Source organism: Pomacea canaliculata, linkage group LG12 (genome assembly GCF_003073045.1).
Source record: "Pomacea canaliculata isolate SZHN2017 linkage group LG12, ASM307304v1, whole genome shotgun sequence".
Lineage (NCBI taxonomy): Eukaryota > Metazoa > Mollusca > Gastropoda > Architaenioglossa > Ampullariidae > Pomacea > Pomacea canaliculata.
Genome location: NC_037601.1, coordinates 1,404,378 through 1,461,482, shown reverse-complemented (window position 1 = coordinate 1,461,482; position 57,105 = coordinate 1,404,378). Strand labels below are relative to the sequence as shown.

The 57,105-nt window shown below is 38.2% G+C and overlaps 3 protein-coding genes across 7 annotated transcripts; 1 reads left to right on the top strand and 2 right to left on the bottom strand.

Moving 5' to 3' along the window:
- Positions 1 to 4,263: 4,263 nt before the first annotated feature.
- On the bottom strand, positions 4,264 to 14,879 carry LOC112576498 (N-acetylglucosamine-1-phosphodiester alpha-N-acetylglucosaminidase-like). Its single transcript, XM_025258974.1, has 11 exons — positions 14,664 to 14,879; positions 13,588 to 13,997; positions 12,415 to 12,508; positions 11,870 to 12,003; positions 11,565 to 11,673; positions 11,126 to 11,254; positions 10,552 to 10,751; positions 10,113 to 10,289; positions 9,724 to 9,846; positions 9,359 to 9,428; positions 4,264 to 7,350 (listed from the first exon to the last, which is right to left on the bottom strand). The coding sequence occupies exons 1-11, from the start codon at positions 14,759 to 14,761 to the stop codon at positions 7,047 to 7,049; spliced, it is 1,848 nt and encodes a 615-aa protein (XP_025114759.1). The 5' UTR covers positions 14,762 to 14,879; the 3' UTR covers positions 4,264 to 7,046.
- Positions 14,880 to 22,390: 7,511 nt separating this feature from the next.
- Positions 22,391 to 47,640, bottom strand: LOC112576497 (copine-3-like). Of its 5 annotated transcripts, XM_025258972.1 has the most exons (8): positions 47,219 to 47,640; positions 44,104 to 44,175; positions 43,776 to 43,859; positions 43,061 to 43,150; positions 41,945 to 42,040; positions 30,793 to 30,843; positions 27,848 to 27,897; positions 22,580 to 22,630 (listed from the first exon to the last, which is right to left on the bottom strand). In XM_025258972.1, coding segments are annotated over exons 1-8 (507 nt in total). In that variant the 5' UTR covers positions 47,282 to 47,640; the 3' UTR covers positions 22,580 to 22,629. The 5 variants fall into 5 exon arrangements, with proteins under 5 accessions (XP_025114755.1, XP_025114757.1, XP_025114754.1 ...); XM_025258970.1 differs by lacking the exon at positions 27,848 to 27,897 and having other exon boundaries at positions 22,391 to 22,630; positions 47,219 to 47,358; XM_025258969.1 differs by lacking the exon at positions 22,580 to 22,630 and having other exon boundaries at positions 27,481 to 27,897; positions 47,219 to 47,358.
- A 38-nt stretch (positions 47,641 to 47,678) lies between these two features.
- Positions 47,679 to 53,187, top strand: LOC112576496 (39S ribosomal protein L3, mitochondrial-like). The gene is made up of 9 exons (XM_025258967.1): positions 47,679 to 47,929; positions 48,870 to 49,085; positions 49,247 to 49,337; positions 50,006 to 50,131; positions 50,653 to 50,752; positions 51,140 to 51,200; positions 51,361 to 51,472; positions 52,144 to 52,221; positions 52,459 to 53,187. The coding sequence occupies exons 1-9, from the start codon at positions 47,835 to 47,837 to the stop codon at positions 52,693 to 52,695; spliced, it is 1,116 nt and encodes a 371-aa protein (XP_025114752.1). The 5' UTR covers positions 47,679 to 47,834; the 3' UTR covers positions 52,696 to 53,187.
- Positions 53,188 to 57,105: the final 3,918 nt, after the last annotated feature.

The window sequence follows — 57,105 nt, the reverse complement described above, 5'->3', positions numbered from 1 at the left end:
TAGACCCACGTGACTTCACCTCTCTAGGTGTCCTTCCTCTACAAAACAGACTTAAATTTAACAAATGCATTTTCATGTATAAAATGCTGACGGGCAAACTATCGCCACGACTCCCTCTACTATTTTCCTCCAATAACTCTAGAACCTTTCCAAAACTGAATATCCCCTTTCCTAGACTAGACCTCTTCAAATCAAGTCTGAAATTCTCAGGAAGCGCGCTATGGAACAACCTCCCTCTCCATCTCAAGCTATTGCACTCCCTGAACTGCTTTCGACGCCATCTATCTAAACATTTTCAAGACATATAGATGAGGCCTCTAGAGATTCCTCCCAACTCCAGGTGACCTTGTAAATATATATTCTCAACCATCACCTTGTAAATATCCACCCTTCTTTATGTTTACTACAATTTTTTTCTATAATGCTTAATTCATTTATGTAGTTAAATTTTCTTCCCTGTAAAGGGCTAGGGCTAAATGGACAAAAAACCCACTCAGTTGCTTATTTTACCCCTCGTAAATAAAAAATTGTAATTGTAATAGTTTCTACGCACCTTTATGATGATTCTCCTTTTTTCAATTTGTACCTAAAATGAGAAGAAACCAGTAAGTAATATTAAAATTCAAATGTATATTCTAATAAAATATATGCCTGTTTTGTATGTGTATATATTTTATAAATATTTTTTTGTGATTGTCAAACTTTTGACCTGCATCTCGATTTGTGAATTCTCCGTCCTCTACAATTACAGGCTTTCAGTTGACTTTACTACAAGACAACTTAAAACTTACACCACGTAAATGTATTTTAAATTATCTTTAAATCGGAGTATCACAGATAGTTGTTTTTATTATAGGTTAGTAAATATAAATTAAAAAAAAAAAAAAAAATACCGGTCGAAGTCTCATTCGTGAGTACGAGTGAGTCAAACCACGAACTAATATCCCATGGTCAAACTGCCTCTAGCCTAAATGTCCTCAAAGAGCATAATTTGTGAATTTCTATGGACAAGAACAATGTGTGTACATTTCTTCTTGGTTTTTAAACATCAAACTCTGATTCCTAAAAGTCTAACCTCTTGTTAGATGACATAACCTGTGTAAACATGTGCCTGAAAAAACTTTTTAAAATCCTCACTTCATATACCCGATTCTGTATAGATTACAATAAAAGTGAGTTCTCAAGCAAGTTTCAAGTAAGACTGTTCCTTTTCTACATTTTGATCTATCATTATCAGTTTGAATTAGTCTTCTAACGCTTTTAGTTTTTTATAATTCTAGCCTAGACGGCTTCAATGAGTTCAACTTTTAAAAAAATAGATGCTGCTATAGGGATAGAATCAAATATCAAACAATTGAAGAAAATATGTTTTAAATTAAGAACAAAATCATACTAGTACAAATTTAAAAAAAATGTTACTCACTTCTCAACCACTTCAGTTGAACTGCACATCCAGAGACGCTATGCTCGGGGCTTACAGCTTGTCTCCCAGGGGCTGTAACCAATAGCCAGCGCCCACGATACCCAAGCCACGCCCAATCGCCTGAATGCTTTGAATGCTTTGAACGCCTAAACCGTTGACATGGAAGGGCCCAGAATTCTGTGCCAGGTCTAGATCCAGCAAGCAGCAAAACGCACTCAAGCACACCTCACGTGACGACGTGACGTAGCAAGAGCATGACGTCAGGCGCTGCTACCGTCAGCGGTAAAAGGCCTTGACTTTTCCGCGAACCGAGAAAAAAACAACAAAAACAAAACAAAGCAAAAACACAAACCTGAAACCGTCGTTTGGTGCGAGTTACTATTCTCATATAGGAGCATCCCCAAGCGCTGAGAGACAGGCAGGCCTAGAACAACAGTATGAAAACGTTTTGCCCTTTTTACACCTTAATAATGATAGCAATCGAGATGAAGCTTGTTCTTTTGTCTGCCTGTTTAATAGAGAAAATGGCTCCAAGACATGTGTCAACGACATATATGTATATATATGGCTGGTTTTAACAAAACATCACATGCGTAATCTCTCTTAATACTTTTCAATATATTTATTTCTAATCAACACCTCTATATACTTCTCCACATAAGACTGGGCAGCTGATGGCAAGAGGAAATGTGGTTGGCCAAAACAAACATGATGAAGATCAGTAGCAAGAGAACTAAATGACCAGAAAGTGACCTAACATTAATAATAAGAAATACAAAATTTGTAAGGCACATACTCACACTCCTAAGGACCTAAGAACACTCCTTAGCACCTAAGAACAAGAATGAGATGTGGACACCATACAAGAGACAGAAAAACAAACGAATAACACAGGAACTAAGAAAGAATAAACAACAGTATTAATGATGAAGAAAAACAAGTACAGAAAATGCAAAGAGGAACCAAATAATAAGAACTGAAAGTATCATGATAAAGATGAGCAGGGAAGGGTGTGAAAAATGACTAGCATAGTGGGAAAGTTTGTTAGGAGTACTGCTTACAGAAGAGGTGCGTTTTCAGTGCACGTTTAAAGGATTCAATAGTAGGTAGGTGGCGGATGTGGAAAGGAAAAAAGTTCCATTGTTTCACAGCAGAATAAATAGCATCCTGTGTCCATATGTTGTTGTTCTGTGACAGGAAGAGTAAGAAGACGATCATCGGACGAAGAGCGGGGTTGTCTAGCTGGGACGTAAGGAAAGAGAAGTTCAGAGAAATAATCTGAGCAGGAGCTAGCAAAGAAATTAAAACATAGCATGGATAGTTTGTACTGGATGCCAGAACAGATGAGTAGCCAGTGCAGAAAACGAAGGAGAAGGGTGGCATGGTCCCATTTCTGAGCTCTAAGCACCAGACATGCTGCAGAGTTCTGTACTTTCTGGAGTTTATGAAAAAAGTATGCAGGACAGCTAGCAAGCTAGGAGTTACAGTAGAAGTTAACTTGCTGCTGATAGACAAAAACTGAGGTCTCTAGTGGATGCCTTATATACCCCCTAGGTATGAAGAAGACTAAGTAAGAAGGAACCTTTATTTCTTACCAAACCTGCTTGAGCAGCCCAACATATCTACCACAAATGAAACTGGAAAGAAACAGAAATGACGTCTTCGTGTTTGAGTAATTACTTATAATTTACAATGCTTCAGTTCTAAGAGGAGAATGGATAGCAACAACTGCAGCTGTTTACTAAAGTAGAACAACTTGACATTCTGAAGCACTGGTGTAATGGACTGCAATGTGGGTCCTGCGCGCAATGGTTAACTTTTACTAGCATGCACTCATCCAGCATGCGCCCACATTCTTCATTACAACAAATTCACTGCAGCTCGTGATAATAATTAAAGGATATAATTTTAGCAAGACATGAAGAAATATATACATATCATACATCCAGTTACTAAATGAATTATGACATGGAATATAACTGTTCATATCCAAGTCTTACCCAAGTAACCGACTACAGTTGTTAGCATACAAAGCTAACTCAAATAACTGAATATAACAGTTCATATAAAGACTTCCTCAAATAACCGAGTACAGCTGATAGTATCCAAGGCTTACTGAAATAACTTTATGTATGCAAAGCTTACTCAGTATCACTGTTTATATCCAAAGCTTACTCAGTATCACTGTTTACATGCAAATCTTCCTTAAATTTTAAAATAATTTCATGTAACTGTATAAATTCCTAAAAATCTCAGGAAATATTGTGTTAGTCCTGCGCTGAAGGCTTTATTGGGAAGAAAACAATAAAGTAGACAGCGGGGTATGTTATGACACATGACACTGGCCTATGTGGTACAGTTATAGAGCTTTGAATTATGACAACGTTGTTGTTACCATGCCTTTGAGTGTAGAATGGCTATGATCGACATACCACAGAACTTTGTACATTGTACTGACCTAACTGCAAGATTACAGGAGGTCCATTAAACACATTGTCTCTTTGGGAGGGACTTCTAGTACTCTTTCTTTCCTTTCTCAATGGCTCAAGAAAATAAGTGTAATTGATGGCTCACGGAAGCAGTGGTGTCAGTGAGAGGCTTAGTTGACTAAACCATTAGAACAAAGCATGCTATTCAATTTAGATTGACTGTCCTGGATTCAGATCTCCTCCCAAGCATACTGTTTTCTCCTTGTGGCACATGTTTCCAGGACCAGCTGCTTTGCCTTGATATAGCCATACCTGCTAGGTTGGTATGAGCCACCGATTATCTACTCTACTACCCCTACTGCTTAATACTCTTCAACAAACGGCAAAAGATATAAACTCATAACTCAGGTAAACATGCATATACCTTTTAATAACAACCTGTTTAGGAACACATAACTTTATTGGATAAATCATTATTTCCATGAACAATGTAGGAGAAATAATTTGAAAAGCATACACACAGGAATGTAGAAAAATGGATTAAATAACACATGATGTGCATGAGCGAACTTAAAAGTGAGCTTAAGAGCTTAAGTCTTCTAACTTTAAGTACTTTAGGCAGAGAAAATCGGTGTGCACAAGTTAACTTAAATCCACTAAGTACAAAATTTCTTATTCAACTTTAAGACTGTTCCCCCCAGGCATAAATCCTTAAGTTTAAATATTTCTGATTTCTTCATTTTGAAAATGAAAGGAGATGGCAGCGAGACAATTGTGTTTTACAATGATGTTTAGACAATGTTTGAGGAAAGAACATACATATTTCGTAATTGATGAAATAATTTTGCTCTATACAACAACGTAGAGTTGTCTGATTTCGATTCTGGTGAGTCAATAGCTTGTCTCTGTTTGGCTTGATACAAGAGAACATTGACTACCCACTGCAGCGAAAGGGTTTAACTTGCCCCCTATCATGCAGTTGATGGTAGCACTGAGATTTCATGCTACAGAGTCCTTCCAGATCATGATAGTTGACATTTTTAGAATTAACCAACTATGGTATTACGTATGGTATGACATCATGTGTTACATGCATTTTCTGCATGCATAAATGAATTTGTTAAATTCCCTGATTCAAAAGGAAGTGGCACCCCTAGTAATGGCTTTTACAATCAAGTCAGTCTTCCAAATGTTATGGGATGCACCCATGTACAAATTAAAGCACCAGTGGAGAACGAAATAGAATTTGTCAATAGAGTCACCACTCGTTCAACAGTCAGCTGATTTGTAATGCTAACATGATAATCCCAAACTGTGTGGTAAACTGGCCAAGGTCAGGCTTTTAAAATATTTTTTTAAAGATAGGACCCAGAATTTGTATGCAAGATCACCATCTCCTGCATTGTTCTGTATAATGTTGTGACTACACTTGGGATGCCACATTCAGATTCTGACAAATCAGATTCTTGGATTCTAAGTTGGATGACAGAGATAATGAACAGGTCACTCAGCACAGGACAGAATGGTTGCAAGATATTTCCAGCGGTGAGTTTTTTTCCTTCATAAATCAAAACATTCAGCGGAAGATGATTTAGAACACATGCTTTCCATTTGTCCCTCTGCTTATCAAATGCATGCGTGTAGCAGTCTTGATTCTGTAGCCTAGATAGAGTGTATAGGTGGAAGTGTTTGTGTTAAAAATCAGCAGACATACAGAGTGCTGTTTTGTACTTGATGTAAGTGTATCATAGCTTGAATTATTTTGAAGACTATGTTGTAAACTTTTTCTAGTAGATTCACAACAAATTCCACTGTTACTTCTTCACAAAAAATGAACTAAGAATTTTCAAGTATAGAATGAGTTAGGAATATGTTATGTCCTTTTCAATGCAAAAAGTGACTGTTTGAATAATAAGGTCTACCGCATAAATTGGAGATAAAAACAAAATGAATCAACAGTTTGCTTATGCACATCAACAATATTTTAGGGTTGTCAGCAGTTAATAAAAAGAATGAAGATATTTCAAATAGTGCAATAATAAAAACCCGAAACCATTGCGAAGATACAGGGGAGATCCATACAGGGGAGATGCCAAAGCCTCTAAAGGCTGTTCTTGACAGGGAAAAGTCCAAAAGTGTCAAAAACAACAAAATAAATAAAAAGAGCAAGCTCCAAAATCACTGGCAAATATATTGGCCAAAAAGTTTGGACTTGCTGAGCATGTTATGTCCCACACATTCACCCCCAAACCATTAGTTTCCTTTGACCTTCACACACAACTTTGCTAAACTTGGTTAAATGACAACTTTGCCTGGTTAAGAAGATCCTCAAAGAACTGCTCCAACAGTGAAAACAGTTAACAAATAGAAAACATTGTGTTCATGATCAAAGATAAATTATGAGCTTTTTTCTACAGGCAAATATTATTCAGTATAGTCCGCTCACTGTGATGAATGGCAGTAATGAGTAGCGATTTGTCTGTTAACAAGTAAGTGAAAATTATAACATGCTAGACATTTTTTATACATTTGCACAATGTATTAATTTGCTGATTAATGTAGTCTGATATGTCTTCAAAAATTATGTTTTAATCTCACCTGGTGATAAGATAATTTTTATCCCTGCATATCGTGCAGGAAAAATTACCAGGCAGAATGACAAGCTTGAATTTATGGGAATGTTTGCATCTTGCAGCTTACTTGTGTTCTTGTTTGCAATAAACTGTTCAGAAACAGCCCATCCTCATCCACCATCTAATGCTGGAGCAATATTCTCAGATTAAATAACATTTCAGAAAGTTCCAGAATTCATTCCAAGAGCTAACTGGTCACTAAATGTAGTTCTAGAAACTACTGTTACTGTGATCGTGTAGGTCAGTACAGAATGGGGTATACCAGGAATTGGCAGACTGTGTGCATAATAATATAGCTTTATTTTTCCTTTCTCTCACCACACATATATCAATACACTGTAAATACATGCACCATATTCATCCCACTCGCCGATCTCACTCTCTCTCATAATATCTATATATATTGTGCATGTGTATGTGTGTGCACTTTTACATAAAAAAATTATCAGCAGGTATTCCAGATGATCATGGTCCACCATGTTCTGAAAATGCTGAAACTTGACAGGAAGTGGGCTTGTAACAGTGAGATAAAGATAGCCCTGTTGGTGCATCAAACAGCTGTTATCTGACACTCAAAGTGCCATGTTGTGACAGTCTCGCTGTGAAGAGCACAGTTTCTTCATCTGCCTCATCTGAGGTGTCTGAGGAACTTTCTCTTATTTCCTTTTTCAGTGCAATGAGCTCAGCAGAATTGTAAGAGAATTTATTGCTTCGTCGATTGGCCGCTATTCGTCTCCGATAAAGGTTATCTCTTGTTGGTGAGGATCCTTTTCGTGTTTTGAGAGCCAGAAACAAGGTCCAGATGTTAAAGATGACGCTGAGTATGGCAATGATGCCTAGTACCCCAGTTATCCAGGTCCACAGCCTAAGACCAGAAAACAGAGATTGCTTGAAGAGGAGATCTTCACAAAATAAACTGTCTCATGCATCCTTCTTATTTCAACCCAAATTAGCAGGTGACATATACAGGGAAATGCTTTTCAGATGCAAAGTTTGACACATCGACAGATGCCCTGAACCAGAATCAAAATCACTCGTTCAGCAGGCCATCGGCCAGTTTCAAGGGGAACATAACAAAACCATTAAAGGTATAAACACATCTACATATACACATACCGATATGTATGAACCAATAGTCATAAAATTGTGTAAGCACAACACGCCCAGATACAAGCAAAAAAATCCATTAAGTCATTCAACACCATATAGTCATGTAAATATGCAGGTACAAATAATATTTATCAAAATATTAATCATACAACATTATATAACCTAATTATGTTAATAATTTCTATGTAACACCCCTAAGTGTAATGGGCTTTAATCTACACAACTTTCCTTATTTCCAATGCATTGTAAACAAAAGAGGTAAGGTGTAGTGTAGTTAGCATTCTGTTATTTGACATCAAGAGTGAGAAATGGAAAAGGGAAGGGTGCTTAAAGTATTTTTTAGAGATGAAAAGTTTGTGAAGGTCCACATAGTTTGGGCATACAAGGAGAAAGTGCTGTTCACTTTCAGCTGTATCAGGGCAAAAGGGTCAGTTCAAACATTCTGAGTTAAGCAATAAGGCTGCTGATGGCTTTTAAGTACAGTTATACCCATTCTAAATTTTATGAAAGTATCTCTTATGCCTCTGTTTCTACCAGACAAGGTAGCTGCTTAAAATAATAAGTCTTGAATGTATTTTATGAGAAATATCTGAAACTGTTTTGAATAGCATCATGCCACTGCTGGTGGTGACAGTCTGCAAGTTTATGTTTTAGGATTTGTAAAAAAAATGCCTATCATCTGCAGATCCCAGACTTTCTCACACCATGCAGAAAACATATTTATACAAAAATAAAATAATAAAGTGTAGCTTTGTTTTCTTGTTTTGTTCATGCAGTAGTGATAACATTAAACAGGTTTTCTTCTGGAATCCAGTTTGTGGGATTCTTAGCAGATGGAGCCAACATCAGACACCAATGCATTAACAGACAAAGGGAATCTACTACATTCTCTAAATGTCAGCGAGTTACGTGTCCTTGTTGTGACTCCTTGCAATCTTTTCAATGTGAAGGTGTGAACCTTCTCAATGCTATCATTACTGGCACACAGACCCCCATATTTCGGAGCCATATAAAAGATGTATCTGGGCATCAAAAAGTTTGAAAAACAAGCGGAATGAAGTATCACCAATGTAGGATAACAGTTTAAGAATACTTATAACTCCTCCTCTTTGTCTTTTCAGCTATATCTTCTGATGCATGTGTAAAGAAACACCTTGTGGAGAAAACTATACCCAAATATTTGTATACATTCATAATTTTAAAGAAAAATTACCAAAGAACCATTTATTCCTACAAGATACAAAACCACCATTTTGAAATAGGAAGACATTTGATTTATCAAGGTTAAAAGCAAGATTTAAAGACACACTGGTAAAGAATATTCAACTGGTTCTGCAGTCCAGTTCTGATACATGAACAATATAATCAGCAAAATTTAAAATAAATACTTAAGTTCTAGGTTTAGCTGGATACCATGTTTCCCATATTTGTTTAAGTCCTTCATTAGTTCATTTACAAACAAGGTGACTAGTACAGGGCTACAAATCTCACTTTGTTTAAGCAGGTAAAACAAACAGGGAATGGCTTTTTAAATGCAAATGCAAAGTTTGACACATCGACAGATGACCTGAACCAGATCCTGAGAAATGTTTTTAAAATAAAAGCAAAGCCTGACAGGCCGCCATACACCCTACACCTAGTCTGACATGCTGTCCTAAGATAAGGTTTATCCTAGGTTGACCAATGCTCTGTCTCACATCAACAATAACTGGCTCAAGAAGAAGAAAGGAAAAGGGTGAGAAGGAACAAAACTGTCATCTCACCGAAGTTGATCGCTTTGATCTGGCACAAGTCTCTCTCTTCTGACCTGAGCCTGTGCCAAGCATTCACCAGCTGAAATTGAAATTCATCCTTGAATGCAATTGGTTTTTTTTTCAAAACTTTTTACATTATTTACACATTTTCACATTTCTATTTCTAATATGAGGTCATACTGCTAAGTCTTTGGTACTGTGGTTATTAGATTATTGTGATTATTATAGACTATAATAAAGCAGTGACATGCTCTGCAAATTTAAATATCTTTATATTTTAAAAACATAAATTTTTAAAATGTTGCTTCAATATATAAATATATATTTCTATGATGCAAAACTTTGAAATATTTATCAAGAAACCAGTTCTTCACCTTTTAAGTAGTCCTCTTGGTAGTTGGACACACTGCACTGACCAGTCTCATGGTCACAAGCACAAGTGTCTGGACATTGGCAATTCTGGCTACACTCATTTCCAAAGTATCCAAATGAACACACTGTGAAACATTTCAACAATGAGAGAATGTTTCTAAAATATCTGGATGCTGAGATGTACAAAGTGAGAACAATTAAGGCACAGGAATATTATGCTATGGATGGCAAATTACCACGACTGAAATGCCATGTGTACACTCAGGTAAGGTGAGCACAGACTGAAGAGCACAGACTGAAGTTAAAGTATGCACTCACAAGTGCACATGTAGATAAAGCATACACATGCCTCCTCTCACACACACACATAAAAATAGAAATGTGCACAAACCTGATTCACAAAGCCTGCCCTTGAAGCCAGGCAAACATTTACAGTAGCCTGTCTCTGGGTCACATGACCCACTGTTGAGACACTGACAGAGGTTAGAGCAGTTGATGCCATACATCCCCTCTGGACATGGGTCACTACAGGTCTTGCCTATCCATCCACCGTGACAGTGACAGCCATCTGCACCCAACATTAATCAGTACTGCAAGAACAACTACCTTTAATACTGATAGATGACGCTATTTTCTCTTCAGAGAGATGAAATGCTTATAGTCAGCATGGATGCATATGTGATTTCATTACATTATCATGAGAAAAACATTTTATTCTGACAATTCATATTAAAAAAGACACAAACCAATGAGTATATAACTTAGCACTACATTTATGGAAATGACTGATACAAAATATTTTAAGTCAGGTGACACCAAAAGTTTCTTACCCTCTTCACAAGTCCCATGACCACTGCAGTTTGACTGACAGGCCAGTATGTTACATGATGCTCCCACCCATGGTGGATGACACTCACAAGTCCCCAAAACACATTGTCCATGGGCTGAACAGTCATGGGGTTTACACTCAATGTCATGAACACATAAAATAGTTGAAACCTGCCTGGCACAGTTCCACTGTCTATTGCCACTGCAAACAAGCAGTCATTGAAATATGACAAACTGCGAAATGAAAGCAGCACTGGCCAACTGGCCCCAGCTGCAAACTTTATGAGGACAAATGTACAATTTATTTTTCATTTCCTCAGACACCAAGAACACTCTTTATCATACATGCTGTGGGATGGAACATACAGGTTTAAAAGTATGTTCCATCCCATCTAGCCCATGGAAGAATAATGAAAATCCATGAACTTTGACTTAAATTTTGGAATGTCTACCACTGTGAAGGTCCAGATATCTTCATCAGTATACATCAGTCTATACCTTAGCTACTCTAACCAGCAAGAGAACAGTTGTTATAGATTATCAAAGATTCTCCCATCGTGATTCGCTGTTTCTTACCATACATCAGAAGGATAGTTGACGACTGCTCCATTAATGACACACGTGGCTGACCCTCCTCCATCCAAATTGATCGCATTGAAGAAGCCCAAGTCTTTCAACAGTGAAGCAAACTCATAGAGATTCACCCTGTAAATAATATTTAGTACTCTCCATTTTTCCATGTTAAAGAACTGCAACAGTGACTTTGACAACATGCCCCAATACCCTGGAATCTTTTACTTTGAAACTCTAGTACAATTAAACTGTTGAACAGAAGGCTGGGAGTGGAGACACTGAAGGAAACTGAAATTGGTGAAGCAAAAATGACAACATTCTTATTTAGTCTGAGTTGTCCAAGAAATGTTCTAAAATTTTCCTAATGTCTATATTACAGGCTTTATTATTCAAAATTCTTTGCAAAGTCACAAAAATAGAATCTTTCCTAATGTGTGGTTACCCTCTATTATCTGTTTTTCCATCTACTTGAACCATGAGCAAGCGGCCCTCGCTGTCATGTCCCACGGCAGTGCGTGCTGATATCACACTGACAAACCTCTCCATTGTTCCTGAAAGAAAATATTACAGTTTTTATAATCTGATCTTTTAAGCAGATAATCATATTTATTTGATGTTTTTGTAAACATGCACATTGTGAACTGCCTCTTTCTCTCTGCACCTGAACTATTTCAAGTCCTTTCCTAAAGGTCATGCAGTTTCTCTGTTATAAAAATACACTCACTTTTATTCTACTGGGGTATTTACCTGTTTCTTCTGAGTCTGGACACTCAATTTTCTGGCTTTCTTGGACATACACTTGCCCATCACGTACCAGCCATACAACCCCTCCAACCAGCTGTTGGAAGTTGAAGCGGAGCAAGTCAATCTCAGACAGGTATCTGACAACACACAGAAATAGGTTCAAGAAATTTTATTGATATAATAAATTGGGGTAATTTATGAAGTTAATGTTTTGTGCTTTAAGAAGATGTAAAAATAGCCAAAACAAAACATTCATAAAGAAAACAAAGTTCAGGGAATGAACCTTATCATCCTGGGGAAAAAAAAATCAATCAGAAGGCAACAGGGTATCATCACTGAGACAATATCTTCGGCTCTTAAATAGTAAGTATGTCCTGAGCATTTAAAAGTTTTAATCCAATAAAACTTCAACATCTTTCTGCCTGAAAATAGGATGAAGGGATTGAGCAGTGGAGACAGACGGTCAAGGGAAACAATATAGAAAGAGAGAAAAAAAGATGGAGGTTCAAAGATTATTACATAGGTTGTCTGCAAAACACTCTACTCACCCTGTAAAGAGGAAGCCTTCCTTCGTTATCCCAAAATGAGCATTCTGAATACCCTCAGAGTCTCTTACCAGCCTGCCATCACTGACAATGTTCCCTGCAAAAAGAAATACAAAGAGATAACACTGACCATAACAATACATACAGCCTTACATTGATTGCAATAATACATTGCCCAACAGCCTTTGATCAACCAGCAGTATGATCACTAACCAACAGCATTATCACTAGCGTACACCACCACCACCACTCGCAAAACCATTACCAAAACTATTCACTGGCCATATGTCAGCAATAGTATTACCACTAACACTACCATCAACAGCATGACCACCTGCAATACTGCTACATTGTTTCATGTAACATACAACTAGAAAAAAAATAAAAATCTAAACAGCTGAATGTGACATATCTCAGTGATGAAACTGTGGACAAATGATTTACTGCAAGTGTTAAAGTTTCCAGATGCCTAAATAATGAGAACAAACTGAAACATGATGAAGCTGGTATATTTTATGTATGTCATGGACCTAGCAATTACCTATATTTGTCTTTCGTGCTCAGGGTGAACGATGATGGTTGGAAAATGGAAGGAGATCATTTTCCGCGAGTGTAAGAAAGTTAAGATGAAAAAAACTTTGAATTAAAAGTACGCCTTTACCTAGTGAAAACATATAGCGTATGTGTTTGATTTGGAATGCCACTGTCTCCAGCAACAACGTGCAAAGTATACTTTTGTTAAAGTGTCCCCAGCAAAAGTTATATTTTTGTTGAGTGGAAGTTTGCCTGTTTCAAATGATGACATACAGTGTTACAATTTCATTAAGTAAAAGTTCACCCATCCCATCAATGATGAACAATGTGAGGGAATCAACCACTGAAAAAATATATTTGTTGGAATGTTATTAGTTTGTTAATGTTTTGGCTGTTTAAAAGAACATGTGTACATGTCTGGCCATAAGGTGTGAGTGAGAAAGCATGTGATATGCACTCTATGGTATAATGAAAGAGTATTTCTAATTGATCAGGTTATTATTAATCACAACAGATTTTTATATACTTTATAGACTAATTTTTCTTTTGATTTTACAATGGACACAAAACCCAGCTATGATTTAGCAGAATCTAGAGTCAAAATAGCAAAGGTAGTGCTATGGTTGTGGCATTTGTTCTCACCTAAGCATTCCCCTGTATGGGTGTTGAAGAAGCCACCATTTGCTGCCACAATACAGTTGCGTGACATGGCTGATTCTTGCACTGTTGCTTTCTGTTGAGATCCATTTCTGCATGTTCCAGGGTGCTTGGGCTCCAAGATAGAAAAAGTTTGGAGTGGATTGAACACCCTCTGGTACCGGAAAACAATATCGCGCTGTTGATAGACATACTGGCCAATTTTAGCAAGTTTGTGTTGGATCTCCACCACGGGCACTGCTGCAGAAATGTTTTTGTGTACTGGGTGCATAGAATAGGTAGTGTTACCATAACGAACATGCTGACACTTCACAGTGTCTCTCTGGCGCCGGTGAAGTGGGCCATGGTGCGTGAGGTAAGGCTGCAGCAGATCAAGTTCCAATGTGGAAGCACCACTGTGACACAGAGAAAAACAAATGGTCAAAGGTTCTAATGGAGATATGTTCACTTAGAGATATGATGAGTGGTATGTTCAGAAAACTGTCTAGAGCTTGAGTGAGCAAATTTTGACCGGCCTTCTTACTGGGAATGATCCTTGTACAGATATTTATTTGGATGGTATGTGCTGCAGAGTATATCTGCTGTCAGTGTGACAAATGGCTCTAATGAAGGGTAGCATTCTGTGTCAAAAAAATGTGTTCAGTCCCATGTCTAAAATTCTTTTGTGGGATAATAATAGCTTTTTTTTTTTTTTTTTTTTTTAAAAAAAAAAATTACAACACAATCCAAATGTCTTAATCATGAAGATAACTGAATGCGAAACAAAACAAACCCAATATAAATAATCATGCCTTTAGTAGATTACACTGCAACATTGTCTACACCCACAGCAATATGTGATTCGTTGGTCCACTTTTAAAAATATTAATAATAAGTAAAGAAATAATGTTTGTTTCAAACGACAATGGATTTCCATTCCCAAACTCTTATAAACATTAATAAAATAATAATTGCTGAGATACTGGAATCAGGTAAATGATCCAAAGAAATACTGCTGCTAATTGATGTAAAAATGAACCCGCATATGGATGGGTGACTCCTAATGCAAATGAGTGCTTTACCTTTGGCTTTCTTCTGACGGGTCGGAGTTTGAAAAGGCTGATCTGAGCAGCTGCAATGACCATAGCCACATCAAAAAAATGTACACCCAAAAGGACATTGAAAATACAACATTACGATGTGCGTCTGCTCAGAATAAGAAATAGAAGGTCACGTATCCAAGAAAAGTTTGACACTGAAACAGGAACTCGTATTTCTCATAACGCTGCTTGCAGACGATACTTCGCAGTTTTTTGATATCGTCCCTTGTGAGTTTTCATTAGAAGTTCAGATACTAATTACACTCATCTATATAAAGAAATTGATTTTCATAAAATGTCCTGATCTGGTGGACAATAGGTATCCAGACCGTTCACACGAAAACCAGGATGAGCAACAGCTGCAGGCACTGTCTTTGGCGTTTGGCTCTCCTGTCGAGAGAAATCATGAAAGATGGTATACTGTCAGTTGCTTCCAACGTTAAGAAAAAAAAAATATATACTTTCTTTGTAAATTTACTCTTTCAATTTCAATAATCTAATTTAACCTGCTTTATGTAATAAATTTTTAGTCAAAATATTTTGTAACAAAAGGGTTATGTTCCTATTGCTTGCGTTGTATGGAATTCAGACCACATCATGGCGACAACACCTGCAATGACTTTCAAATCAAATCAGACTTTATTGTCTGTCGAGGATACCCAAGACAGAAATTTTTCTTTAGCTCACAAGGGCAAGCATACATACTCACACAGACATTTAATGCACACAGTTAGGATAAACTTAGGAAACTGAGGAAACACCGTCCCTTCATATATCTCCTGTTGTGTAGATTGCACCATTCCATCAAAGCAGTTTGTGTCTTTATCCTAACAACAAACCTTGGGTGACCAAGGGCCTAAAAGCAGAAACATGTGTTCTTCACGGGTTCTGCCCACGACAGAAGATTGGTACATAGGTCTGTGATGCTATCCGTTGGGCCAATGAGAAACAAAAGTCAAAAATCGAGTCTCAGTTTGCTACAGGTAACATCCGAGTAGCTTGGCAGGGACTCAACAACATGGCCAATATTGACGATCGGAGTATGGGGTCGAAAGCCAAATCCCGATCTCAGGCGTTGACAGTACGGCCCTACCTAATGCCCTAATGCAGACCTGGGCAAAGCCAAAGGCCGGCCCGCGGGCCGGATCCCCTGTCTCTGACCGGCCCGCCCGCCAGTATATATACTATATATACAGTATTGGGTAAAACTGAGTTAACTATATTAGTCCGGCCCTCTAAAACCATCCCAATTTCTCATGCGGCCCCTTGGGAAAAATAATTGCCCGCCCCTGCCCTAATGCCTTCTTTGCTCGTTTCGAGTCTCATGACTTCTCAGTGCAAATTAAAGCTGTGCTTGGCTCTCTTCACCCTGTACAGAAGGTTGAGATTTGTCATGGACGTTGTGGAGCTGTTTCAGCGAGTCAATATTCGCAAGGCCTCCGGTCCGGATGGTATTTGTGACAGAACATTACGTTCCTGCGCGCACCAACTTGCAGGCATTTTTCAACATCTTTTTTCAGCGCTCTATGGATTTGTAGAGGGCAGTTTTGTTTCAAGCATTCAACCGAAATTCGGGTATGCTAAAACACCAGCTGGAGAGTGCAAGGTAACACAATTAAGTCACGAAAAACTAAGTCGTGTAAAAATATGCCTGATTACGTATGCATGCACGAGCGCGACCAAATTGTTATCCCATTGCTGTAAATGTAAATGTGTGAATGTGGGGAAGCGATCGAGGTTCACCTTGTGATATTCGCAGTAATGACCAGATGTCAATACAGAGTTCGAGTTGGAGTTCTCTACATCTTCGCCCTTTGTTTTTCGTACTTTGTCATAACTCTTGTTCATTCTTTCGTTCCTTCGTTCACTTTCCGTGCGCTATAGCTGTTTTTGTCCCAAGAGCTGAGATACGCATCTTCACCAGCTTGATTCCGAGCTGTATAAATCGCATGTTTGTTTGTTTTTACTAAAATGTTTGCCTCATATAGTTACCCTTTACTTATTTTTAAACGCTATTTTTGTGTTCTCAAAGCCATGTTGTACACACACCACGGCAAACCAGCGCCCAGCCATGATAACAAACATGACGTGGGTGTATATGTACCTGTGTAACGTACTCAAACTTCCCAGCAGGACTAAACGTCTCAGTTCAAACTTTCGATGGATTAGTAAACATTTTCTTGGGTTTATTTATCAAAACAAGCTCAAAGCATATTGTGAGTTGCATAATTTTGCTTTTGCAATGTTATAATGTTTCGTCCTTTACTTTTATATATTTCAAGTAAACTGCCAATCGAAGATTCACATGACCGATAAGCTTTATTTTTCTTCGCTTCATGACGAGACGTTTGGTTTCGCTTCTGTGCCTTCGAATAGTTTGCTGATATTTTCAAAATATCATCGGTCGTGGTATAGAATAGCGTAATATTCAAAGGCACAGCAGCGAAACCAAACGACTCGTCACCCATCAGCATCGACGGCGTGACGTCACGCTGTTTGATAGACAGCGGCTCGCAGGTGTCTATTGTGTCGGAGTCTTTTTTCCACAGAAATATGCGACTTAGACAGCTGGAAAACCTGGATTCTACACTACAAGTGATAGGAGCAGGCGGTCATTCTGTGCCTTACATTGGTGTTGTGCGTGTGTCGGTGTGGCTGCCTAAAGATGTCGTTGGTGTGGACAGTAAAGTAGACACAGTGTTACTGGTCTGTCCAGACACAGAGTATTCGTCACGTGTGCCAGTGATAGCCGGCACCAACATCCTGAGGGCCAGGGCCGTGCTTAGGGGCAGGCGGACGAGGCATCTGCCTAGGGCCCCGCGCTTCAAGGGGCCCCGCGCTTTTGATTGTAACCTATTGACGAACGTTACAAATAATTAATCGTAGGCTATGTTGTAATGTGTATGCAGCGCTGTCAATGATAAAAGACGAGATATCTGAGGAAAAAAGTGACTTTAAGATCCAACTAAAACGTGTGATCGTGGTGAGGGCCCCGCACATGCCCTTTGCCTCGGGCCCCGCGGGGGCTAAGAACGGGCCTGCTGAGGGCGAACGTATGGCGGGGCGGAACTTCACCACAAGACTACCGCTGTGTGGCATGATCGCTCACGCCTACAGGGAGGCGACCAGTGCACCCAATGGACGTCTGTGCCCGGTACGACTGTTGACACCGGACATAACACTGCCACCCCGCTCGGTGACCGATGTCCGAGTGGTGGTGCGTCATGGTGTAAACATCAACAAGGACGCTGTGCTGATCCAGGAGCCGACAGTGGAGGCGTTACCGGACGGTGTGTGTGCTAAGTGGCAAGGTGTCAACAAACACTCTTCCGCGGATTAGAGTGACTTTATTAAACACCACTGATTCACCCGTTACTGTCAAACGGAAAATGTGGTCGCGGATCTGTTCACCATACAGAGCGAGTATTCACTTCCCAGCGTATTACAGGATTTGAACTGTGACACACAAGACGCTGGCAGGACTCACTGTAATGCCAACCCCTTGGAAGAAGGTAGGAACAGCGTTCCTGAACTGTCGGGTAGATTCCGTTTTGGTGCAAACGTCGACCAAACATGGAAAGAATGATTCACAAAGTTGTTAACATTTAGTGATGTTTTAATGAAAAAGAATTTGACTTGAATATGACAGATGTGGTGCATGACATTGAACTGACTCCAGGTCCGTCGATTCGAGAAAGACCGAGGCCTATACCGCCACAGGACCTGGAGGAGGTCAGACAGCATGTGCAACAGTTGCTGGATGCTCGCATCATGAAGCCATCGACGAGTTCCTTCGCTTCGCCCATTGTGCTAGTGAGGAAGAAGAATGGGGCACTGCGCATGTGTGTAGACTACAGGTGGACGGCGTGGAGAATGCAGCCTTTGAGGAAGAAGTCCCTGATGGCGATCCACATGCAGTGGTACAGTCTACGGATACAGACAGTAACAGTTCTGGTTTTGCGTCCTTTGAAGATAATTCAGCGGCCCCTTCATCCCGGGCGAATGGAGGCAACACCAACAGGAAACTGCTACCAGCTATTTTTATTAAGTTTATGAAGGAAGAATTTGGAAATATTTTCACATATCAATATGATATAAGTGTAAATCTCACATTATGGATGACGACACCTGAACCAAGATTGTTGTCTATGGTTGTAGATGAGCTTAGAACAGCGGTTCTCAACCTGTGGGGCGCGACCCCCTGGGGGGTCGCGACGTGCCTACAAGGGGGTCGCGAAGGTGGTCATTTTTTAAAAAAGTTTTTTATACTGGTATTAGTGAAATTAGTTTACATTGTGTAACCGAGTGATGCGGGGGCTCAAACTCCAAATCTCTTCTCCCTATTCAAGTACACTGTCTCGGCAATGCAGTGACTTCTCACTTCCAAAACTCAAAACACAATCCCCCTCTCAACAATTAAGCCTCCAATCTCCATCCTCTCACCTTTTGCCCTCTCTCTTCCCCAATCGCTCATCGCTGACTCCCCTCTCCCTCTCCAGTCACACTTCTCTTTTTTTTTAAACATCTAAAAGCACGCATTCAGAAACGTCCATCATTCACACCCTTTCATTCGCACGTGCTCAGTCCTTACTCTATAGGTCCCTGACAGAAGGCCATGACCAGACAAGGGAAGGACACACCATATTACAAAACAACTGACAAGATGAATGCTTTCGTCCGAAAAAATTTCGTTGTGGACGCAAAAGATACGCCAAGAAAATATTTTTGATATGTTTCCGTGCTTGTGTAAGTGCAAGGCTGACAACTTGAATCGTGATCAGGTGAAGAATGTAATTATTGCCCATCTAAACGGACTGCAAGAAAGGTTTCAGCATTACTTCGCTGAAATTGATGTGACTAAATACGATTGGATTCGTAATCCATTCTGGCTGATCCTAGCACAAGCGGGTTGTCCACGCAAGAAGAAGAGCAGCTCATCGACCTTTCGAGTGACCAATCCCTGAAAATGGTCTTCCAAACAACACCAGTGCCAACATTCTGGATTAGCATCAACGGTGAATATCCTCTCCTTTCTGAGAAAGCAATGAAAGTTCTTCTGCCATTTTCAACTTCATATATGTGTGAGCAAGGATTTTCAGCTTTGGCAGCACTGAAGTCGAAATACAGAAATCGTGTGGACGCAGAGGCTGAGCTGCGAATAGCAGTGGGTACGAACATCGCACACAGGTTCGCTTCTCTATGCAACAGCAAGCAGGCTCAACCTTCTCATTAATCAAAGTGAGTGTCCAATAAAAGAATATTTATTAGCACCACAGAATTTGCTTTAGTAAAATTTCATTAACAGTTATACTTCTTGCAGATACGAACTTTGTTCTTCTGTTGTTGAATTGCATTGATTTCCTCGACGCGGCGTTCGAGGTTAGCTAAGGCTCCCCCCCCCCTCTTCCACCGACCTAGCTGGCTAAGGGGGGTCGCGGACGTACCGGTGTTCGTCAGGGGGGTCGTCACATGTAAAAGGTTGAGAACCGCTGGCTTAGAAGCTTAATGTCCTTTCGGATGGACCACAATTTTTGTTGGTAATAATATGATCCCCTGGTGATTATTGCAATTCCTGGCTTCCGCTGTAGACTGTACTCTAAAGTCTTGCACAAATTCTTTCTAATGCAACAGTGCTACCACGAACTTGTATTACCGGACTGCTTGCAGACGATTTTTTTCAGTAAGTACTAGAACGAGGCTGGTGTATACAAAGCTTCCGGTTTAGTCACATTTAATGTTTAGGCTCCCCGAGACTAAAAGTGGAGAACTTTGCAAGAGGCTAAGCATTGGGCTCGGCATACACCAGTTCACCTATAGAGGTCCGTGCGACAATGATTACTTTTTTACAGTCTGATAGCGATTGGTAATATTTCGAGATTACTGTTTTACTGAGGACAGCGGTTTGTGATGGAGACGTTTAGAGACTGACAGCCTGGTATAACTTGATAATTGTATCAATTATTTCTATAGAGACAGCAGGGTTAGTGACCTAAAGTTACAATTGTTAATATGTTTCCAAGGAACAGCGTGGTGTTTGTGACTGGTCGTGTTAATAATGACAATTATTTTAACTAAGGACAACTAATGAGGTGCTCAGATATTGACATTTTTTATTTTTAGAGAGAGAAAGATAGTTGTTGGTAAAAATTTCTTTTAAGTTCCTAAAGTTCTTATTTATAACATTCACGAACCATTTAGAATAAGTTGTATCATACATAATAACGCAATGCACATTATAGAAATTACTGAACAATTAAAAATGAAGTGGATTTGCATAGTGTGTTTATCAAGTGTAGATTCAATTACCTCTATGTTAATGATGATGATGTTAAGAGTGACAGCATTTTGTTTCTATAAACAGCAGCTAGAATGTTGAGACTGATAATGATAATAATGTTGACGCATATAATTATTTTTCTAGAGACATCAGGGTGGTGGATGTGGTGCCGGCGAAACCCGATGCAGGAAAAGGTACCGCTGACGTGCAACTGAAGAAGTCCATCAACCTTCTGCGCTGCACCGCCATTATGGTAGCCGTCACATGCCACTCCTCCGCCTTCAGCTCACCTGCCGCCATTTTAGGCCTCGCTGGATCCGTCGGTGCCTCCCTGGTTGTGTGGCTTGTAGGTGAGCTTCTCCCCCATACAGCCGACACATTGCTACAGCAATCACCACCGACACACGCTGCCGTTACCCACCGGTGTGACCTAAAACCATCAGCGTGGCCTCCAGCTATGTGAGACCGAGTAACCTGTATACCCTATCGCTGTGTTCATGGCCATGGTTGCCTCACGTGGAAGTGTATCTGTTACTGTCTGGGTACATTACAAGTGTGTGTATGTATATCAAGGTTGATCGCACGAGACACGCTGCACGTTTGTGTCCGGGGTTCTCCTCCCCTGTGGACTGTGAATAACGAAGAAAACAGTGAAGTGTAGTATGAGACTTCACACTACTACACAGACAGAGGACTGTTAGGTGGAATGCTACATCCTGTCCCGGAAGTTGTTCAGAACGTGATGTCACTTCACGGAGCCGCAGAAATACGAGTTTGGTTCTGTCTCTCCCTCCTTCAGCTCGCGGCAGCGTCCACAGGTATGTAGTCCTTCAAGTCTTTACACAGTTGGTGTTGCTTTCTCTTACTTTTGTTGCAACTAATGAAAGTCCTACCTCGCTGACCGCGGGGTTCGATCTCTGATGTCTGAGCTTGTCAACTGCGTCCTCAACGGAGTTGTCCTCTTCTGTGTATCTGCTGCTTCTCAGTGTTTACTTCCTGATGTCATTTACTTATCCTGTGGTCGTGAAATACTTTTCAGCAGGAGTGGCTTGCAGTTATTAGAGGGTAGGAGGGAAAAGTTACTCTTAATTAAAGTTTCTGTTACAAGTGACGTACATCATGTCATGCACAACGACTATACCGACTGCCGCACCTGTCACCGCATCTAAAAGAAGATGAGGCAAGTCTCAAGTTTCATACACGTGAGAACTTGACCGCAGGCAGATACACAAAGAAGAGACAAACATAGACACAAAGAAGACAAACATAGATCAAAAAAGAGACAAAGATAGACACAAAGAAAAAACATAGACACAAAGAAAAGACAAACATAGACACGAAGAAAAGACAAACATAACAGAAGCACAGAAGAATTAGGAAAAAAACAGTAATAATAGTTTTTTCAACAGAAAATAAAACTATGAAAAAGGAAGATATTCAACACTCAACTTTATTTCAATAAGGGTAGGACTGTCACGGATATATCAATGGTAAGTTCCTGCCCACTCCTCTGCACATCAACCACTCGGCTTGTAGCCTCCAAGGCTAGGGAGGGGCGCCGCTGTCTACCGCGCGGTCCGCGACCCCTCGGGCGGGGTGGTACCGCAGCCGGAGGCCGCTGCCGGGGGGCGGGGACTGGCTCCGCCTCCGCCTCCTTCTTAATTGATCTTTTCTGCAAATAATAATAAAAAAAGAATCTATTAACTCATTCCATCTGTCAGGGTTCAACAAGGTCACATTACTTTCGTGTGCGTATCGAAATTTCAAAAAATCATAAAAAAATAACTGTAAGAGATAGAAAAAAAATTTAAACTTATAATACGACATCAAGCTGTATGAAACAAAAATGTTTACATCTGAATCCTGCATGAATAGTCACTTATTAGGTAATCCAAAGCAAATTAGGTAGTTGTTGAAAAAGGTGGAAGAGTGCCGCGAGCGAGGTTTACATGTAGATGTATATTCACGCTCGCATACATTCGTAACACACTCTCCTCGAAACGTTACATATACAATGAGCAGTTATACTAAATAGTAACTTTGATATTTGGCACTCATAAGTGCTCAGCAAAAATCAGTAAAAATAAAGCATAAAGTACCATAAAAACATAAACTACTGTAACCGGGCTGACGATCCAAAAATCAGTCTGTTCCTCTTTGTCGTTCCAGGGAAGAGGACGGAAGTTCCCAAGGAGAATTTTCCACCATAAAAATTCTAGCTTTCGTTAATCGGGTGCGTCGTCTAATCTTTTACCTCGCGTTGTGTTCTTTTTTTCCCCCTTTCCTAACCGTCACACGCACCCGAACTCAGCCAACCCTGGAGTCCACAAAAGACCCTGCTTTACTTTCTCTCACACTAACTAAAGTGTCTTTTCTTCGGTGCATCAGTTCCGCCGGACCTTCACGTGTGTTCTTTCTCTCCCTGCTGTGTCACAACTACTGCATCGACAGTACACAAACCACTTGCGCTAGTGATACGTACACGTTCACACGACGGAGACACGTGCGTATGACACACTAGCATCCGTTGGCACTAACGCGCTCACGCAGGTATCTAAGGTTCAAAGACATAGATTTATTGACATAATTTACACATACAACCAATGTACCTATCCTGACCTACCTACCTAGCCTGTCAAACTCTAGAACCTAACTCCCTGGGGTGGGGAAAAAGAAAGAGACTGAGTGTCACGATCGAGCCGCTATTTCCAGCGGACCAGATGCCTCACGGCATCTACAAAATTACCATGATATTTTAATAGAAATACTAATGTAGCTAAATTTTTCGTCTTTTTCCTGTTGAAATATCTATGGTATTTTTTAGAACGATAATTCCCAGCACGGAAGTAGCGATCGCTGTTGCTGTCAAGCGCTTCCACCACACTACATTAATATCTTTTAATCAAACCTGGATTTATCAAGAAAACAGAAAGGGATGGAAGGGAAGAATTTCTAAAAACTACATGCATCATCAACATAAGCTGAATTCGAAAAGAAAAGATGCAATCCTCAGTAAAAGAAAGCAGATCAAGACATTATGTGCGGTTGACTCCAAGACATGCACAGATTTGCGATATGAGACACTCACTGTTCAAATACTACTGGCTCATTACATAACTCTTCAGCATAGGAGTGTGTAATCTGCTTTCCTAGTGGCAAGTCAGAATGCAGGTCTTTGATCCATATACCCAGATAGCATTGAAACATTGTATAAACGTGTGAAAAGAGTTGACAAAAGTTTTATATGAAACATTTCAGAAAAAATTTAAATACAGTTTCCAAAACACATTTAAAAATGAACGTACTGCAGGTTCTTATAAAACGCTGTATACAGTGTTCTATATAGTACAACACAGATTTAATGTATGCTTATTCATTAGGTGTGACTTGTCAAACAAAGTTTTCTTTTCTCTGCTGCTGTACGACAGGTGACTACCAAAACTGGGAATTAATAAAGTTGAAAGAATTGCATGTGAGCTTAAAGTAAAGCCATTGGCAGATATTACTGCCAACAATGTCATTCTTCCATACAGACAAGGCTTTGTTGTCATTCCAACGATTAAAATGTAGTGTCTTTACAATTTTAAATGAATAAATACATAAGGGAGGCAACACTGGAACCTTTAGGACTTGTTCCTTCATCGATTGTTTGGTACTTTATGTTGGTATATATATTATGTAAAAAATGTTTTTCTTAATTTCTGACTTTTGCCCGATTTCCGAATTCTCTGCCCCATATATATAGATACTATCTTTGATGTGAGTTTACAACAAGAAATCGTCCCGAACATATATATAATTCTTAAAATTAACACCACCCAAATGTCTTTAAAATGCTCTTTTAAACGGTGTATCAGAGATGTGTTTCTTGCATATAATTTTCTCTCATTATCATTTTCATTTTTTTTTCTATCTCTTCTAGTTATTACTCTTTTTCTTTTCTTTTTTTCGATTTTTTGAAAATGGTGGATTTACATACGTGCTTCACAGTACTGTGACCTAGTTGAAGCCTTGCATAGTGAATGTGATGGTTGGATAAGATGTGATAACATGGGAAGTGCTTTATGCTGCAACATTTTTCTCATGAAAAAGTGTCATGCCTCTCGGGACTTTTGTCGTCGTCGAATTCACAGAGGAAGGATCTGTTGACGTGCACCACACATGGCTGCAGATGTCAGTAAGTACATATGTGTGTGTGTTTGTGTGTGAGATGACACCATTACCATTATGTAAATACTGCTATGCTTTAATTCATTGCTAAATGATTATGTATGTCTGAAAAAGTACTACTTTTATTGTGTAATAATTTCTAGTTATGGTGTATATTTGTGTTAAATGTTCTTAAAATTTATGTTATGGACGATAGATTTTTTTAAATAACATTAAATTATGTAACATCATAACATTGCATGCCAGAGAAGCAAACTGCAGTCAATACAATCATATCTCAACTGAGAAAATTGCATACTATCCTTCCTGTATGCACCATAGTTCCTTGAGTATGTGTAGTATATAAAAATATATGCAGTCATAATCTCTGAAGGAAATATGACAGATGATTTAAAACATCCAGTACTACCATTAAGACACACATTTAGCCTCCCTGGTAAAAGATCAGAGAGGATAGTTTATTTTTCAGCACACTAAAAGGTTAGCACACTGGCCAACAAGTGAGGTGTCGAAGCATGTGAAGGAGGGTACGCTGCCAGATAGACATACCTGGACCCTTCATGATGTTCGCATTTTGGGTTCAAATGGTACTTTTATATTTTTTACTCCTTGTCATATATATATATTATAGAGATGAGATGTTTGATGTAACAGCCTGGTCAATACTGTTGTGGTCAGTCTATCAATAAAGTTTAAAAGTATTGTTCTTATTTATTTTTGTAAAAAGTTTTAGGGTATTGTTAGTGTTTTTATTCCACGCAGACTTTGCTTAGGGTTTATTGTGGTTTCAGACTGGAACAGCCACATGACTAATAACATCTCAGTGAAGAGACAGTTAACTCATTTTTTCATGTAAAATTGATATTGTGTGGTAAAGCAGTGCATGCCATTATTCACAATGTATTTTATAACTTCAAAAAGAAATTTCCCTTTCAGATGTGTATTTGGTTGCCCGACGAAAAGCTGATAACAGCCAATATACATCAAACCTGGATACAACAGATGATGACCACAAAAAAGTTCGCAAAGAACGGAAGAGGAAGAGAAACATTAAGTATACACATTGTTTCTTGTTTGAGTAATAGAATGACAGAGATTAGGGAATCCTTAGGTTTAGAGAACTGACAAGATCAGTACAGATTTCCAGTATTGCAGTTCATTTCAATTTTTCATGAGGGTAATATTGATATTATGATTGAGTAATTAAAGCCATGTATATTTTCACTACACCCTTTCTTGCATATGATGTGTGGCATACTTCTGACACCTAGATACGTTTCCTGTCTTCTAATGATTTGCAGATCCAAAGCCTCTCCTGTGTGGGTGGAATGAATGCAAAGGATTGTGTGAAAAGAATCATGCGGCGACAAGGTTGCTCGGAATTATAACTGGAAAGGACAAAAGGGAGAGAAGCGTGCTTTCAAGGGACATAAGTTGCAGACTGTCATCTGCAGTAAGTGATGATTTAAAAATGTTATTGTATATTATTATTAATGCTATAGATATTTTTTACACATACTTTAACCAAAAAAGAGAGGTGCTGATCCAAGTGTGTATTTTTGTATGATATGAATTGACATTTTTCATTGCTAGCTCCACAGTTTACATTTATTTTTAGTTCTTGTCAGAATTGTGCTTCTATGGGTGATACTAGCTTGAAAATGGAAAACAGGAAGACATGAGGAACAGGCAGGAGCACCATAGAACGGAAACGATGTGTATAGTGTAAGACTTCTTTAGTCCATCTTTAATCTATAAACCTGTAGACCTTCTTTAATCTCAAAATCCCAATTTTCCCATTTTGTTTTCTGCAGAAGCTGTACAGAAGAACCATCGGTGTATGAAGGCTTCTGATAAAATTATTGAAGAAGCCATCAAAGAGTGGCTCCGCTTCGCAGCCGAAAGAGATGGAGGTAGAAAGGAGAGGGAGGAGAGAAAGTAACTAAATGGTAGCCTATCTCATGGCGATGTACAATTTTGGGGTGGGGGGTGGGGGGGTGTTTGACCGCCTTTAGCCTTTTGTAAAGAGAAGGTTAAGAAAGTTGCTTTGATTTTTCAACTGTTTAAATAATTCCTATACTTTTTTCTCTTTATTTGAGTATCATTGATTGATCTTTATCATAAATATTCACCATTTGTACATGTAAGATTAATTATGATGTAAATGTTTCCTGGGTTTATGCTCAATGACATTAAATATGTTTTAATGAAAAGCAAATGAAAATCTGTGTATGTCATTGTTGCCATGTTTGAAGTGGAACTTCAGAGAGTATGCGTGGTTGAAAATTAAACATTATGAAAGGTTTTTGCTTAAACCTTTGTAAAACATTGATAAAAAACCTATTATTAAACTTTAAAACTCGTTTTAAGGTTTTAATTAAACGTGGTATAAACGTTAGTGTAATGGGCATAATTTACGTTTGACGCACATTTTTTGCAAACTGCTAAAACTTCACGTGTCAACTTTTTCACACTTTTATACAATGTTTCAATGCTATCTGCTATATGAAAGAGAAACAGAGTAGAAAATAAGACTAACATAATAAAACTGTCACAAAGAAGTAAAAAAAAAAGCAACATTAAATGCTTTTCTGAGCAAACATGCAAAGTAAACACAAGCATGCAAAGTAAACACAAAGATGGAAAGTAAACACAGCCGTCAGGTTTTATTAGTTTTTTTCCCCCAGGCTGTACATATAACCAGAAACGAGGGACGTACCAATTTTTTGGGGGAGGTTCCTCCTGGTTTTCGTTGGTGCTCATTTTTTCCTATCAAGAAAAAAGTCACTTCAAAATTATAAAATATTACATTTTTATTTTTTTTATTTATTTATTCAGTTTTTAGGAGGCCATCTGGCCCACATCAACATCAAATAATAATAACAATCAGACAAGACTCTGATATTCATCCCTATACCTCAAGTAATGCACATGGTCATACAGATCTCCTTTACAAACCTTGTTTTTAAGTAAAGGACAACTCTAATGGTTACTCTACCCTCTAGGTTCTTACACGTGTAATTTACAATTTCCAGATAACATTTGGTTCACATCAACCTCTTATATTGTATGTTACATGCATATTAACAGTGGGTTGCTGTACACGATCAACATTTTTTAGTTAAATGATAAACAGTATAATGACATTCAATGCTAACTAATTATATGTACACTGTCATGATGTCCTCATTTTCAGACATTCTGTTATATAGAGGGCAACATTTATAGCTACTTTACCCTTAAGGTTCTTACACAAAAGGTGAACCTTAAAGGATGAGGGGAATTTATGGTAAAAGAGTGGGGTATATCTCTTACGTAGAGTTGTATATTTAGGGCATATTAACAGAAAATGGTATCGGTCTTCCACACTTTGACTATCACATTGCTTGCACTCAGGTTTGTTGCTAGTTTGGTGACGGGGGGGGGGGGGAATTGGTGTTTTACGCCGTGTCAGCAACTAAGGTTATATTACGGCAAGCAGCCAGCCCTGTAAACAGATGCCACGTGCAGAGAAAGAACAGCGTGCCCGAGACGAGAAATGAACTCAGGGCAGCCAACTTTCACTGTATTGGTGACAGGCGCTAACCGTTGCGCCACCGGACCGCTCTAGTTTGGTGACGGGTGTTTCCATTAAGGGGTAAACAATTACTTCTCAGCAAACACAGGACCCGTCTATGTTCACGTCGTACTATCTGGTCTATATATGTTGCTCTAAGTAAATCTGGCTGGTAATCACAGTAATCTGAAGAAGAAGAAGAAGAAGAAACTGAATCATGCCATTTTTGGAGAGAGCAATCCTTGAGTCTTACTTTTATAGTGGTGATGAATAAGGGGAGATTACCAACTGTCTGCCATTCCCACACATATCCAAAACCATAGCTACATAATAAAATTCTAACTTGGGAGGCCCAGTTGGTTCTGCCTGCCTTATCTTGTAAATATAACATGTTGTAACATTGTCTTGGGTACCTGTGTTCTGGCAACATTAGTATTCTGCACCAGTATTGAATAACTCTTATATATGAATCAGACACAAGAGGAAGCCTTCCACATTCACTCAAAGCTATATCATTTTTAACATCCCTACCTACATTTAAAATTAATTTACAAAGTTTTATTTGAACTTTCTCTATATCATTGTATTGCTTCCATCCCCAAATCTCAGATCCATATAAAAGAATAGGTTTTATTTTTGTGTCAAATATTTTGAAGATTATGTCAGTTGGAAGGCCCTTTAGTCTGAAATACATTTTCTTGACTCCTGCAAAGGCTTTTAATGCCTTTCCAGATAAACTATCAGTACATTTGACCCATTTAAGTGTAGACGTGAATGTGATCCCCAAATAATTATAGCTGGGTTCTACAATAATCTTCTTTCCAGCATAGTAACATTTTTCACAATCTTTAATAAGTCCACCATTTTTAAAAACTATTATTTTTGTTTTATCCATATTGACTGTAAGTCCCCATTTATTACAAAATGTTTCAAGATAACATATTTTACGTTGAAGGTCAACAGGGGAATCAGCAACAATAGCAATGTCATCAGCATACATCAAAAGGGAGATCCCAAGTGGATCTGCCAGGACATCAATACCACGTGCACCACATAATGTTAGGTCTGACCAAAGCTCAGATAGAAATATAGAAAACAGTAAAGGGCTTAGTACACATCCTTGTTTGACACCGGATATACAATCAAAGTAGTCAGTTATTTGAGATCCAACCTTAACAGCCGCTTTCACATTTTTATACATACTATGTAGTGTTTGAAACATTCTTCCATGGACACCCTTTTTTAACAGGGTGTATAGCAATTTGGATCTGTCAATACTGTCGAATGCTCTCGAAAAATCTACAAAAATGGTGTAAAAGCGTCCATCTTGTTTTGTCAAATATTTCTGAATCAGTGACTGAAGGCAGAAAATATTATCTGTTGTACTGTAACCTTTACGAAAACCTGCTTGAGCTTCTGGGATAAATTCATTTTCTTCACAGAATTGGGTCAGTCTTTTGTTAATAATGCAGCTGTACAGTTTGCTAATAATATTTAAAACTGAAATCCCTCTAAAGTTATTTACTTTACCTTTATCACCTTTCTTGTGTAAAGGAAAGATTATTGCTTTGGACCAACTTTCAGGATATGTACCACTTATGAACACTTTATTAAAGAGGGGATGTAGAAATTTTAGGAAGATGTTATCTGCAATCTTAAATAGGTCAGAAGGTAATCCATCAGGTCCAGGTGCTTTTGCTTTTTTTTTTGGCAACGGATAGCTTCAAGTATTTCAGAGTGAGAAATTTCTTCTTCTATGTTTGAGTTTGCGCTAAAATGTAAACATTTCTCACAGTTCCCTTTATTATGGACATGAACTGAACTTTCAACCTGTATGTCAAAATCAGTATCACATGATGTTTGTGTTATATTTAGGAGGTCTCTAAAGTAGTCATACCATGCCTGAGGAGCTATTTTATTGCGATCATTATAGTAAAAAAAAATGTAAAAGTAAAAAAAAAAGCAACATTAAATGCTTTTCTGAGCAAACATGCAAAGTAAACACAAGCATGCAAAGTAAACACAAGCATGGAAAGTAAACACAGCCGTCAGGTTTTATTAGTTTTTTTCCCCCAGGATGTACATAAAACCAGAAACGAGGGACGTACCAATTTTTTGGGGGGAGGTTTCTCCCGGTTTTCGTTGGTGCTCATTTTTTCCTATCAAGAAAAAAGTCACTTCAAAATTATAAAATATTACATTGGAAACATTTAAGAATTTTTAAGGCAGCCAAAGGACCACCTATGCATTAAACCAAACACAGTGACTACATTTAGGTATTTCTATGTATGATTATATGGAGAGACATCGCTGATTAGGTAGTCATTTAGCTTAAAGCACATCATACTACAGGAGTGCACCCTTATCATGTTTATTTACCATTGTAAGATACATGCAAGTAAAATGATGGCTAAATTTATTACCATGATTCTGCTTAAAATAGGCAGCTGACCTAGCCCACATATTGTTCAAATAACACATGGCTCTGTAGGTACTATTTGACATTAAAAGCTACTTTGTGTCATCGATGATCAAATCACTTTTGGGATTAGGGCCATTCGACTTCTCAGTCTTGGGACGACATAGACTTACCTGGAACAAACTGGACCTAGCTAGGATGAACTGTCTTTTGTTGTGGGGCAAAATTACCACCCCACCCAAAACACACCAAATTTTGTGGTAAGCTATTAATAACTCAGATAAAATAATTTTTAAAATGGTCTGATTAATATAGCGCATTTACATTTGTCATCATGTATTATTTAATTTGTGATTAATATAGTAAACAGTATTAATAATTTTTGTCATTTTCTCAGGACTAAGGGCCTGTTTAACGTCCATTTAAAAAAAATCATTTGTTATTTTCTACAGATCTGATGTTTAACTTTTGGGGGGTTTTCAACAGTGTTCTGGGATGCTTGGGGAGAGATGGATGGTAATTACGTAGAATACACAGTAAACGAGACAAAGCACTATGTGTATAACTACTGATGTGTTTGAATGCCTTCAAGGAGTCAAGCAAGGCTGTTTACTCAGTCCCTTAATGTTCTCTTTCTTCATTAATGAATTAGCAATTGAAATAAGCAAGGGAGGTAAGCATGGGATCCAGTTAATACCTGAGGCTGTAGAATTTTTTTTAACCATTGTTTGCAGACGATGTGGTTCTTGTTTCAAATACAGTTACTGGCTTACAGAATCAGCTAAATTTATTGAAACAAGAAGCAGATAGACTGAAGTTGACAGTTAATTTAGTTTAATTAATTAATTAATGTTTCCGCGCACAGACACCCTCGTGGTAACGGGCGTGTTATCGATGCGCTTTTTAAAATTTATTTTTAGTCGCAAATGAAATGAAGCACTCTTAAACAGATCACACCAGAAACTACACGGGAAGGAAGACCACGAAGAACAAGCGAGGATCTAGAGGAGGGACCAGGAACAGTGCGGCGGAGAGGATGTCGTCTCCCGCTGCCGCTGATGACCTAACCCAACGCCCGCTCCACTGATAACACAATGACAGAACTCGCTACGCTGGTGACATGCCACCGCGAATATGGCTGTAGCAGCCTCATGTGTGTTACAGAGACAAGCCTGAGTAGCAACAAACGGACGTCCACTTCGAGGGGTTCACTACGATTAGGCATGATATAGGAATAACGAAAACACTGAAAAAATAAAGGCAGAGGGTTATGCATATTCGTAAACAACAACTGAGCCTCGGAGTTCGCGGTACGTGAAACAACTAGTACTGTGTCGTATGAAATAGTTGACTTTACTACAAGACATTGATTCCTAAAAGTCTAACCTCTTGTTAGATGACATAACCTGTGTAAACATGTGCCTGAAAAAACTTTTTAAAAACTTCACTTCATATACCCAATTCTGTATAGATTACAATAAAAGTGAGTTCTCAAGCAAGTTTCAAGTAAGACTATTCCTTTTCTACACATTTTGATCTATCATTATCAGTTTGAATTATTATTCTAACGCTTTTAGTTATTTTTTATGATAAAAATGTTACTCACTTCTCACAATCTTCGCTCCAAATGAGGTCCAGAGACGCTACGCTGGGAATTTCAACCTAAAATGTCTCCCAGGGACTCTAACCAATAGCTAGCGTCCACGATACCCAAGCCACGCCAAAGCGCGTGAATGCTTTTCGCGACTAAACCATGGACAGGGAAAGGAAGGGCCCAGAACAGTGCTCCAGCAAAACGCACTCAAGCCGACCTCGCGTGACGTAGAAAGAGCATGACGTCAGGCGCTGCTACCGTCAGCGGAGAAGGCCTTGACTTTTCGCGCGAACCGAAAACATGGCAGCAAACAGAGACATCAACAGGCAAAAGTACAAGACAGAAAAACCTGCACATAAATAAAATAAAGCATGTTGGGGCAACTCATCATCATCATCATCATCATTAAAAAAAAAAAGGCTATCATCAAATCAATAAAATCTCTCTACAAGTCTACAAATAGCTTCCCAGAACTCTGTACAAAATGTAACTGGAACTTGTATATTTTAAAAAAAATTGGAGGAATTGAGTTGTACAGTATTGCTTTAATTTAGGTATGTGTTTAAATATAATCAGTCCCATTATCTTCACAGGCATAGATTCAGCAGTAGAAGACAGCACACTATGCTTGTTCTAGTGAAATCTGTATAATAGCTTCATAGTCTCAACATGGCCAAAAACCTATTGTCCCCTTTGCTGGCTTATCAATAGTAATTAAATTGAAAATGCTGTTGTTGTTGTTGTTGTTGTTGTGGTGGTGGTGGTGGTGGTGGTGGTGGTGGTGGTGGATGGATTAATGAGTAAATACAGGTTTTTATTATTTACACTGTAGCACTCTAGTACTGTACAAAGTAGAATGTCTTTGCGGTTTGCCTCGGGGTAGGATGACTTTGTAGATTTGCATCTAGATTCTTGAATGTTCAGCACTGTAGTAATGTACAAGGTAGAATGTCTTGTTGCGACAAAGTAGAATGTCTTTGTTGCGAGGGAGGTCTAGAATGTTCGAGTGTAAGGAAAATAAGTAGCGGGGCTGTGGTGTAGGGACCTTTTTTTGTGAATATGGAAGAGAGAGAGAAAAGTTAGGCCAGCAGCCGAACGAAACTGAATTAAAAACTTCAGTGTGGAAATTCGATCTTTGTGTTGTTTCTGGTATGACTAGCCCACTCTACGTAGCCATCAGAGACTGACGTGTTGATTACAACACATTTAGTGGGATTGCAAAGTTGTACAGTCATCATCTGGTTGGAAGAAAAGAATCTTTTGTACAAATCTCTGACCTTGCATGAGGACACAACAACCACACCTGAGTGGTTGTAGCTTTTTTCTTTGCTTTCTTTGCGGGGTTGACACATGGCCAAGAAACCTGATATTATTAAGAATGAGGAAAAAATATATAACTCCTGAAATATATTATAAATAAAAATAAAAAAATAAGCTGCCAAACACCTGCACTTGGGAAGCCACAGCAAATATTGCCTATAAATGAACAAACCCTAAAATAGTGAAAAAATGTCTTGCTGACAAAGCCTGAAATGTACGCACAAAAAATACGTTTTGCCATTTTTACACCTTAATAATGATACCAATGAGAAGAAGCTTGTTCTTTTGTCTGCCTGTTTAATAGAGAAAATGGCTCCAAGACATGTGTCAAAGACATATATATGTAGCAAACACACATACACTGCATCACATGTGCTCTTTCCAACAACTAAACATAAAGATCTGCCCAGGCTTTCCAACTACTAAAAACAAAGATCTGCCTCTGAGTTTCCCAACATTTTATGCTTTTTATTTTCTCATTTCTGTTCAAAATAAATTTTCCTAAACTGGCTGGTTTTAACAAAACATCACATGCGTAATCTCTCTTAATACTTTTCAATATATTTATTTCTTTTTTTTTTTTTTTTTTTTTTTTTTTTTTTTTTAATAACATTTATTTTCCATTAACACATTGCATTACATGACAAAATCATCCAAATCATATTCCTTGAATTATAACGAGCATACATAACAATATCACAAACATTAAATAGTGCCAGACATTTTTGCCCCCAACATTTTTGTGCAGGACTCTGATTTAAAGTAATTTCAATATACTATCTAGTATCTAACAATTAAACTAGCTTTCTTTTTAACATATATAAACATTTATTTTTTTCCTTATTATTATTCGCACATTATTTTATTTATTTATTTTTGAATATATAAACATTTTTCTTCATTTACCTATTAATCATATGGCATATTCTATGTTTAAGCCATTCACTCCATTGCACTATACCATATATAACAATATAAAAGACATATAAGGTAGTGTATATCAACATGTATGAAAGTCTAGTCACTGCTTAAGTTTTGGTCAACAAGTTGCATATAAGGTAGCCAAAGTTGTACAACTTTTTCTTCTTTCATTTCCAGGCGTGCATTAAAAATTTCAATTTTATATCTATATTGCAGTATCTGAATGAATGGTTGCAACTGAGGTGTGGTTTTTTTGAATCTGCAAGAGTATATGTATAATTTAGCAAGTAGTAAGATTAAATCCAGTACATCATCTGTCTTAAAGTTATTACTGCATCCAAATAAAACCAGGTGTTCACTTAATATCATCCTTGTCATAATCCCACATTTGTTTGACACATAATTTTGAAAGTTTTGCCAGAAATCTTGAACACATTTACATTTCCAAAAAATATGTTGAATGTTTTCTTTTTCACATCTACAATAGTTACAAAAATCATCCATTTCTAGACCCATATTAAATAAAGCTATTTTTGTCCCCAATATTCTATGCAAGACTCTGATTTGGAGCCATTTTAATTTAATATCTTTAATCTTGGTTACTTTCCTGAAGATAATGTGCCAATCTACATTTCTATTTAGTCTTGTATCCCATTTTGAGCAACAGTTAGGCACATGTGTATTAGCTACCATGTTATCATAGTACAGTCTTGCACCTTTCTGTACAGATTGAATTACACTAAGAGTTTTATTTGTATCATAGGCAAGCGGTGATGGATCAGTTGCATTCTCTCTGTCTTGATGCATATATTCCTTTATGGATCTATGCAACCATTTAGAGAGACAAAATTAATGTTTACATCATATATCCTTTTAACATCTTGACATGATAGAAAATTTCCTCTTTCATCCAGCAAGTGTTTAATTAAATATATCCCTTTGTCTACCCAACTTCTATACAGAAATGGTTTATTCCCAATCTTAATTTTATTGTTACAAAAAATAGGCTCTGATATAATCTCTTCAATATGTTTACACACAACACTTTCTCCAAATATCTCATACGCTTTTAAAACATCCGTCCAGAAACTATTTACAGTTACAAATGAGCCAACTGCTGGGCCAAGTTTGTCTAGGTAATTTAACATTTTATGTGAGGACATAATAATCATTTTCCAGCTATGACGGGTTTTCTTTATGTTCCGCAACCATGTTAGTTTTAAGGCATTCATATAAGTTCTAACATCAGGTATGTCAATCCCCCCATTATATACTTTTTTAATAGACACTTTTCTGCTAATTTTATCCTTTTTTCCACCCCACACAAACTGAAATATAGATTTTTGAATGTTGTTAACAATATGATCTGGGGGATTTGGCAGCAATAACCACAAGTGTGTTAACTTTGACAAGATTAAGGACTTGAGTATTGCTACTCTTCCTAATGGAGTTAACTGTCTTTTCAGCCAAATCTTGTACAATGTTCTAATTTCGGCTAGCTTACTATCATAATTTAACTTTATACATGCTTTTAGATTATTAGTAAACCAAATACCAAGAATTTTGAACTCTCCTGGGTTCCACTGCATCTGTAAATGGGGTAAATACTTAGCTGTTGAATTTGCTTTGCTTCCCAGCCATATTGCACTTGATTTTTCAGTGTTCAGAACTAAACCAGATATTTTTTCGAACAATTTTAATGTATTCATTGATTCTTCAAAAGACTGTCTATCACCCTCTAAAGTCAATTCTGTGTCATCTGCATATTGTACAATTTTAGTTTCGCTATTTTGGATTTTTATACCTTTTATGTATGTATTTTTTCTAATCATAATAGCTAGAATTTCTACACATAAGATGAATATATAAGGCGAAATTGGGTCCCCCTGACGGCATCCTCTTCTAACATAGAACCATTCAGACAATGTGCCATTAACTGACACACTAGACTTGATATTTGTGTAGAAAGTGCTTATCCACTTACAAAACTGTGAACTAAAACCAAAAAATTTAAAACTTCAGCATGAAGCTCCAGCTGATACTATCGAACGCTTTTTCAAAATCAAGACATACAACAAACCAGGTTCTTTATTTTTATCCAAATGTTCAATCAAATCGTATATCAGCCTAACATTATCCCCTAAGTATCTCCCGCGGACAAAACCAGATTGGTCTTCATGATTAGGGATGATAAAACTTTTTTCATTCTGTTTGCAATGCATGTTGAGCCAATCTTATATACCACATTTAGTAAAGTAATTGGTCTCCAGTTTTTAATTTGGTCTCTAGGTTTATCTACTTTGGGAATGCATATGATTACACCTTCTTTTTGTGTAGAGGATAATTCACCCTTACTAAAACCTTCATTTAGAGATCTAACAATGAAAGGTCCAAGTTGTTTCCAAAAGACCTTAAAAAATTCCACAGTGAATCCATCACTCCCTGGGCTTTTCCCATTACCCATATTTTTAACTGCCTGGCTCGCTTCTTCTAAAGTGATATTTCCATCCAACAAATTGAGTTCAAGTTGTGTAAGTTTTGGTATATCTTCTTGGATATTAGTAAAGCTAAAGTCCTGAACAGCTCTCTCTGCGTACAGGTTGGAAAAGAATTCTCGCACTTCTGCTCTTATTTCTTCAGTTTTTCTAATACTTTCCCCATTTTGCTTCTGTAATTTCCGAATTTGCTTACTTACATAATTACGTTTTTCCAGTGAACAGAAATAATTACTTACTTTCTCTCCATCTGCTATCCACTTTGCCCTGGAGCGAATCAGTACACCCTCCATTCTTTTTTCTCTTAAACTAATGAGTTCACTTTTATTCTTTTCAAGTTCAAGGACTTCTTCTTCTTTTAACTTATCTTTAATTTCTAACCGTGTAATTTCTTTTTCTAATATTTTTTCTTTATCATTATTTCTTTTCTTTTTCTTGCTAGAGTAGGTCATTGTTTTCATTCTAATTTTCATTAGCATAGTATCTAGAAATGTTTGATCAGACACTACAAACTGTATTTCCATTGGGTGAATATTTGCTAAATTCTCCCTGTCATATGGGAACACTGAGTACTCTTCTGTCACTTCTTTAATGACAGTGTTTATTTGGGTTAGATAGTCTTTGTCCTTCAGATGTGAAGAGTTTAGCTTCCATAGATTAAATCTCCTTTCCTCTTGTTCTGTAGCTAATGACAAAGTAATCAGTGAATGGTCCGTACGGTAGCCCGGAGTAATATTTGCATCCATGACCAAATTTGAGAGCGAATCTGACATAAGGAAAAAATCTAATCTACTCTGTTGGAATGGTCTTTTCCTACGCCAAGTATATCTTAGTGCTTCTGGGTTTAGTTCACGCCATATGTCTACTAGATCCATGTTTGTCATCATCTTATCAACTTGTTCTTGCCCTTTAATATTATTTTTTATGTTTGTAATTATGACAGTCAAGTTGAAAGTTCAAAACAATGTTCCAATCTCCTCCAAAAACAATATTTTCTACTCTATCTGTTTAACATATTCTTCTAACTGAGAGTAGAATTTTGGGTCGTCTTTATTTGGCCCATAAACACTACCAATTAAAACTCTTTCTCTAATGTTTTTATCACTGCCATCACATAATTTCCTCCATTATCTTTATAGACTTTTTAATTGAAAATTCAAAGTTATTATTAAATAGAATTGCTACCCCCTGGAGGAAGAAGTAAATGATGCGAATATGCAGGAGTGACCCCATTCTGCGGCAATCATTTTTTCCTGTTTATGTTCGAAATGTGTGTCCTGTAACAGGTAGATTGAATAAGACTTATTCCGTAAATAATGAAACACATCTCTCCTTTTTCGCATGTCCCCTAGTCCCTGACAATTCATTGATGCAAAAGTGAGTTGTAAGTCTGTACTCATATTGGAGTGAATAGAAAGGTACAGTTAGCAGCAGCTAAAACTAATAGGTACTTAAACCAATATAAGCTCCCTTTTTGTACTTTTTGTTCTGCCTCTACTAACTGTTTCTGCAAACCTGCTCTAAAATTCATATTATGATTAGAAGGTGTAAAATAATACCATATACAGCAGTGGCTAAATATATTTACCAAAAGTGACAGCATATAATGCAACAAGGATGAAATATGAATATTAGTGAGTAAACTTATAATAAAAAAGCATACCCATAAAGACATATGTGGGGCAAGCCCAGGCACGACAAAAAACCAGCTTGACAAGAACTCAGACAAAAAGCACAAAAAACATAGAAAAAAATATGAACAAAAAATAAACAAACAAGCACAATAAACAGACAGTTCCTTATTATTGGGTTGGCATATCTTATCATAGTCACCGTTAATTGCCATAGGCGGTGATCATGTTTGCTGGCACTGGTGGTGGAAATTTCTAAATATTGGAAGAATCTAATACAAATAGCTTCAGGTTTGAGTACATGCGTTTTTACAAATCATGTCTACAACATTGGTTGGACAAATTTTAACAATTAATCGTTATATGTGTCTGGGTGTGTGCATACCTTCCCAGTAGAATATTTCACAAGGAATAGCCACATTTTAACATATATCATTGGAAGCAAGGAAAGGGAATCAGAGGAAATCTGAAGGCGTATCTCAAATAAGGGTGTGCACATTAATGTTGATGCACTTACCAGTAAGCTGGTGTTGAGAAATAGAATTGTTTTTTGCACAAGTAATATCCTTTATATACACACTTGCTCATCCCCTGCACACCTCAGTCACTTCATTCACGGTTTGTTGATCTGGTTGGGGCGAACCTGCTTCCGCGGCTGATGTAGGTGTAGTTGGGGTAGAATGGCTGGATCTTGAGAGCTGAGAGGGAGGTGTTGACAGTCCCCGCTGAGCTTTTTCTTTATGGGTCGGCTGCTGATGAATTTGCGGCCGGTGAACATGCTGTCTCTGAAGGGTATCCTGAGGAAAGCGTTGCGGGTTGCCCTCGCTCCTCCTTTGGTGTTGACTTCGTTGTTCGTTGTGTAACTCAGTTAGCTTCCTGTCTATGGGACTCGTGTCTCCACTTTTTATTTCTACCACACTGGAATCTCGAAGTTTTGCAAACAGCCTACCTCCTGCTGCCGACCATGCATCTACCACTCCTTCTTGTTGTTTGAGACGATTAAGTCTTTGGATGTTTAAATGTGTTAGGTCCTCTGATATTACGATTCCTGATCCCTTCAGTCTGCAGCGCGCTTTGATGACTTGTTCCTCGTCTTTCCTGGAGACAAATTTTACTATCACCGGTCTCGGTTTGCCTTGCTGGAGTCTCCCCACTCTATGCAGCGCTGAGATCTTGTGAGTGTTGATGTCTGGCAGACCAAGAGTAATGTTGACAACTTTAAGGAATTTTTGCTCACAATCCCAACTCTCTTATTTCTAATCAACACCTCTATATATACTTCTCCACATAAGACTGGGCAGCTGATGGCAAGAGGAAATGTGGTTGGCCAAAACAAACATGATGAAGATCAGTAGCAAGAGAACTAAATGACCAGAAAGTGACCTAACATTAATAATAAGAAATACAAAATTTGTAAAGCACATACTCACACTCCTGAGGACCTAAGAACAAGAATGAGCTGTGGACACCATACAAGAGGGGGGGGATTGGTTTTTTACGCCGTGCCAGCAACTGAGGCTATATTACGGCAAGCAGCCAGACCTGTAAACAGATGCCACGTGCAGAGAAAGAACAGCGTGCCCGAGACGAGAAATCAACTCTGGGCAGCCAACCTTCACTGTATTGGTGACAGGCGCTAACCGTTGCGCCACAGGATCGCTGACACCATACAAGAGACAGAAAAACAAACGAATAACACAGGAACTAATAAAGAATAAACAACAGTATTAATGATGAAGAAAAACAAGCACAGAAAATGCAAAGAGGAACCAAATAATAAGAACTGAAAGTATCATGATAAAGATGAGCAGGGAAGGGTGTGAAAAATGACTAGCATAGTGGGAAAGGGTGTTAGGAGTACTGCTTACAGAAGAGGTGCGTTTTCAGAGCACGTTTAAAGGATTCAATAGTAGGTAGGTGGCGGATGTGGAAAGGAAGAAAGTTCCATTGTTTCACAGCAGAATAAATAGCATCCTGTGTTCATATGTTGTTGTTCTGTGACAGGAAGAGTAAGAAGACGATCATCGGATGAAGAGCGGGGTTGTCTAGCTGGGACGTAAGGAAAGAGAAGTTCAGAGAAATAATCTGAGCAGGAGCTAGCAAAGAAATTAAAACATAGCATGGATAGTTTGTACTGGATGCCAGAACAGATGGGTAGCCAGTGCAGAAAACGAAGGAGAAGGGTGGCATGGTCCCATTTCTGAGCTCTAAGCACCAGACATGCTGCAGAGTTCTGTACTTTCTGGAGTTTATGAAAAAAGTATGCAGGACAGCTAGCAAGCTAGGAGTTACAGTAGAAGTTAACTTGCTGCTGATAGACAAAAACTGAGGTCTCTAGTGGATGCCTTATATACCCCCTAGGTATGAAGAAGACTAAGTAAGAAGGAACCTTTATTTCTTACCCACTCTGCTTGAGCAGCCCAACATATCCACCACAAATGCAACTGGAAAGAAACAGAAATGACGTCTTCTGTTTGAGTAATTACATATAATTTACAATGCTTCAGTTCTACGAGGAGAATGGATAGCAACAACTGCAGCTGTTTACTAAAGTAGAACAACTTGACATTCTGAAGCACTGGTAATCAAGGGTTATCATTTTTAAAAAAAATGTGCGATAAGAATGATTCAGCAGTATCCTGCACTTCTGCTCTACATAACACAATTTGGAAATTAATGTGGCTGCTTTGCAAAGGTAATTCTTGTAATTTTATTGGAATGCAGATTTCTTATATAATTCTTTACATAAAGTTGAATTTGCCTAATGAACTTGTATTACGTGAAGTGAGAACTTTCTGTATTAAATTTATGCATCCGACATTACAAAAACAGATCATCTACAAACTGGATTACTCAATAATATGCAACTAGATTTGGTACCTCATGCTGCTGTGCTTGGAGCATGTCTTCCAGTGGGGCTGAAAATCCTCCAATGTAATCATGAGACCCATCACTGTCCCAGTCATACACATCAAACTATAAACATAACAAAAACCATTTTTAAATAATCCAATCTACCACAAACTGTTGTACATTCTTTAGAGATGAAACATAACCACCTTCATAGCTCTCTCACACTTAATATTCTTCCCTGTTTTTTACCCACACTCAATCTCTCACACATGCATGCACCCACGCACACACACAAGTCTATGTAGATATGCATAACAAAATAGGGAAGTGTGAGAATGAAACAGCAAGAAAGAGAAAGGAAGTTAATATGAATGACAGAGTCCTTCACAGCTCTTTTTCTAGGCAAATTGTGTTGAGACTCATTCTTTTGTGGCAAGTGTTTCATGTACAGTAAAACCCTATCCCTTTCTTTTTCCTTCTGTGGTTTTGAGTTTGAGGTCTTAGCAATATTACTACTACAGTTATGAAAGATTTTTACAGTATGTGTGTCTGCAAAGACCAGGGATTGCTTCAAAAGACATCTGAAAGATTTTATTACTCAATTTTCAATTAAAATTTAAACTCCTGCTTTTACTGATTACCTGCTTTATAAATTATATATTTTTCAATAAGGTTATCAACACCCTTAATAGCTGTAAAATGCTTGAGAAAGTGATTTCTCATGAGTAAATATCCTTAGCTTTTAAAATGCCTGAAAGAGTGGTCTATCACGATACAAATAATAATCCTCAATAGCTTTTAAATGCTTGAAAAAGTGGTCTGACAGAAATTAAAAATTGTAATGCCAAAGACAGGTTTATTTTAAAGAAACATGGAGCAAAAACTGGCAGAAGGATAAATTTCCTATTCATTATTAATTTGTAGTGAAGGCACATGTGCGCGCGCACACGCACACAAATACAATGGGGAAAGAGGGGCAGAGAAAGAAAGCCATCCAGATTTTACATATTTACACACACGCACATATTAAAATTTATTAATAATGGTGTAACATATACTCTTATGATTGATAATTCAACAAAGTAAGCTTTTAAATGTCTGACACTATTCAACAGCCTGTTATTGACTACTATATATACTCACCTTCATGATCTGTTTTTTATTCCTGCCACAAAGAGTATTGACAGAAAGCTCAAAAGGCTTCCAGCTTGGGTTGAGGTTATTTTTCACAACCTTACAAGTTCAAACAAAAACTTTAAAGTAAAGCATGTCTTTCTATTTTTTTAGTATTCCAATTAATAATAACAACAGTGAGCAATTATAAGGATCAAGGTAATCAATGCAAGAGTCACACATACATGAAAAACTTCACCTGGAACTTTTCAAACATGATATTACATTCAGTTTAACAAACTGTGGCTCTGCTACTGGTTGGTTTCTAAAATGACTTATGGTTAATTTTTGGGTTCCGATAGTCAGGGTGGGAACATATATGTTGACACATTCAAATTTGTGAAACAATGATGCCTGGACAAAAATAAAGTTAATTTTGAGGTCAGAATAGCTTTAAGAGTTTCACACAGGTGTAACAAGTGTTGGTACTCCTTTGTACATACAGTAACATATATATAGCCAAACTCAAACAATTAATTAAATACAACATTTTAAAAGTCTGTCTTCTAATTGCATTAAAAACACATGACACATTACTGCCCTGTTTCATCTGACATTCCTTAAAACACACCCCCCACAGATGAAAATATAATTCATTCAGCAAGGAAGCAATACATGAGACTGAGAGCAATGAGCTTCCCACTGGCAATCCCACCCTTTAAGTTCATACCATGTTCAGCCTCACCTCTGTCCTGTGCACTAGCTGCCAGCTACCACCTGGTGTTGATCGCAAAATCTCCAAATAGGGATCTGACTTACCAAAAAAATCCTGCCATACGAAATGATTATTTGTAAATATAACACTACTGAACACAGTAACACTGAACAACAAAACACTTATCTTCTGAAATGCTTCTGTCATAATCATTTTAGGTTACAAGAAATCAGACTTCTATCATTTAGTAGTTTACTGTAAATGTAATATAAACAATATCTAAAATGACATGGGTGAATTCTCAATAAAATTCTTACTGTATGATAACTATACACAAATTATAAAAGCAAAGTTATACCATTTTGTCAAGTGCCTTGCCCCGAAAAGTTAAAACATTTTCATCACCCTCTTTGATTTCTTCTGCGCTCACCTGTTAAAAACAAGAGATAATCATGCTTAGTCAGAAAGCTGGCTCCTTCCTTAACAGTTACTAGCATTGCCTGTAAACCTCGACAGTTACCAAATGCTTTATTTCAGGAAATATTGAAATAAACTTGTTTCATACAAAGATTTAATGGTTGGCATCATCCCCATGTGAGTGACTTCCCTTACTAGGAGGGGTAAACAAGCATTCTTCTTTCATAAGAATCTTAACAGGAAAAATAAAGAAACACAAAATGTCCTTGGTGTAAAATGTTGTAACTTAGATCAGTAATTCTCAGTTCTGGTAAATGCGAACCTTTGAGAATAAAGTGCAAAATTACATCCAGTCTGTTGACAAATGGTGACAGACAACCCTTCAACTCTTCAGTTCTTTTTCACTTTTCATCCATGTTAAGGAATGTTGAAACATGCATAGGTATATGTAATACTGTATGAATGTATCTTTTGCTGATAAGTTTTCCTAATTTGCCTGCAACTGCTTACTTTATCAAGCCCATGATTAAACAAAAAGGAGCAAAGAGAACACTTGATAGAATTCAGAATTTCTATCATGGCTCATTAGCAGTATGGTTAAAGGGATAGAATTCACTCAAAAAAAATTGTCTACAAATAGTTTGAAAGCAGCACTATTCCTTCTTTACCAGACAAATGTCACTAAACAAGTTTGGCAAAGTTGCAAGTGAAGGTCACATGAAATTTTAGATGGTTGATTTTGGTCAAAATACTAAATCCAAATATGCTTGCAAATACCTTATCAATATATCTGCCAATTGGTCATAGACTGGATTATGTGCAAAACAACAACACTGGTATCCAGTGAACCTTCACCAAACAGCTAGAGGATCTGGACTTTGCAGATGATATCAGTCTTCTATCTCATCAGCAACAACATGCACAAAGCAAACTGAGTAAGCTAGCCAAGGAAGTAGAGAAGACTAGCTTAAAGGTCAACAGAAAGAAGATCAAAGTGATGAGAATCAACAACAGGCAGAAACTCCCAATCTTACTTCAAGGAGAGAACATTCTGGAAACAGACCACTTCGTGTATCTGGGGAGTATTGTCAACAAGGACAGTGGAGCGGATGATGACATCAAAAGTCGCATCAACAAGGCCAGGCATGCTTTCAACAGCCTACGCCCCATCTGGAACTCCAGAGCATTATTCTTCAGCAGTAAGACCCACATCTTCAACACCAATGTGAAGGCAGTCCTACTGTATGGTTCTGACACCTGGAGAGTGACAAACACCATCAACAACAAGCTCCAGACCTTTACCAACCGATGCCTACGCCATATTCTGGGAATAAGATGGCTTGAAAAGATCTCCAACAGCTGCCTGTGGAAAAGAACCAACCAGAATGTCACTAGCCAAGACATCAAAAAGCGCCAATGGGGTGGATATGACACACCCTGTGCAAACCAGCTGACACCATTGCAAAGCAGGCACTTGACTGGAACCCTCAGGGGAAGAGAAGAGTTGGGAGACCAAAGCAGACTTGGAAAAGAACAATAGAGAGTGAGGCAAAGGACATTGGAACCATCTGGGCCCAACTGAAGGGGGCTGCCCAAAACCGGGTCCACTGGCGAGGTGTTGTAGCAGCCCTATGCTCCTCAAAGGAGAAACAAGGAATAAACTAACTATACTATATCTGTCAATATAATGGGACCTTTTGGGAACTTTCAAGATTATTTAGCACTTTAGTAAAATCATTAGGGTCTTTGTAAATCTGTCCATACTTATATACCAAGCATTCTCAGGAAGTTAAAATATGTACATATATTTTTGTAATCATTAGGATATTCAGATTTTTACATTTTTAAGACCCTTATCTTACAGCATACAGTGGAACCTCGGTTAGCGAACGCCTCGGATAGCGAATATTTCGGTTAACGAACAAAAATTTCGTTAAAAGTTTGTCTCGGATAGCGAACAAAATTTCGGATAACGAACAGCCACGTGAACCACACGTGACCGACCAGCATGTCATCATTCGCGCTCGAGACACAGTTACGATCGGTCGTTCTTTATCTCTGCGCATCCTTCTTATTTAGTGATTGTCGTGCTTTATTTTAGTACGATAATCCTCAATCATGGCTCCAAAGAAGATTAAGAGCAATTAATAGTAGTGAGGTAATGACAAGGAAGCGGCCAACAATTGAATTGAAAAAGGAAATGATTTCAAAGTATGAAGGTGGCATATGCGTCTGTCGGATATGTGATGTCGTATTACCCAAGAGTTTTACAAAAAAGGCAGAAGGAACAGACACTGGACAAGTTTTTTCCTTTAACCTCAAAGCTAAAGAAAAGGAAAGTCACCCCCGATTTTATGTCACGTGTGCTCATGGAGGGGGAATCGATCAGTAATTCCACCCCTTCCTCCCCTCACCTGCTTCCAACCACGCCGTTAAAACGGCAAGTTTTCTGATGTTTAAATGCTTTCGTTAATGTTTTTATGTTTATTTAACTCCATTTATATTGCATTATAACTGTTCTCATTAAAACAAATACCTACATAACCTGTAACTTTCAAATATTAGCGAGTCAACAGGGGCTGGGAACCAATTAAATCTATTTCCTTTATTTCTTATGGAAAAAATTGTTTCGGATAACGAACATTTCGGATAACGAACAGCTTTCCAGAACGGATTAAGTTCGTTAACCGAGGTTCCACTGTATTTGGTTTTATTCAAAGTTTACCTCAAACTTATTTTGTATACAGGGTTAGGGACAGGGACAATACTCACTGTTATACATTAGATATGTTAGGTATACACATTGAGAAAGTGACCCAGCTAATATGTGATTCCTCGGTCCACTTTTTAAAAAAATTAATAACAATAAGTAAAGAAATAATGTTCGTTTCAAACGACAATGGGTATCCGTTCCCAAACTCTTATAAACATTAATAAAATAATAATTGCTGAGATACTGGAATCAGGTGAATGATCCAAAGAAATGCTGCTGCTAATTGATGTAAAAATGAACCCGCATATGGATGGGTGACTCCTAATGCAAATGAGTGCTTTACTTTTGGCTTTCTTCTGAGGGGTCGAAGTTTGAAAAGGCTGGTCTGAGCAGCTGCAATGACCATAGCCACATAAAAAAAATGTACACCCAAAAGGACATTGAAAATACAGCATTACGATGTGCGTCTGCTCAGAATAAGAAACAGAAGGTCACGTATCCAAGAAAAGTTTGACACTGAAACAGGAACTCGTATTTCTCATAACGCTGCTTGCAGACGATACTTTCGCAGTTTTCTGATATCGTCCCTTGTGAGTTTTCAATAGAAGTTCAAGATACTAATTACACTCATCTATAAAAGAAATTGATTTTCATAAATGTCCTGATCTGGTGGAACAAGAGGTATCCAGACCGTTCACACGAAAACCAGGATGAGCAACAGCTGCAGGCACTGTCTTTGGCGTTTGGCTCTCCTGTCGAGAGAAATCATGAAAGATGGTATACTGTCAGTTGCTTCCAACGTTAAGAAAAATAAAAAATATACTTTCTTTGTCAATTTACTTTTTCAATTTCAATAATCTAATTTAACCTGCTTTTTGTAATAAATTTTTAGTCAAAATATTTTGTAACAAAAGGGTTATGTTCCTATTGCTTGCGTTGTGGGGAATTCAGACCACATCATGGCGACAACACCTGCAATGACTTTGAGGGCAGTTTTGTTTCAAGCATTCAACCGAAATTCTGGTATACTAAAACACCAGTTGGAGAGTGCAAGGTAACACAATTAAGTCACGAAAAAATAAGTCGTGTAAAAAAATGCCTGATTACGTTTGCATGCACGAGCGGGATCAAATTGTTATCCCATTGCTATCCGATACGTACAAATGAAGGTTTCAGCAGCATTTTTACTGTAGTGGTAATAGAAACAATACTAATGCCTAGTCATTCCTATGATGGTATTACTAATACTGAAATATATCCATAATCCAGTTATCTGTCAATAATAAAAATTGTTGCTAAATTTAATGGAGAAGCGAGTTGGTGATCGGTGAATGCTTGACATCTTTCGGTGCCATATAATTTTTAATGCTGTTACAAGTTTTGTGTGGATATATAACTTATATCATGGGTATCCAGAATTGTCTGGACATACTGTAAGCATTCGTAGACCAGATCAAATGGCAGCGGGTTGCGATAAATATTTTCAATGCTGCCGGCCTGCCTTACGCGTGCTCAAACTGCATTTCTCTTTCTCTTACAGGGGGTGGTGGAGGGGTATCATTTGAAATTAAACTTTGCTCTCTTTAGTAGACTTGTTAGTGTTGGAGCCACCAGTAAATTTGTATAAATAGTAAATTAACACTAAAATAAAGATGCTTTGGAGCAAAACATACAATCTGTGGCCTATGGTGGAGAAGTGTGCTTTATAAATATCCTTATTACTATTATTACTTAATGTTTTAATAACACTGCCACATTGGATGTATTAAGCATTGAGGAAATAACATGCACTGAAGGAAAATAACACAAAGAAAGGAGGTGAAGCTCCAGCACTCAATGCTGACCATTAACATATTTTAATATGTGTTAACGTGATGTTCAAATATGTGAAGTGATATGGTTGTATTTCTAACGTTTAATTATACACTGATAGGTGTATCGAAGCACTGTGATACTGTATGTTGTTAAAGCAAATTTTTTTTGTTTGATTTCAGAGTACTCTACGTTCATCAGCAGAGTCGAAGCAAAGGTTCAACACAGTACAAGTTTGGTAGACCCTGGCATGTAAAAAAGGTTAACCAATCCATAAACGATGAAAATCTAACAACAGAAAATGAAGAATTTATCAAAGAAGTCATTCATGAAACCTACACACAACATCCTAGTCCATTACGAGAGGAACCCTGGCAAAGGGGGGAATATTTAAAATTGTGAGTATATGTGTACTTATAGTGCCTGGCTCCCATTTCAACACCCATTTCTGCCATTGAATCACCTTCTGAAAAGATGTTCACTTTTACACCTTACTTTAAATGTTGTGCAGCAAACATTGATATCATATAATCTTCTTTGTAATATAATCTGTTGTCAGTACACGGAGGTGTGGTGTTATAGGCATCAAACTAGGTCTTGTACCCCAGTGGACGAAAACTGGAGAGAAAATCACCACAACTTTGGTGCAGGTAAATGCAAATGAGTGTATTGATGTTTAGGGGATGAATGCAGGGAATCAGCTTGAGAAGTAAATGTTTTTAGCCTTTTTCATTTATTTGATGAATAGGTTCTTAAGAGACTAGAGGTTGAGTGCACTATTGTGCAACACATCTCCCATTTACTGTATAAAACTTTGTTTCCACGATTATCAAGGATAAAGATCGCATCCTTGAACATGTGAAAGGATCTGCTCCTATGAAATTGACAGTGATAACCAAGCAGTGTAGTGGTCTTATTATTGAGATGGAAAGATTATTAGTGCTCTGGTTGGAAGACCAAAATCAACGGCGTATCCCATTGAGCCTTATGGTGATTCAGGAGAAGGCTAAAAGATTGTTTGAGGCGTTGAAAAAAGAAAAGGAGAGGAAAGTGAAAGTATTTTATATGTGTTTTTTTGATAATTACTGTGTTCGGATAGTATAAGTGCTTACAGTATATTATTTACGTACGGTATGTACTTATGTTCCGACTTACAGCGAAAATTGGTTTACGACGTGATGTAGGAATGGAACAATGTTGTAAGTCGAGGACTGCCTGTATATAAGAAAGGCATGTTACAGGGTGTGTGGGTGATGCACAGTTCTTATGTTCGACACTTAACTGTTTTTTTTTTTTTTTCTTGATTAACATTTGCCAGATCTTAGACAATCATGTTATTCGCTACACGCCACCTGAGGAAGCAGCGAAGACAGCAGGCTGGCATCCATTGTGGAGAAAATTTGGGTCTGTGGTTGTTGGAGCACTAAGCTCTGATCCACGACAGGTAGGACCTGAACAGCCCATCAGGCTAGTCATGAAGTAGCAAAAAGCAGCTGTACTCTGTCACTGTCTTACTGAATGTCTAAAATATGGATACATTTCATCTGTTTGTTTTTGAAGGATTTGTAGAAATTCTTTTTGTGTAGGACTAGCAGAAACAAGTAGGACAAGTTTTCACTCTTAGGACAGTTGAACTGTCAAACAGCTTAAAAAATGTTTAGGTAGCAGTATCAGCCAGCTCATCAGACAAATTCAATAAAGGGTTAGGTAGAAGTATAATAGTAAATAATAATAAACATACAGCACAATACATCAGCTGATGTGCAAGCTCACTGTAGTGTAGACACTAGACACCAATAATATGCTACAATAAATTTCAATATTCTTCAAAGGAATGTCAGTTCAGATAGTTGTGGTTTTTGAAAACCAACTTTTGTCAGATCATGAGAACTTTAACTTTATAAATGGTTAAACAGTAGAAGCTCATCGTCAACCTTAAAGGCTTGCCATCTTTTGATTTTCTAGTTCAAGAAGTCCTACAACAGTCTGTTTGCTGAAGCTGGTGTCCCTCCCAAACAGAAGTTGACCCGCTTTCTTGTAACACCCAATGCTGCCATTCAGCCTGGTATGCACCCATTTTCTATGTCTTTTGGGACAGCACTCGGCACCAGCTAGCATTGGCTTTGGATCATTTATACAATTAATGTTTACTGTATTCTTTGTGTCTGCAGCTACTTCTATCTGCAGTTAGTTTTGTGGACCATGCAATATTAAGGGAAGTGTTGTTGAGTTGTTTCTGACCTTTTTTGTCACTTTGCATTTGTAATCCCTGAATTGCCTTCTGCAATAAATAAACTGTTATGTTATTTTATCTATTTGAAGCTTACAAAATAACGTTTGAGCTACTAAAAGGGTAGGATGAATTATGTTCATTTTTTTTTTTTTTTTTCTGTTGGTTAGCAATGGTTCTCTTTACATTTTATTTTGAACTACCCTGCTCATATTGTTACAGGTACACCACTGACCGCAATGCACTTCCGAGTTGGTGATTACGTTGATGTTCAGGCAAAAACGTATGCAACAATTTGTTTTTGTACATTTAAATACTTGTGACTGGGAGGGCTCTGTTTGAATGGCACAGGGACAGTGCAGTGGAGGCTGGTGTGATTAGTTTGCTTAACAAGTCAGTCAGCTGACAAATATTTGACTTGTTTGTTTTTTGTTTTTTTGCAGGATAGACTACGGGTTCCAGGGTGTCATCAAGCGCTGGGGTATGAAGGGAATGCCTGCCTCTCATGGCGTCACTAAATCTCACAGAAAAATGGGCAGCTCTGGTGGTGGGAGGGTGAGTTGTGGGCCTTCGCTGCTTAGTTTCCTCTAATTCTTACTTACCAGACAATGAAACAACATCGCCTTCATAGCCCAGATAATAAATATTTTTCTACAACATTTGACACACATTGATGTCAAACTAAACTGCATGCTATTCAGGGATGCGCATGTCACATAACCAGTTATTAGGGATGATAGTTCGTCAGGCGACAAATGCTCTGGACAGCTGCTTTATTTGAAAACAATTGGGTGCAAGATTTACTTTGTAGCTGGACTTGAAACAGTGTAGCAGCACCTGCATGAGCCCACACAAAGCTGACATTACCTGAGAGTCACAAGGTCCTCATCATACATGAAATTACTCATTATCATTGGGGAGTCAGAAGGGTTCGCATCATATGTGAAACTACTCACAGTTATCATTTGTGCTTGATGCTAAAACCGCTGGAGATTAGTGGCTTTCTTATTGCCAGCAGTCCACTTGTTGCTTGAGGGATTAGATGCTAGTGGTATTTATTGGGTTTTGTACAATTATGCTTTTATATATAGCAGAGGCTCATTATTCTTGTACTGCCAGCAGAGATCTCACTAACTTCATTTTTTTTACAAAACCTTGTAAGGAAATTATTACACTACATGGTTACAATTTTGTAAAAACTCATTTTAAGAGTTTCTTGTTTTCAGGAAAAAGCTGGTATCTGGAAGGGAAAAAAGATGCCTGGGCACATGGGAGACAGAAATCGAATCACAAAGGGAATACGGGTAGGACAGCATCTGTTTCTATTTTAAGTTCTCAGAATGATTCAATGTCGGCATGGTGGGATAAAATGTGCTTGCGCATGTGTCTGTGCTTGCTGTCATTTTACTTTTTGCATGTTTTAGACCTTCCATGGAAAGACTTGTTTTGTAAGTGTTAATATTTACTTTGGTATTTTAGCATCACTGTTTTGATGTGTTGATTGAAACTCAGTGTACAAGCATCTCTGAAAAATATTGCAGATCTGGAGGATAAACACCAAGTACAATGTACTGTACCTCCATGGTCCCTCTGTTCCTGGCAGCATACACACCTATGTTCGTATCTATGACACCATCTTACCTCACAAACGTCCAAACCCTGATGACCATCCACCTATGCCTACCTGGTTTGAAGAAGACAGTGAAGGACAATGTCCTGAAGAACAGTGGGATGAGGAGTTATTTGCCTTTACGGAACCATCCGTTGAGTACCAATGAGGGAGGCTGACGAGATTTTGCATTTGAGGAAGACATCTGTGTTTGGGATGCAAGCTCCCTTTGCCTGAGAGACAGAAATCTTCACTGGTCAGCTTATGTTGACTGCCTAGGTGAACTAGGATGAGGTGGACTTCGTCATTACCCGATGATTTCTCATTGCTGTTGAATCTGTGGGAGAGGGGCTGCTGGTTACACATCATAGCTAGATTGGATGGATGACCAGGTAGTCTACGTAATGCTTGTAATCACGAAATGTTGGAGATGTCCATCTGAAGACTTTTAAAAGTCGTTGAAAGCTTTGGTGAACTAGAGAGTAGGTAATAGAATGTAAATTTCATCAAATTTTATTAAAGTTTTAAAGCTTTTTTTAATTTTTTTTAATTTTTTGTTTTTTAGAAATGTTTAAGACCTTGCAGATTTGGGGAAAAAGTACAGACACAATTTACTTACAGCACATGGCTTATCTGTTGATAAATAAATGAATGCCTCTACCTTGTTTGTTTTCCATCAGTTGCTATCAGTTACGAAAGCAGTCCGTAAACTTGGCAGAATTTTTTTAACTTAAAAACTTAGTAGAAAAACTAAGAAGCTCCGATCTTCGTCAAACTAGCCAGCTTTGGCTACAACATGGAACTTGTACTGGGCAACAACGACTGCCAGAAGGAGACAAAAATGTGTCCTGACGACTCGTGGACAGCACGAAGTTCAAGCACTCGCAGTCCTGATGACAGTCGAGGAGAGAAGCAACAACTTTCTGACACAAGTTACAAACCTCTGAGCTCGAAATTCCAAGTGCAATGAAGCCAAAGCAAGTCTGTTGGTAATCTTTGCCCTGCCTCGCACCAGTCGTATGGAGATCCACTGTGGAGGATGGGGTTGCCGTGGAGTATTAGAGGTAATGTTAGGGTGCAGGCGTCTCATTGTTAGTCATCCCGAGCACGCGTTTATCAGGACTAACGCTCAGACACTGAATATCTTACCAGTCGGTGTAGAGTAGCCTAATTACCGCGCAGAACCAGTGTTCAATTCCCGCCTGTCTGAGACAGTGAAGTTTTCTTCCCTCTGTGTGTTCCTCCCGCTTTCCCCCAAACACACCCCACCCCAACAACAACAACTCTTGCTTTAAGCATAACTCTTGTTGACGAGTGCAGCACACAGTAAATAAATATTGTCATAACCATGAAAAATTTACATGACTGGTACTTACATCTGAACAAGAAAAGTAGCGATGGAAATTCATTTGTAAGGATCTGCGTGCGTGCGTGTTCGCTTGCTAGACAACAGGTAACTTTGCATTAATGCCCAGAACAGGCAGGAGTCTGGGTGGCGACTCACATTCTAGGCACGACAAAGTTGTCCCGCTGGTCGTGAATCATTTCCCCCTTGCCTGTCCACCCTACTCCCCTTAGCAGACTCCCCGTCGCGTGACTCCTGGCGTCGGTGACGTCACCCATCCGGAAATATAGGAACTGTCAGGACAGCCATGCTGCTGAAATGTGCTGGGTGCCTACCCATCTTGGTCTTGCACTCACCCGTGCTCGGGCCCCGAGATTAGCAAGGAATAATATACTGAAAGTATTACACCCTGTAAGTTGATTTTGTTTGCAATAAAGGTATTTATCGTCTCAGACGTAACAAACTGACTTTTAAGCTAACTTTAAAAAAAATCTTGTTGAATAAACAACAGTAAATCCTTGTTACATGTTACGGGAAAGTTGATGATGTTGTCACGTCACGATTAAGCGAGAGAATTCTGACAGTCTGGACATAATATATTAAAAAATAATGTAGGATGACCAGAAAGGGGATGATGATAAAAACGACGATGGGGTTAGGACTGTCATGCTTGTCATTCAGAGGTTAGCAATACAACATTACCTCGAGTCCTACATCTTTCACGGAAAGGTTTTACATATCATCGCTCATTCACTCGCTCACTTGTTTGCTCTTCTGCGCTAGAAGAGATAATTATTGCCAACAATTATTATTATTATTATTCGGTTTTCTGAGGTAATTATGTGTGTGATCAAATAATTTTGTTACATAATGTAAAAAAAAAAGGATGACTATTTAAATGGTCACTGCAACAATGTTAATGTTCTTCCTGAAAACTGTAGGTGAGACACAGCTTACTCATTCTTACAATTACAGTCACACGCAGAGTATGGAGATTTGTAAAATTATAAATAAATGACAGTGGAACGACATTTTGTTGGACAGTTTTGAATTTTCATAAATGCTCGACGAGGCCAAACGACGGTTTTATTGCCAGGAATACATTTTAGGTTTGAAATTATCAAAATGTGCAACTCCTTTTAAAAAAAGAATTACTCCAAGGAAGCAGATATTGTGACTAGGATAAGCCTGTGAGCCGCGGCTTGTCACCTCGGCCTTTGTACATCTACTTGGCATTTGGGTGTTGTTTTCTCTCTACCACCACACGACATGTTCGTCCCCACAACTTCTTTACTCTGTGCTTCTAGTGAGACTTCAATCTTTTACCAAAGTGGTCGTTTAGTCTGAATACAGTTCATCTAACAAATAATGAACTTTTTGTTAAAGTTAGTAAATATTTATCGCTGGTAATGGACAAGTTCGTTCTTGACCATTCTATTTATTTTGGTTTTGTTTGTTTTTGTTTTTTTAATGTCTGTGCTTATGCACCTGTGTGTGTTTCGGCAGGAGAGGAGTTTTTCGATTTGCAAGAGGTAAAATGCTTTTACTAGCTTCGTGCTGGGGGTGTCCACCACACCTCAATAATGTACATTGTGGGCAATTATCTGAAGATAATTTAGCTGCGATTTGTTTATATTACTTGTACGATCGTGTGATCCAATTGTTTTACTCAGCCGTAATTTTTGTTTTTATTTTCAGTCGTATGAATAATGCAGACTAGAGATTAAATACAAAAGTATACTTTTGTTTTCCGATTTTCATTGCACAATTGCCTGATATTTGCTGTCTAAAGTCTTATTGTTCTCTCCCCAGAGCCTAATTTTTATTCCCGATGCTAATTTCATCATAACCAACTGCCCCGAAAGAGCACCCAAAACCCCAAACAACTGCCTTTGAACTGTTGTTGTCAGCATCCCAGAGGCCAAATAAAGAAATAATAAAAGCAGTTTCTTCACTCCCCTTGCTCCGGTGTCAAGAGGGACTAGGGTATAGCATTTCTCTTGGGACACGGTTGGGTTTGTTTCGCCCAGCGGGCGGCCATATTGCTTCTCGCTCTGATTTATGGGTAGACAGACGCAAGAGCCAGGGCTCCGGTGCATAGGCGGTCTTAACTCGAGTTAAGACCGCAGTTAAGCCAAGCACGCTGTCTTAACCTAAGACGCCTGCTAAGCGCGGTGCATGGGCGGTCTCAACTCGCTAAGCAAGCGGTCTTAGTCTTAAAATTTAAGACTGGTCCCCCCCTGGCTTAACTCCTTGCTTAGCCGCGACACGCTGCTTACGCATGACCGTACGGCGGCTTTCGTAGTAACAGTGGCGCTTGATTGTGTTGTTTACTGAGTTGCCCTGCGTATACCATTGACAAGATACAGATTTTTCACTTCTTCAGCGATCCATCAAATCCATTTGAAATGTATGACGTCGATTTGTTTCATCGTTTTTGATTCCGTCGAGCGAACATAACAGTGGAAAGTGATTTCGACCATCATTTTCAACGAATTAAAGGCCGATCTATTCCGCCTTTGTTGCAGGTAAGACTACAGTCACCGCCACTATATAAATATATAATTAATAAGTGTAATTGACAGCATTACGTTAAAAATATTTAATAATGTTAGAATGACATGAAAATATAGCTACACAATAAAACAATGGCGTAGAACTGAAGACGGTGTTGACGACAGTGGGTGATGTTTGTTGTTATTATTGATGCTCTCAGGTAAACATGAGACCACAAAACTTATACATATTTGGAAAGGAAAAAACTTGAACTTTGCAATAAAAGTAATGAAAATTTTCTACTTTCACTCTGGTGACAGCAATAATCCAAAAAAATTCAGTTTGCTGTACTTGGGTCATATGAGCAGACGCACAATTCTGGCCATCCACTGTGCTCTAAGTGTTTGTTTTAGAGTATGTAAACATTATTAAAAATTGATGGCATTGTATTTAAGTAAACAACACAGAATAAAGTAGCAGAGCACCCAGAATCTCTTATATAGTTTGATTTAATACATGTTTATCAATTTGACAGGCAGTTTCTTGCAGTATGTCTCAAGTTGTAAACATGTGGCTCAAGAGATAGATAATCATAATAGGTTAATGTTCACATTGTCCTTTTTAACTAAAAATGGACAGTTTTGTTTAGATGTGAATACTAAAATATATAAATCATTGAGGTCAATAATGTTTCCTATGTCTTTTGCAGGTGATGGTGGCATTACAATTTTATGCTAC

Coding starts and splice junctions, on each gene's coding strand:
- LOC112576498 (XM_025258974.1), bottom strand. CDS start 14,761: ATGTCCTTTTGGGTGTACATTTTTTTGATGTGGCTATGGTCATTGCAG. Junction 10,290..10,551: donor TCATGGGACTTGTGAAGAGG/GTAAGAAACTTT, acceptor TGTTGGGTGCAG/ATGGCTGTCACTGTCACGGT. Junction 9,847..10,112: donor GGGCAGGCTTTGTGAATCAG/GTTTGTGCACAT, acceptor AATGTTTCACAG/TGTGTTCATTTGGATACTTT.
- LOC112576497 (XM_025258969.1), bottom strand. CDS start 47,281: ATGGTCATTGCAGCTGCTCAGACCAGCCTTTTCAAACTTCGACCCCTC. Junction 44,176..47,218: donor CCCTCAGAAGAAAGCCAAAA/GTAAAGCACTCA, acceptor TGTTTTTAACAG/GTGAGCGCAGAAGAAATCAA. Junction 42,041..43,060: donor ATAAAAAACAGATCATGAAG/GTGAGTATATAT, acceptor TTATGTTTATAG/TTTGATGTGTATGACTGGGA.
- LOC112576496 (XM_025258967.1), top strand. CDS start 47,835: ATGGCGACAACACCTGCAATGACTTTGAGGGCAGTTTTGTTTCAAGCA. Junction 51,201..51,360: donor GTTGATGTTCAGGCAAAAAC/GTATGCAACAAT, acceptor GTTTTTTTGCAG/GATAGACTACGGGTTCCAGG. Junction 52,222..52,458: donor GAATCACAAAGGGAATACGG/GTAGGACAGCAT, acceptor AAAATATTGCAG/ATCTGGAGGATAAACACCAA.